At 37.7% G+C, this 72089-nt stretch overlaps 4 protein-coding genes across 4 annotated transcripts in view; 3 read left to right on the top strand and 1 right to left on the bottom strand.

Annotated features, from left to right (window-relative positions):
• LOC104113247 (lipoyl synthase, mitochondrial) overlaps window positions 1-6300 on the top strand; it is a 7559-nt gene extending 1259 nt beyond the window's left edge. Inside the window, exons 2-4 of the mRNA XM_009623358.4 lie at window positions 207-418; window positions 3840-4219; window positions 5907-6300. Coding sequence (XP_009621653.1) covers window positions 207-418; window positions 3840-4219; window positions 5907-6014 — 700 coding nt within the window. The 3' untranslated portion in view covers window positions 6015-6300. The remainder of the gene's footprint in view (window positions 1-206; window positions 419-3839; window positions 4220-5906) is intronic.
• A 2444-nt stretch (window positions 6301-8744) lies between these two features.
• On the top strand, window positions 8745-9986 carry LOC104113246 (peptidyl-prolyl cis-trans isomerase CYP63). Its single transcript, XM_009623357.4, has one exon. It carries the CDS (start codon window positions 8889-8891, stop codon window positions 9765-9767), a length of 879 nt encoding a protein of 292 aa, XP_009621652.1. The 5' UTR covers window positions 8745-8888; the 3' UTR covers window positions 9768-9986.
• A 6836-nt stretch (window positions 9987-16822) lies between these two features.
• LOC138895343 (uncharacterized) lies at window positions 16823-38216 on the top strand. Its single transcript, XM_070180022.1, has 2 exons — window positions 16823-17597; window positions 37444-38216. Exons 1-2 carry the CDS (start codon window positions 16823-16825, stop codon window positions 38214-38216), a joined length of 1548 nt encoding a protein of 515 aa, XP_070036123.1.
• Window positions 38217-56448: 18232 nt separating this feature from the next.
• On the bottom strand, window positions 56449-58470 carry LOC104086804 (uncharacterized). Its single transcript, XM_009591143.4, has 2 exons — window positions 57856-58470; window positions 56449-57230 (listed from the first exon to the last, which is right to left on the bottom strand). Exons 1-2 carry the CDS (start codon window positions 58424-58426, stop codon window positions 56695-56697), a joined length of 1107 nt encoding a protein of 368 aa, XP_009589438.3. The 5' UTR covers window positions 58427-58470; the 3' UTR covers window positions 56449-56694.
• Between the last annotated feature and the right edge of the window lie 13619 nt (window positions 58471-72089).

Genomic DNA, 72089 nt, shown 5'->3' with positions numbered 1-72089 from the left:
AAGGTTTCTTTTTTGTTTTTTCATGGCTTATCTCTCTCTTTTTCTCTCAGCGCACCTGTTTTAGTGTACTTGCACAGTTGGTTATTGGGAAGGTTAGAGGAGATGTCTTAAAGTAGCTGGGGTTTAAATTTGCTTTAGGGACGGATAACAAGGATTTTGATCCATGTGAACAATCATTGACTAATTTCTGCTCTTTGAAATTTCAGATTCTGCAATGTGAAGACATCACGCACTCCACCTCCTCCTGACCCAAATGAACCTGCCAATGTGGCTGAGGCCATTGCGTCGTGGGGTTTAGATTACGTTGTACTTACCAGTGTTGACCGTGATGATTTACCTGATCAAGGAAGCGGTCATTTCACTGAGACAGTGCAGAAGTTGAAGGCATTGAAGCCAAATATGCTCATAGAAGCACTTAGTAAGTGCTACTTTTTGTTTTTACATGCCTTCTGAACTTTCTACCCAGACCTAAACCCCAAAAAATTTTGAACTTCATTTATACGGTTTCAGACTTTGTTTGCTCGTGTACCTTTGTGCTTGATCTGATGTGTAAGACAGTCTTTACAAAATTTCAACAAAGTTACTGCCATTAGGTTGATAAACGACAACAATCTGCTTTACACAAATAAGCTGTGCTCCTTATTTTGTTGTTGCAGCGACTGAACAACCATTGCGCATCTAGCATTGTAATAAGAATGAAACTTCTTGTCATCCGCACATGTTCTTCAGTTCCTGTACTTCATCCTCTTTGGCTCTTCCTCCCTCTTCCGCTTTCCTTCCCTGTGCGTTCAATTAGATTTGCTTTGGTTTGGTTATCTTCAGCTGGTTGTTAGTGGACCTTGGCTGTATGAGTGGCTGATTTTTCAGCTGGTAGCCTGGCAATGTTTATCCTTTTCTTGTACCCATGACAAATTAATGCCCCCAACGGAGCTCAACAAGCTGAAATAATGACTCTTTCTGAAGTATGAAACTCACATATTTTGTTTGGTCTGATTCTTGTGAGAATCTAGATATTCTATTTGTGAGACATGATTGAAGGTATTACTTCCTTTTGATGTACAATTTTTGACTTATAAATCACTTACAAAAGCATCTATACCTTATTGTAGCTATCCCAAAATTCTAGAAGCGGTCAACAGTCTGTTTGAGTGTCGCAGAAGTTATTGAAAAATGTGTCTACTAGGAAAATGTGAAGCAACTAACTTTATCAAGCTGGAAAATGTGAAGCAACTAAATTTATTAAGAATAAAAAAGGGGTATTACATGTTCTGTTTGAGTGGAAAAACAATATTTTAAAAATGAGAAGAGCTAGTGGTCACAAAATGTTTTCGAAGTCCTATAGCTAATTAAGGATCTGGTTTATAGACAACATTTGTGCTTTTCCTGCTATTGTCTAACTAACTAAATATATACTCCCTCCATTCCAATTTATATGATGCACTTTGACTCGTCACGTAGTTTAAGAAAAAAAATCTTTTGAAACTTGTGGTCTTTAAAACATAAAGGTTAAAAGCTTTTTGAAGCCATAACATTTGTGTGGCTATAGAAGCTTTCATTAAGGGTAAAATAGGTAAAATAGAAAGTTTAAAAGTTAAATTGTTTCCAAATATAGAAATGTGTCATTCTTTTTGGAACAGACTAATAAGTAAAGTTGTCATATAAAATTATAAATTGAAACAGAGGGAGTGCAAATTATCGAAGTTTAACTTTTGTCCCTTTTATTTGTCAGTTAAGCAATACCTAGATGGGCAGTTTGGCAGCCTTAATTAAATTGGTAGTTTGGCAGCGTTAACTAAATTGGAATCTCCTTTGCCTGGACAATAACACAGATCTGACCCTCAATTTTTGGTATGACGGAAATATTTGGCCCCATATTGGAAATCCAGCCAAATACATGTCAGACACTTGTATTCACGAGACACATATTTGTCAAGTTGAAGTGTTCAAGTGATCACCGGTAAAGTTAGCACCCTAGGGTATGGCCTAGGGTCAAGAAAGTGAATTGAGAACCATTATCAGGCTCAAATCCCAATGGAGGCAAAAACTCTAGGTGATCTCTTCCCATCTATCCAAGCCTTGATGGCCATAGGTACTTGATCACGTCCAATTTACACCAAATTAAGGAATATGAAACGGTCGTTCCAATAATAAAACCCAACGCAAGTCGGGGTCGAATCCACAGGGAGTTTAAAGTGGGCGTTGAGGTAAACACTCGAGAAAGAAACTCGAAATAACTAAATTTAGCTTCCAAACAAAAGTAAGTAACTGTTGATGTTTTTATCAAATAGAGAAATGCCTAGGGTTGTAACCTTAACCTATGTGTAAACCTAGTGGGTAGAGTAAATCTATACTTGCTTGGTAGATCGGGGTTTGTTATGACTCTCAATGCTCAAATACCCACTCAATACCTCTCGGTTAAAGAGTGATTATGCCCAAATTGGCTTTCTCAAGACTAAATGAGTAGCAATCAAAACAATTGAATATGAGTCCAAGTTAGATTATCCCTATCTCTACTTCAAATCCTTTAATCAAACTAATCGATACTTCAACTAGTTCAATTTCTTGTTAGCCGAGTTTTTCTAGACTAAATTCCTCTTTCTCAAGTAAGAACAAAGTCAAATAGGCATGAATCAATGTTTGCAACCATTAATTCTAACTATAAAGCATAAACAAGGCTAAATAACATCAACCCAATCAATAACAAGCTCGAATATTAAACACCTATAAGTTTTACACATTAGGGTTGGATCACAACCCTAGATAAAATCTAGCTACTCATAGTAATTGACATAAAAAAATAAAAAGAATGAAGTAATTAAAGACATAAAACTAAAAGTAAAGTGGAAAATTAGTTGATCTTCTCTAATTGTAGCTCCGAGTTGCCCAAAATAGCTAAAACTAACTACCAGCTGTTGCTACAGTACAAAAGATGCCCTAAAAGTGCTTCACGTCTATTTATAATGCTCTGAAATTCCTGACAAAAGTACCCTCCGGAGGGTTCTGCACTTTGGTAGGTGACTGTTGCGAGTGCTTTCAGTTGGAGGAGTTCTGCGGTTGCACATTAGCTTCTGCGGCCGCACTAAATTGTTGCGGAGCGCACTTTGAGGAGGCTTCAGACTTGTTCGATTGCATCTTCTCTGATCTTTCAGTCTACAGTGCGAACCTCAAGTGCGACCACACTTTTTGGTTTGCGGACCGCACTGTTCTTTGCATTCTTCCTCCTGACTGATCTTAGCTGGAACATTTCATTTTTTAGTTAGATTTCTTCATTGAGCCCACATTCTTCAGCACATCTGCAATTCACACATTTTCATTAGATTCGGAGACAAAAATCACTACTTTCGGACTAAAATATAAAGCAAAAAGGTACTAATAAGTGGTTAAAATCCACACTTATCCGTACTCAGTACTTGTGTTGGTGGGAGGTAGCAGGTATCCTATAGAATTAGTTGAGGTGCACGCAAGTTGACCCAGACGCTACAATTATAAAAAGAAGAAGTGATCACTAGTAAAATAGAAGTGTCTAAGTGACAACCGGTACCAAGTGTGAGGGGCTGTTTATGTATTTGGCCTATCTAAAATAATAAATTGGATTCTAGGTGCTCAAACAGGGACTTTTGCAATAGGGTGATGGCTACCTTTGTCCAAGTGCCATTCTCAGTGTTAAGCATATTTACCTTCTTTCTGAAAGTTTTAATCAAGAAAAGAAATAGTGAATGACATATTGACATTTCAAATTGTACACGTCATACTTAATGTATCTATTTATTTATGTATCTATCTGTCTGATCACATAGTCAAATAAAAAGGTCGTGATATTATCTGATTTCATCCTGCAGCGCCAGATTTTCTAGGAGACCCTGGGTGTGTAGAGAAAGTTGCAAAATCTGGATTAGATGTTTTTGCTCACAACATTGAAACCGTTGAAGAGCTTCAGAGTGTAGTACGAGATCATCGTGCTAATTTCAAGCAGTCCATGGACGTTCTGAAGATGGCCAAGGACTATGCCCCTGCCGGTACATTGACAAAGACTTCAATAATGTTAGGCTGTGGGGAAACTCCTGAACAAGTTGTTAAAACAATGGAAAAGGTACGTGCGGCAGGTGTTGATGTAATGACATTTGGTCAGTACATGAGACCATCAAAGCGTCACATGCCTGTTTCTGAATACATAACTCCCGAAGCCTTTGAGAATTATCGAGTTCTTGGCACGCAAATGGTTAGTCTATGCTCCTCATTTTTGTTATCGAATGTCTTCCTGCATATCGTGTTACTGAGTGGTTAATATATTATATACTACTTGAGATGAATTTATTATATCAGAGATGAATAAATTATATCACGACTAAAGAAAATATATTTCTCAATGTTTAATCTGTTTTAAGGTATGGAGGTTGTAAGTTTGCTACTATTGAAAAGGTTCAACTTTGATTAGAAAGTGAGACAAATAAATTAGCTGAAGGCTGAAGGAGCATCATCATAATTAATTTCTTTGCCATTTGTTGTACAATATTGAGTAGTGGCAAATCCTCGAAGTCCTTTTTGTTTCTTCTTTACATATGTTATCTAGCTCATTACTCAGACTGTTCTGCTATTCTCGCACTCTTTCTATTTCATTTTCAATGTTCAGACAACTTATTTCTGAGTATGCAAAGGGAGCAATCTGAAGCTCTTGGGTTTTCATTTACGGAGAAAAGGAAGAAAAGTTTTGTGGTTAAGCGTATAAACTAAAGAAAAGAAGAGAATCGCGATAAGCAAAAATTAGGTTAATTTTGAGAACTTTTTTATTTTAGAGCCTCATACTGATCCAAGCAACAGTGACGTCTTCTTTCTAACAGCGTAGCAGGAGCTGTCTCTGTAGTTCTCCATTTAATTCTCTAATATCAATAAAAGGTAAGCATATTTTCTCTTTTTACCTTTACCTTTGGTGTTCAGCTCCAGGTTATGGAAGAGGGATATCCTGATTTTCTTGATTATTAAATTATTAGAAGGGACGGGATGTATTTGGATGTTATCTCTTTAAGTTAAAAGTTGTGATGGGTTAGTTGGTCTTCTACATGAGTGCATGTAAGGCAAAACCATATTTGACCTGCCACGAGACATCATAGCTTCTGCGCAGTTGGAATGCAAAGGAAGAAAGATTGGTTTATGCCTTCCAAGGCCAGACAGTTGGGATTGGAATGGACGGTCTGAAAGGGGCTGTGAACGTTTGCGGATTATGGTGTGAGTTTGCCTTCCTTTGAGGAGGCACATTATGGTTACTCAGTACTTTCACCGATGAGGGTTCAATGGCTTTAGTTGTGAATGGGATTCTCTCTATTCATTGAGTGAGGTATTATATTTGCGTCTTGGCTTTTGAAGATTTTTATGAGTGAAAAGGTCTGATCTTGCCAGATCATTGCCATTCGTTTAATGTGTGAAGTCCTAAGGGGTTGTTTGGTTGGTGAACAAGTTATACCGGGATTATAACCACGGGATTTATAATACAAGGAAGCAGATGTTTGGTTCATTGGACTAAAAAGAGGGATATATTGGGTCTAATACAAAACACGTGTTTTCGTTTTACACTAGATAACTTGAGATAAATTTGATTTCCAATTTAGTTTAAATCAACTCATTAGCTAATCGAGTCAATTCCGAGTATCAAACATTTAAACTTGTCTTACAGTTAACAGATAATCTGAGAATTACGTCTGTATCCTTGCTCAAAATATACAATGGATTGGTTATTTTTCTTACTTCTGAACGGCATCATCTAGCAAGGTGTAGTTGGAATTGCTTTATTTTTTTGTGACATGATTGAATTTGAAGCTTGAAATATGCTTCTTCACTATATCTTTTTACATCAAAGGCAGCACCAATATGTTTGAATACTGTTTAATATGTGCCTTCCTGTGTTTCTGCAGGGATTCCGATATGTGGCTTCTGGCCCCATGGTTAGGTCCTCGTACAAGGCTGGGGAATTCTATATTAAATCCATGATAGAATCTGATCGTGCAGCGTCCTCGTCCTAGCTTCTTATCTTCAGATGATATATGGCATCTCTTTGCACGGACGCAAATTTGATGGTCACACAACATTTTTTGAGACTGAAACGCTGAGGTAGCCATTTGACTCTTGTTTCCTTTAGCCATGTTTCCTCAAAGGGAGAGGAGCTAAAAAAAAGATGTAGGTATTCAGTCTGATGGGCTGTAACATTTGCCTCGTGTAAGCTGCTATTACATCAAATAATCTCATGCAGTTGTACATTAACCATGTGTATTATTCTTTCAATTGTAATACCCTTGAAATCTTCCTTGAGCCGAGCGTCTGTTGGAAACGACCTCTCTATTCTTAAGGTAGGGGTAAGATATGCGTACACACTACTCTTTCCAGACCCCACTTATGAGATTACACTGAGTTTGTTGTTTGCAATACCCTTGAAGTCTTGAGGCATTCAAAGTGGCAGCGAATGTTGATTTTACATTGTCAATCATAAGTATCAGAAAGCTTAACAGGGAAGTTAGCTAGCGTTTGGTCATAGATTTCCAAATTTATTCGAAAAAATCTGATTTGGGTGAAGTTTGATTTGAAGATGAAAATGTGTTTGGACATCTGTTTTGGGTGAAGTTTGGTTTGGAAAAACATGAAACATGACTTATACCCACAAGTTCTAAAAACTATCACAAATACCCAACAGTGCCATTATCAATAACATTCATTATATTATCGCAAATCATAGTCCTGAACATAAATAAATTTGATACAAAATTATCATTTTTATAATGAACTACATGATACACTATCAGAGACCGAGAAGACGAAACAACATCATTACAAAATAATAAATGGTGGGCTCTTTTATAAAATACAAAATTTTGGGGTAATTTTTAAAAAATATAATAGTAATATTTTGGCCCAAAATCAGCTATTGAGCTGGTTTTAAGATTTGAGATTTGGCCAAAATATAGGCAAAATCTATGGCTAAACATGTGTTTGCCAAATAAAACCAAAGTTTATCTTTTTATCTACAGAAACTTTCTGATTTGGCTACAGTTCTATTTGGTTGAACTTTGTCGGTGGTGCTCGCCTTTTCAAACAAAGAAGATTTCTCAACTTTTTTGGCCTTGAATCATGCATGTATCATTTAGTATCTTGTGTAGACAAATTTGTCTTGTCATTCTCGAAGAAACGTGATTTTTCATGCTAAGAACAAATTTAGCGATAAATTTACTGTTAGCACCTGAGTTCTTATGGACAAATAAATTGATGTGGAAATTTATAATTGCCAATAAAATACTACTATATGTTATCGTCTCTCGTCATAGTCTAATGTTTTTGCAATCCATTTCCAATCTTTCTTTTTCTTCATTTAGCCAATTCAATCTTTTTGGCGCTTCAATAATTCATTTGTTTGTTTTGTATGTTAATGTTCTTTTGTGGTTGTCAATGGTGCCCAATTGAATTGAGGAGTTGGCAAATGGAATGTTGGAATGGGCATTCAAAAAAAGCACAAATGCTTTAGGCGATGAACAGTGTGGGGGATTGTGGACCTTGTAGTATATCCCAAAGGAGGGACAGATAATCCTCGTGGTATAATGCTTTGGGAAAACTTTTTATTGCTTTTGAGGTCATTAAATTATACGTTACAGTATTTGTGAACCACCGCTATTATAGGCTCAAATTAATCACTCAAAAAATAAACCAATTGAGGGACCCCTCATAATCTAGCATTAAAATCAGTCCAAAAGTTTAATTATTCAATATTCCTAAAAGCAATGTTTATTTGCTATGATGGAGCTATGTTTCTAATATTTCCTACAATGATTACCTACTTTTCCACTTTTTAATTAAAAACTTTACGGACTTTAACCTTTGTTGCTTTAACCAGCACTCAATAAATGAATGCTGGAAAATATGTGGTAGGTAGCTAAAAAGTTCAGGAAAACTATATGAGATCTATTAATTTATACTAGGCTTATGAAGAGGCATCTTGATTGAATCCAGTAGTCAAGAATCCAATGGTGAAACAGTGAAATGAATTCCGGAGGCAAATTTAGGCTCAAATTATGGTATACAATGAATTTATGGAGAAGAGTGATCATTTCTGACAAAATATTTTTTTTTTTTCGTGCTACATTCGTATTCTAGAAATCATATATCCGCCTCCAATTCCATCGTCACAGTTACGCAACAAAATCTTTTGCTCCCTTTGGACAGAAACTCTCTCCATTCAAACCAAGCCCCACATACTTCAATCAAGCACAAAGCAATACTTTGACAACATCCGCCCCACACTCTTCCCTGGCCCCTGCCTCGACAATACATTGACTAAAAATAAAGAATTTTCTTTACATTATACTCTATATTATTTGGTTCAATAGTTTTAACCATAGCTATATTGTGAAAATAGTGAAATGTCATTATATAAGCGGTCTTAAGTGAATAAATATTTTCCATAGTTTCTAAATCCTGGAGTTTTGAAAAAAGAATATCATAGAATTATTTAGAGCCGTTGAACAGCTAATTAACTTTAAAGATATCATTAATCAGTAAGCAACCTTCTAATAATGAAGTCGCACAAGAATAATGTGACTTCATTGAAAGAGTCGCTTGGTCAACTTCTCTTTGTCCTAACCTATACATTTTCATTTTGAAACACTTAAACAATTTAACATTATTAATTAAAAATATTAGTAAATGCAACTTTTGTTAATTTCAAGAATCTATAAGAAAAACTCAAAAAGTAATATCTGAGCAGGAAATTGGAAAAGTGAAAGTAACAGGGACCATTTTTTGTCTCTATATTTGGCATGGTCCTCTCTAAAGCTGCTCAAAACTAGACAAAACCACACCACTATGCCTTTATTCAACTTCTATCACTGAAGTGTCCATTTTAGTGTACCAAAATGGGCTGCTGTTTTAGCTCTTCCAAGAAACACCACCGCAACCCGCTGCCGTGTTCCGCCAGTAACGACAGAGCTCCACCGCAACCTCCACCGTTGGAGGAAGAAACCGTGAAAGAAGTTCTTTCTGAAACACCCATTCCCAAACCCCACCACCCACCAAAGGTACCACTAGTCAACGACAAAGAAGCTGACTTTCCACAAGTCAAGATTGAATCAACGGCTGTCGTTAAACCCACCAGTGATGAAACGACGTTTGAAGCAACGGTTGTCGTTAAACCCTGTGATGATACGAAGTTTGAATCAACGGCTGTGATTAAACCTGAAGTTTCTGAAGAGCCTTCTGAGATGTGTAGTTTCACTGAGAGCTATTCTACAACGGCGACGGCGACGGAGAAGAGAGAGGATGACGGGGAAGTAACCCAGAGGTCACCCATTAGGGTTTATAGAAAGAGGCAAAACTCCGGCGAGATCCCCGGAGTTAGAGAGAGAAGCTTCCGGTCTCAGCCTGGAAGATCGGCGCCGTCTCCGGAGAAAAGGAGGTCTCCAGCTTCGTCAAGGGGAGTCCAGGGGAGGGGAATGACGGCACAACGGCGCAATGTGGGTCCCCCAAATGGTGGGACCCGACGAGGTACTATCGACAGTGGGGTTCGGCGGTCAAAGTCTCCGGCTACACGTGGACCGGTGGAACAACGTCGGAATGTGAGGTACAGAAGTCCGGCGGCGCGTGAAGAAGAGAAACTTGGTGGTCAATCGCCGGTGAGAAGCGCCGAGAATGGGGGAAGTAGTAGAGCAGAGAAACCCAAAGAAGAGGTTTCGCCGGAGTCCGGCGAGTCTCTTGAAAATCCTCTTGTTTCTATGGAATGCTTCATTTTCCTTTAAATTAGATAAACGTCGTCGTATAAGCTGTTACTACATGTTGAAGGAGTTACGTCATTTTGCTAAACTATGGGTGGAAAATCCGATTGTGTAAATAAGGTAGTAGTATAATAGTAGTACTAACTTTATCTCACTCTCAAGAGAGAAATATTTGGTTTTGTTCTACACTACTCATATTGTCATGATCTTTACTTGTTTTAAAAGTCTTCGGAGCCAGAGTAATCGTATCATGTTACTTAACTTAGTGTTAAAGACAAAATGAGGAGAAAATTTTGAATGTTAAATTTGGGATGTTATATGAAGGAGCTTTTAAGCAAGTCTATCGCAAACATTCATACTCGCCGTCCTCTTCAAATTTTACTTGTGAAATTACACTAATGCCAAGCAATACAATCCTATACAAAAGTGGGCATGTGGATGTGAAAAAAGAAAGTGAATTGGTGTGTGTGAAAGCTTATTGAGATTGTCATCCAAATGGAGATTTGCGAATATGGCAAAGTAGTGTTGGAATGTGAAGCTTCTGTTCCCTCCTTGGGATGAAGTTTCTACCCGAAGCTTTTGCTAGAGCTTACAAGTTACAAGAACATGCGTCTTGTTAAATTGAAGTTTCGGAATTATTGATTAATAATGTATTTGCATGCTCCTATATGAGTCGTGTGATATGTGACATGGAAAAAATAATTAGGCAGCAGTCTTTCTTGTATTGCAAAAAAGGACAATATATACATTTGGAGTCTTGCCGTAATGGTAAAATAAAATTGTTTATATGTGCGAGTTTGAATCGCGAAAACAGTTACTAATAATTGCATTATAGTAATCTGTTTATATTACACCCCTTAAGGTACCGTCTGTTCCCGAAAACTGTGTGAATACAAAACTGTGTGAATACAAAATGCCATGTGCGTCGAGCTAACTTATATACGCCGAAAAAGGACCTTGTTATTGTTTACTATCTTTGTCCTCATAAATGAACTGGTAGGCCAGTTTAATTAATGGGGCTTCTTTCTTATTCCCTCCTCTTAGATTCTTCTAGGATTCTTTAGTCATTAATAGCTCATAAGAAAGATGAAATTAGAAAGGAAAAAAAAAAGAGAACGAAAGGAAAAGGGGAAGATTTTTTTTTCGAATAGAAAAACATCATGTCTTGCTTTAAGAAACAAAAATCAGACCCTTTCATGATAGTTTCTTAAAAGTTACTGGCAACAACAACAACAACTCAGTATAATCTACTAGTGGAGTATGTGGAGGGTAATTTGTATGCAGATCTTACCTTTATCCTGGGATAGAGAGGCTGTTTCCGATAGATCCTCGGCTCCCTCCTTCCAAGAATTCCCCACCTTGCTCTTGGGGTGACTCGAACTCACAATCTTTTGATTGGAAATGAAGGGTGCTTACCACTAGAGCAACTTACTCTTGTGTTAAAAGTTACTAGCATTTACCATAATAGAAGTTAATTGTGCATCTCAAGTGATGCACTAGTTTTGAGTCACCTACTTAAAATAATCAAAATTTATCATTCGTGTATCACATTTCAAGTTCATTGTATGTAAAATGGATTTATTCGTTGGGTAAAAGCGTGTGTAACATATTATTCGTTCTCGCTCAACATTCTTTACATGTTTGTCTATTTGCGTGTGCATTGTGAATTTATGTTTTGTGACTTTGTCTTATATAATATTTTTAGGATTGGAAATCCGGATAGTGTGGAATATAGCCAAACAACAGTATAATGACAATAACAAAGACAATGGAAGTTGTTAACAATGACAATTAAAGTAGATAAATAAGACACAAATTTAACGTGGTTCGGTCAAAGTGACTTACATCCACAAGCGGAGAAGAACAATTTACTATAATAATAAGAGTACAAAATTAGAGTAAACACTCTAATTAATCCCAAATACCCTAAGAGAATAACCTCACAAGATCACTCTTAAGAAAGGGTTCACACAAATGCTTCCTAACACTAACTCTCATACAAAACACTCTTAATAAAGGAAGAAAGGAAGAAACAAGAATTGAAGACAAGTCTTGTTGGTGTGTCTAAAATGAACTAATTGCCTTTCCTTTTATAGGCAAAAAAGTCTTGGCCTCTTAGGTGTAAAAGAAGAGATATAACTTGTGCAAATGATGTCCACTACATAATGCAATATTTTGGTCTCAAAGAATATTGCCAACAAAGTCTAAACTTTGCAAAGATGCTTATGCTTATGTGAGATGGACTCCATTAGCCAAAATATTGGCCATAATTACAAATCTCCACCTTGGCCTAATTTTGGCTGATATAGTAAATTTGCTCCATCTTCTCCGCAAAAGCCCTAATGGGCATATGTCAAAATTTAATGCCATCAAACTCAGACAAGTTGTCTGATACTGAAACTATAGTAGGGCCTATAACAGTGGAGCCCAATAAAGTATACAACGAACTAAATCTGTGTACTTTCATGATCAAAAGAGCATCTTAAATTTTTTTTAAAACTCCACCTTCACTTGTGAATTTGCATCCAATGGATTCTAAAGTGCCCAAAGATATGAGATTTTTCTTCAACTCAGGAACATATCTAACATCGGTGAGAGTTTTCACCACATCATCGTGCATTCTGACTCGAATTGTACCTTTGCCAATAACGTTACAAGTAACATTGTTACCTAGTTGGACAACTCCACCTGCAACTGAATTATATGTAGAAAACAAGTCCCTGCTAGGACACATATGATATGAACAACCGGAATCTAAAATTCACTCATTGTCTAATTTGAAACTAGTTTCAGTTGCTAAAAATATAGTTCCCTCAATCTCATCAGTTGCTATACTAGCTTCGGCGATGTTAGTATTTTTGTGCTCATTTTTTCTTTCTTTATGCTTTTCTTTATTTTTCAGTTTATAGCATTCAGAGATATTATGACCTTTCTTATGACAATAACGACACTCTAAATTATTGTATCTGGAATTGGAGTCGAATTTGCCTCTAACAAACCAGCCAACTCCTGCTTGAGTTCCACTAGCTTCTCCAGTAATATCACTATCTATCTGTTCTTTTGATTTTAAGATAGATTTAATATCCTTATAAGAGATATTATCCTTTGCATAAAGAATAGTATCTCTTATATGCTTAAAAGATGGGGGTAGAGAACAAAGCAGTAACACAGCTTGATCCTCATCTTTAATATCATCATCTATATTACTCAAATCCATAAGAATGGAATCAAAGGTGTCAAGATGAGAGAGAATAGAGGTACCTTCACCCATACGAATTGTATAAAGTTTCTGCTTCAGGTAAAGTCTATTTTTCACCGTCCTCTTCATATATAAGGTTTTCAATTTTTCTCACATGCCTTTGGTTTGATTTCTACAGAAACTTCATGTAAGAATACCTATAAGATCTAATGTTAACTAGTTTAGACCCAGGTTGCAATGGGATCCTATGGTTGAAGATACCTCTTTGAGAGGGCAAGGCAGTTGGTTCAGAGAATACTTCCATGTAAATGTTAAGAAGATCATAAAGAGGCTATGGTACTGCCTCATCTTTGGAAAGGTGGAGTGCATTCAGCTTAATAGTTTGTGGTTGGTCAACCATGATATGTAGCATGAAGAGTTCCACCTCTTCCCCATTGGACTTGTTAACAGCCTTTGGGCTTGACAGTCTATAAGCATCAGAAACACCTTTCAAAATATGTTGTTTATCCAAATAGTTATAGGTCATGGTAAGAGCAGAATGGTCCATAATCACTGGTAAAATGATACCTGTTTTTGCCCTTTTATCTATGACGGCAAACTCCTCATCCGTCATTTTATCCGGCTTCTTCTCCTTTCCTTGCAATGCCAAGTCTAAGCCATCCTGAATTAGGATAGCTTCCATCTTTAATTGTCACATTCCGAAGTTTGCACTTCGGTCAAATTTCTCAACATAGGTCTTTGTTAGAGTCATTTTGGCTATTAAAACTAACCCGGTTAGATCCAGCTTTGATACCAATTTGTTAGGATCGGAAATCCGGGTAATGCGGAATATAGCCAAACAACGGTATATTGGCAATAACAAAGACAATGGAAGTTGATAACAATAATAATTAAAGTAGATAAATAAGACACAAATTTAACGTGGTTCGGTCAAAGTGACCTACATCTACAAGCGGAGAAAAGCAATTTACTATAACAATAAGAGTACAAAAGAGAGTACAAAATTAGAGTAAACACTCTAATTAATCCCAAATACCCTAAGAGAATAACCTCACAAGATCACTCCAAAGAAAGGATTCACACAAGTGCTTCGCAACACTAACTCTCATACAAAACACTCTTAATAAAGGAAGAAAGGAAGAAACAAGAATTGAATACAAGTCTTGTTGGTGTGTCTAAAATGAACTAATTGCCTTCCCTTTTATAGGCAAAAAAGTCTTGGCCTCTTAGGTGTAAAAGAAGAGATATAACTTGTGCAAATGATGTCCACCACATAATGCAATATTTTTGGGTCCCAAAGAATATTGCCAACAAAGTCTAAACTTTGCAAAGATGCTTATGCTTATGTGACATGGACTCCGTTAGCCAAAATATTGGCCATAATTACAAATATAACTATAAGACGTCATTTTCCTCCTTTCTTTTGAATGTAAAATTTGTTTAAGGTAATTATATGCACACCTTTCTTCAGAAACATAGCACTTCTTTTCATTGACCCCTCAACCAATTTGCTCTTTGTTACAGTACACATATTACAGTATAGTAGTAACTAAATACAATCGAATATGCTCCTCAAAGGAAAAAAGAACGTAATACTCCATATTAAAAATTAAGAAGAAAGAGCAGATAATTATGTCATCGTATGAAAAGTAACAAAAACTTCCCTCAAAAGCAAAGAGATGAAAGTTGAAACTAGCTGAAAGCATTTAAAGGAAACAGTTCCTTTTACTAGGAGTACACGCTTCCCAAAACCCAATAAAATAATACATGAAATTTGAACTGGACAAGAGGGAAGATAAAAAGTTATAGCATTGTTGAGGAAAGTCTGCAAATAACTTACTTAAATTGGGGTTTTGAAGCAAAATGAGTTTGATGATAAGAACATTTTGCCATTTAAGTTCAGAGGAAAGAGGAAAAAATGAAACTAAAGGATTTTAAATAAGAGCAAAGAACTTTTTCCAACAAGAACAGAAAGGTTAGCAGAGTTTTCTATTTCTAAAAAAGATGGGTCCATCAATTTATATCTTAGTGACGAAATATACAAGCAACTATGACACCCAGAATTCTTAGCAAAGGTTTAATTAATTCGTCATTGTTACTTGTTAGCGGTCATTTAAAATATCACAGGTCAAACTTGAAATGAGGAAATTAATAACCAGAAGTTTCCTTAGTTAAATTTCTAAATGGGAGTCCCTTCTTTTACAACTGGTTTACTAATGGGATGCCCTAATACGGTACAAAAGTTTGCTTTAGCTAATGATCCAATCAAAGGAATAATTAGAATAAGGGTATCGAACTTCTTAATTGCATAAATGATTAGAGATGTTCTAACATTTGATTACGTACCATTGAAGGATTTAGTCGCATACTTGAAAGATAGCCCATAAAATCACGGGAATGATTGGATAATTAGTTTATATGGATCCTTCCTGTGTGAAAACACAGAGAAAAATGATATTGCCAAAAATTAACAAGGTAAAATTTTCATTTATTCATCAAAAGAAACGTCCCTTTTGAAGCCAGAATTGATTTTCCTTGATACCTAACATAATGCATGAAAGGATCCTTGAATAACCATAGGGTAACCTGAAAATCCTTAGCAAAAACTTCTATAAGACGTTCTATTTTTTCATAGAAATATATTCGTTCAAGAAGGACTCCAAAAAATGTTGATCGTAAATGAGAAGATTGGTTCCGTAGAAAGACGAAAGTGGATTCACATTCATCTACATAAGAATTATATAAAAAGAAGAAGAATCTTTGATTTTTTGTAGTTTTAACACCTGTCAAAACCAAATTGAATTAGAATAAGAATGGACCTTGGCCTAACAACTAACTCAAATAGCGAGAAATGCTTGAGCCATATAACAAGTCCAAGAAATTCATTTATCTTCGATGTGGGATTTCAGAACCTCCCGCACGCCCAAACCTGCCAACTAAAGTGTGAACAATCTATCATAGAGTCCAATATGGGTGAGTCTGGCATTGATGTGGGACCAACCCCAAATTAAAAAGAAAGAAAAGATAAGCAAGTTGCCAACGAGGGCGGCTGGAAAAAGGTTGCAAATTGCAACCAAAATAATGTGTGGACAATGCAAATTGCAAAGAACCAATCAATTTAATTAGCTGAGAGGTTGACAACTTTACCTATAAATAGAGATGCTTTCCTCTTTATTAAATACACCAAAAACAAAGAGAAGCTAAGAAAAAAATAAATCAGTGAGAGTAATCTACAGATTGTTGTCTGTGAGATAAATAGTGAGTGACAATATTATTATAGTGAGGTATTTTAAAATAAAGAGTATTATTTCTTTCGAAGTTGTAGTAGTCTCTTGACACTACTAAGTTGTAATATTATAATGGTAATATTGCTCTACTCGGGTATTGTATTTTACCCCGTTAAAAGATTTGGTGTTATTGTTACTCTCTTGTGTTATTATTATTTTTCGTGAATATTATTTCTGGGCGGGATTATTATTTTTTCCAACAACGTGGTATCAGAGCCATGGCAAATAATGGTATGCTGTCTTTTCAGTATCCCCGTCTCACAAAAAATAATTATGAGAAATGGTATCTATGTATGAAAGCCATTCTTGGCTCTCAAGATATATGGGAAATTGTAGACAGAGGGTATGCAAAACCCGATAATAAGGAAACTCTACCTCAAAATGAAAAAGAGATCTTCGCAAAGACGAGGAAGAAGGATCAACAAGCCCTCACGCTAATCCACCAATGTTTGGATGATGCCATGTTTGAGAAGGTGGCAGATGCTACCACCTCAAAGGAAGCTTGAGAGATTTTATAAAATTTTCTTCAAGGAGTTGACAAGGTGAGGAAGGTAAAACTTTAAACTCTAAGGGCTGATTTTGAAGTTTTAAAAATGAAAGAATCCGAATGCATTTCGGATTATTGTTCAAAAGTGAAGGCTGTTGTAAATCAACTAAAAAGATATGGGGAGGACAAAGAAGATGTCCGTGTGGTAGAAAATATTCTTCGCACTTTAACACCTAAATTTGATTTTGTGGTGTGTGCTATTGAGGAGTCTAAAGATTTAGACTCTATGATCGTAGAGCACTTGGAGGGCTCTTTACAGGCACACGAAGAAAAGATCAAAATGAGACAAGAAGTGCCATTGGAGCAACTTCTTAAAACTCAGGTATCCTTGAAGGATTATGGAGGTGAAAAGAGCTATCGAGGGAATGGACGGGGACGAGGCCGTGGCAGTCATGGAAGAGGAAGAAGTAACGGTAACAACTTCAATAATGAAGTTAAAATCCACCAGATATTCAGAGGTTGTGGTCGTGGACATAGAGGAGGAAGAAGACGTGGCTACTACCAAGAAAATAATAGACAAAGGTATGACAAAACAAAAATTAAGTATTATAATTGTCATAAATTTGGCTATTACTCTTGGGAATGTCGTAGCAATATTGAGAAAAAAGCTAACCTTGTTGACAATAAGAAAGAAGAATATGAGTCAACGTTGTTGATGGCACTCAAGAAAGAAGACAAGGATGATTGCAACTCGTGGTATTTGGACAATGGAGCAAGCAATCATATGTGTGAAAGCAAAGAGAAATTTGTGGAGATCAATAACACGGTGAGAGATAATGTGTCCTTTGGAGATGCCTCAAAGATTCAAATCGAAGGGATAGGTACGATTCTGATCTCATGTAAAGATGATAGTCACAAGATAATTCAAGATGTTTATTATGTGCCAAAATTTAAAAGTAATATTTTGAGTTTGGCCAACTTCTTGAAAAGGAATATGACATCCACATGAAAAATATGCATCTTTGGCTTAGAGATTCAGGTGGAATTCTAATTGCTAAAGTGCATATGGAAAAAATAGATTATTTTCTCTAAATCTAAAAACAATTGATTCAAAGTATTTGAAGGCCAATGTGCAAGATGAATCATGGTATTGGCACATGCGATTTGGGAACTTGTATTTTAAAGCGCTCAAATCAATGGGAGAAAAGAATATGGTGCGTGGGATACTATCAATCAACCATCCCAATCAATTGTGTGAAGCTTGTCTTCTTGGAAAACATGCAAGGAGGAGTTTTCCAAAGGAGTCCATGTTAAGATCAACCAAACCGCTCTAACTTGTTCACATTGATGTGTATGGGCAAATCAATCCACCTTCCTTTGGTAAAAGTAAATACTTTCTACTCTTCATTGATGTCTTTATGTCACGACCCAGACCGATGGGCCGCGAAGGGCACCCGGTACCTTACTCAACTGAGTACCAACATAATGTATCTCTTCATATCATACTATTATAGATAACTAAGCCGGAGATGTTGCTGTGAGATAAGTTGAATACAACATGAAATACTAACTTATACATAAGACATACGAGCCTATAAGACCAATGTGATCCATTATATACTTAAAACATAGGCCGATAAGGCCGTACAAGTATCCGTATATATGACATCTGTCTACAAGCCTCTAAGAATACATAATTATCATAAAGGTCGGGACAGAGCCCCGCCATACCAAACAATACACGTCTAAATCATACTGACCAAACAAGCAACTCCGAAGCAAATGGAGCGCACCAACATCTTCCGCTAAGCTGATAACCTACTTGGAGGACTCTCGACCTGTCTATCGGGACCTGCGAGCATGAAACGCAGCGTCCCCAGACAAAGGGACATCAGTGCAAATAATGTATCGAGTATGTAAGGGATGAAAATCAGTAAACAATAGACATGAGAAAAACATGGAGTAAAAGACTCGACGTATATGTCTGAATAGCTCTGTGAAACATTTAATACTTGTAATTTCATGCATATGCGTATAAATGTCATACCATGCATGGGTATATGCGTTCATAACATCATCAAACCTCTGAGGGCATCCCATCATATCATCTCGGCCACTGAGGGCAAATATCAACGTATACCAACTGATCAGGTGGTGGTGCGTATATAACGCCATAACCTTTTTCCATATCCCATATACATATAATATATGCGTATATAACGCCATCTGGTCATGGGTCAATGTATATGTATAAATTCATGAAATGCATAAAAATTACATTAATAAGATTTCTCGAAATGTCATAAAAATCAATATGCTTTTCGGATAAACTTTATCAATTACGTATTTTTCTGAGACCCATGAATAGAAGATATAATAATAATTCACATGGGGAATCAAGAATATAGACACCCCTAGTATTTCTATGAATAGAGTCATTTATAAAAGTTGCGTATTTTGCTAGTTTCATTTATATTATTTGGAGCATGCTAAAAAGAAAGAAGGGATAGTCTTAACATACCTGAGCCGATTCTCTTGATAATCCCTTTAACACACGTCTTGTGCGAAAACACATGACGACGGATTGAAGTATTGAAAAATCTGTATGATATTCTTGAGAAAGATTGTACCGTGCTCTCTTATAATTGCAAATCCCGTTGCTATTACGCAGTCTAACTTCATACTAATTCCTTTGTTGAAGATCCGATTCTTGGAGATTTTGATGCAAGCATCTCCATTCTGTGTGAATTAGATCACTATCTTTTATGGATATTCTTGCTGAAACTCATCCATCACTTAAAAGATATAAGTGTTTACATTTTGTGACTTAGAGAAGTCTGCATGTCTTGGTGGTGTGGGCCCTACTTTGATAAGTATGACTAGGCCAAACAATGTCCAACTTAAGACACTTTTTAACCTAATTTAAGAGTCATATTTTAGGTCTTTTATCCAACTCATGGGCTGCCACGTTGGTGGCCCTTAATCTTATCCAAATAATTCACCCCCTTTTCCTTAATTAAATTATTAATCCCTCACTAATCTAATAATTAATTAATTACCTGCATAATTAAGAATTATCTCAAATTACTTATAATACTACTCACTTTTAACACACCTTATACACCTTACTATCATGGCCATATGGTACCTTGTATGGTATTAGTCCATAAATACCGGGTATTTTAGCTCGGGCCGTATTTTATCCCAAAATGTCAAACTTAGACGAAACTCATTTCCTTCGATTTGCTTACCCTCTCACCTTCACGAATTTACTTATCACTTGTTTGAAATAGCATAATGCTTATAATCTCAAAATAATCCCATTCACGAACTTACGTCAATTAACTTACGACCAAACTTTAACGTACGAAAATGCGGGATGTAATATCTCATTTCCGAGCTTTCATCAATTTACTTATGGCGTACTTTTACGTACGAAAACATGGGGTGTAACATCATTCCTCCTTTTGGAACATTCGTCCTCAAATGTTGACTGATGCACTTATCATTTTCATAACTTATGTCTTCTGAATACTTTAGTACTCTTCTTGCCATCTAGGAAATAGTTCTGTGAATAATCCCAAAGTCTAGGGCATCCCCCCCTTTAGACCTCTTTCTCATACTACGACTTGTGGTCGGAATCCTTCCAATCTCGTAACTGTTGTTACCTTCTATCATGCAGCTTGTATGACTCTGACCTTGTAAGTGCGCCTATGCGATTCTTCTCTTCTTTTCCCTCCGGCTTTTATCCAATCTCTAGGCCTCACTTTTTAAACATATACATAGCTTGATAAGATGTCCCTCTGGGCATCTATAAGTACACTGAAGTTCTCTTCTCGGTACTTTGTTGAATTTTCGAATATTGCTATATCTTATTTCATAGACCCGGTTATCCATTCGTATGACTTTACTGCATCTAGGTAGGTCATACTATACCATAACTCTTACTTCGATTTATCATTACTGAGGTCTGCTACCAAACTCCAGGTTACTTTCGTTGCTTATCCCATATGTATAAATCTAAGTTCTTTAATGCTTCCTCATTACTATTCATCTTAAGAATGGCGGCCTAATCTCATCTCATACTTTGTGACTTTTGTCCATCCATTATTGATTCAACTCAATATTTTTCTACAATATACCACGAATAACTTGAAACTTCTTACGTAATACCTTGTCACTAGGGATTACGTTGCATCGAGGAATATTTGAAGTGATTTTCCTGATCCACTTAGCGGCGATAATGTTCTTAAATAACCGTATTTTGTAGCATCCCAATGTGATTCACTTACGTGGGTATTTTAATCCCGTACAATTCATGAAATCCTCTTCAAATCATTACTCAATCGAAGGCCCAATCGTCATCCTTTATCTATCATAATTACACCCTCATTGCACTATCAGGGCGGCATTCCATCTCTTCTAAATGCCATTAGTCTTAGACTTCTTTGAGTTCATTCAGGCTATACTGAGCTTTCTATAACTTATAGAAACCATCAGCTCTCTTGTTTTTACGGGCTTAATCCAGAGGACTTATCCATTCTCGTCACCTTCTCACTCGCCCTTTCTTATCCTTGCTCCTGTTTTCCTAAAACCTTGTCGCTTTACCATACTTGCCTTAAAATCTCGCATCATATTTTTTATTTCTTTCACGACCTTCCTTCCACATAGGTATAATTTACATCCACAACTTGAAGCTCTATTATAATACTTGCACCTCTAGTGCATACACAATCCAGTTGGAGCTTCCTACTGACTTCTTATGAGCATGGTACTCTTCTAACTCGCTTTCTCGTAAAGACATTATAGAATATGGTTGTTGTACTATCTCTCTTGTACCTCTGATATTAAGAGTGACTCTGCTATGTTCTCAATCATGGTTTCTATAAGTTTCTGAGTCCAATAATCAGACTCCTGATTTACTTTGTTGATGTAACTCTTTAGTTTCCTCTTCTTTCTGATCAGCCTTTATGTAGGCTTAAGTTATCTTCTGATCTGTGGCTCATGGTGTTAGTTATTACTTTAGCCTTTCATAGATGCTATGGAATATTCGTGATACCATCATCTAATAATTCAATGACATGGACTCAATTCTTTCTTCTAACTTATACCAGAGTCTTCTACAACTGTATGATTGTCAACATACATGCTGCATGGATAATACTCCGAAATATTGGGTGTGTTCATAACGTAACTAACTCTGGATCATTGATCGAATAATCCCTTTCGTTCCATCTCAGCTTTCTTTAAACGTAAGCAATTACTTTTCCTGGTCTTTCTTCCCCCTTGTTGCGTGCATACTTAGCTTATCGTAGTTACTATGCATGTCGGGATTTTGTGCAATTCATATGGTCTCGAATATTACTTTTGGTTTCATTTCCCGCTCATTAGCCACGCTAGGTGCCACTTCCTTTAGTCACTATGCTTAGGTTAAAGCCTTCTTCTTTATTTCCTCAGCTAGTCTTTCGTTGTAGTATTTAGGGAAACCTTTTGGATCTTGTAAAGTTACAAGCTTATCACATCGCATACTTGACGGAATTTTTTGATGTTCTTCCCCGTCTATAATTATCCGTAGTTACTTATTTCCACGCCCTTGTGCTTGTAGGGTTGCTTCTGAACTAATATTTTGATTGTCTTCCCAGTGGCATTCTCTTTCATTTACCTTTAACTACCCCAACTCCTATCTGAATATATCTCAAGGATCACGATGTCATATCTGCGAGACTGAATTTCCCATGTTAGGGTTCACTATATTTGTCTTGCACAATCTGTTGATTTGTCTGTGTCCTCTTGTTTAGCCATAACTAGGCTCTTCCTGAATCAACTACTAACTACTCGTTGGCCCATTCTCATATCAATATTCCGCGTAATCTTTCTTGGGTTATTTCCTTTGTCTTAACTTACGTTCACACTGGTTCCTTATCTATCAATAATATCTCGGGTAGGAACCCTTACTTCCTCTCCTTGACGTCGTGCTTGCATAATGTTCTGGAATCATACCATATTTGTAGGATTTGAATGAGTGCAATCTCATCCCTTTCTCAATTTTATCGCATTCTTCCTTTACCATTCCATAGTTACTAGAGCCGCTTAATTCTGGCTTAATGGCATATCATGCCATATTCCCCCTTTAGGGGAGTACTAAAATTTAGTGCTACAATGATATACCTATAAATGTTTTACCTCTTCATCTTTGGCATCTTTTCACATCATCGATGACCCTTACTCGCCTTGCGGCAATCCTTTTGTACCAAGGATAACAAAATTCCTTACTTGTGAGGGTGTCACTTAGTATAACTGGCACATACAGTCCCTTAAGCTTAACTTTGCTCACACTGCTTGCTTTAGGGAAGCGTCTTCCTGAATGACCATTCTCTGAATTTCTCATGAATCTTCTTCTGTCCACTCTATTATCGCCAGAACGAAATCTGAAATTCTCATGATGCCGACTATTATCCAATCACTCAATCCCTAATTCATGTTTAGTTTATCTTGTTCACCAGCCCATACTAATTTCTGTTGTTCTGGGGTCTAACTTTTCCTTCCGGTAGTCGCGATGGTGTCACGAACTTATTTCTCGAAATGAGGATATGACTTTATGGCCTTTACTCTTTTGTTGCCTTAGGGCATGTCACCTCTCGTCTTTTCCTTCACTTGACTATAGACTCTGTAATACTGTCATCTTTTTGATTTACCGTTGTCATCCATGTATCATATCTTACTCATAATGCTTCATTAACTCTCTTTTTATTTCCCTGCCAACATCTCTGTCCATCACTTTATTCTGAAAACTCGAACAAGGCATTCTTTTGCTTTTTAGTTCCCCTTACTCCATCTACTGGCTCTTTGGGTTGCCTAATATTTTTTCACTACTAGGGATAGGAGCCAAACTAAGGTAATATTTATCCTTTCAAGGCTTCCAGTGCCTATCTTTGTAGTACTCATATTAAGCTGCACTATTTTGGAGTGCACTATCTGGGTGTCTCACAAGGAGATCTATTAGCACATTTGCACTACCCTTTGGAAATGTTAACCAATGCAAACAATCCATCCACCATTCTGGGTTACTCTAACCCCAGCCGGATCCTGATATCCCGTCCTTCTCTTAAATCATATATGTTAGCTCCCTTTTCATCTTGGGTTGAAATCGGAACACTTGGTTCCTTAAGTTGGCTTTAAAAGGTCAACTTTGACTTTGGTCAATATTTTCAGCAAACGGACTCGGATCAGTATTTTGACAGCTTCGGTAGGTCCGTATCGTGATTTGGGATTTGGGAGTATGCCCAGAATCAAATTCTGAGATCCCTAGCCCGAGATATGGAATTTTGATGAAACAATTAAAAAATTTAAGTTCAAATAGTGACCGGATGTCGACTTATGTGCAAACGACCCCAGAATAGAATTTTTATGATTCTAACAGATCCGTATGATGATTGTGGATTTAATAGCGTGATCAAAATTTTATTTAGAAGTCTGTAGTGAAATTAGGCTTGAAATAGCTAAAATAAGAATTTAAGTTTGGAAGTTTGACTGGGGAGTTGACTTTTTGATACCGGAGTCAGAATACAGTTCCAAAAATTTTTGTAGCTCCGTTATGTTATTTATGACTTGTGTGCAAAATTTGAGGTCAATCCGAGTTGATTTGATAGGAATCGGACTAGCAGAAGTCTTTTTAGAAGTTTTTGAATTCATAAGTCAATTCATGCGTTTTGGCATTCGATTCTTGATTTTTGATGTTATTTCCGGATTTTGAATGCTCGAGCGAGTTTGTATGAGGTTATTTGAATCGTGTGGATAGTTGGTGTAGAGCCCCGAGGGCTCGGGTGAGTTTCGGACGTTAGCAAGGAATGAAAATACATCAGTTTTCTGGTGTTTCTTGGCAGCAGTTGCAGGTCTCGCAAATGCGAGAAATTCGGTTTGCATTTGCGAGAAGGGCTTCGCAATTGCGAAGAAGCCCGACCTAGGCAGTGTTCGCATTTGCGACATATTTGATGCATTTGCGATCCAAACAGAGCTCGCATTTGTGACCCCTGCAGCTGAAGGCCAAGCTTCGCATTTGCGAGAGTTATGTCGCATTTGCGACCCTCGCATTTGCGAACCTGGTGTCGCAAATACTATATCAGAGGCCTGTGCCCAGCTCATTTAAAGTGTGACTTAGGCCATTTATCTCACTTTTCTTTTATCTCTTGGGCGATTCTTGGAGCTTTTGGAAGAGAGTTTTCACCTAGCACTTTGAGGTAAGTAATTCCTACATAACATGACTTAACTACATATATTATAAGTAGATTATAACTAGTAAATCCTAGAAATCAAAAATTTAGATGAAAAACCTAGATTTTTATAAAAATGAGACTTTAATCACGTAAATAGTTATGAAATTGGGTAGAAATTATATATTTAAATTCTTGAGATTATGGGTAACGTTTTCATCCGAAGATTTCAAGAATTCGAGCACGTGGGCCCGGGGTGAATTTTAAGAATTTTACCATTTTGAATAAGGTAATTTATTTAATAGATAAATTTTGAATCATTGAACATGTATTAATTATTTTGTATAATATTTGGATAGCTTTGGATTTTTCGGCACCAAATTATGCATTTAACGCAACGTGGTAATCGGAAAGTGAACTTTGAGACGAGGTAAGTCTCTTGTCTAATCTTGTGAGGGAAAAATTACCCCATATGGATTAAATTGAATAATTGTTGTTAATTGCGGGGGCTACGTACGCACGAGATGTCGAGAGTCCGTGCGTAGCTACTATTAATGCTAAAGTCCGGGTAGTTTAGGACTCAAAGCATGAATTACTTGTGTAAATTATATTTTTTGTTTAATTAATATTAATTGATATACATGAATATATTGTGAATTGTTAGATAAAGATATTAAAGGATGAAAATCTCATATGCTTGATTTTCTGTTTAAATTAATTAATATTAAAAAGAAATTGTTCTTCCTCTCGAATTTATCTTATAATAATTACACTCTCATTCCCGGAGGTACATAAGAAAAATGTCCTCCTTTCTTGTGGATCGGGCCGGACTCCTCGGCAGGATAGATGCATCTATGGATCGTGTCGTACGTCGCTCGGTAGTGTACATAACACTCTGGATCGGGCCGTACGTCCTCGGCAGAAATCATGATTAATAATAATAATCACACGGTACCTTAATAGTTTATTGCAGCTTGTGAAGCTAATTGATAAATTGAAAATCTTTGGAATTTGATGAATTATTATTCCTGCTTGTTAAGGAATTATTGTTATTCCTATAAATGAGACTAATTGATAAATTAAAAATTTATTGAAATTGAATTGCAGCTTGTAAAGGTATTTGATAAATTGGAAGTTTTATTGAAATTGAATGATTTAATTAATAGATTGGAAATTGTTGCATTTGAAGGATTTTTATTATTTCTGCTAATTGAATAAAATTATTGTTAACTCTGTGAATCATGCTGATTTGAATAATTATAATTATTTCAATTATTATTATTGACTCATAGTGAGCGTGAAAGTTGGCTATCTCGTCTCTACCACTTCGAGATTAGGCTTGATACTTATTGGGTACAGGTTGTTTTCGTACTCATACTGCATTTGCTGCATATTTTATTGTACAGGTACATATATGTATAGCGGCCTTGTGGGCATAGAGGTGTGGTTAATAATTGTGGGGACATAGGTGAGCTGTATTGTATATGACGATCCGCAGCTAACAGAGTCTCCTTCAGAGTTATTATATTTTCCTGTCTAATTTGTATTCTGGACAGATGCTGTATTTTATTTTATTTTATTTTCTCTAGTAAATACTCATGCACTTATGACACCGGATTTTGGGAATGGTTGTGAATTGTTTAGAAATTTAGTTGCTAAAAATATTTATCATTTGCTCTATGAGTTTTATCTTTACAATTTAATTGAAGAAATCTTTTTTTCTAAAATACTAAAATGGGTAATTAAGTTAATTGATTATGGTTGGCTTTCCTGACAGTGGTGTCCGGTGCCATCACGACCTTTTTTGGATTTTGGGTCGTGACAACATGGTATCAGAGCACTAGGTTCACTTAGGTCTCACGAATCATGAGCAAGTCTAGTAGAGTCTTGCGGATCGGTACGAAGACGTCTGTGCTTATCTTCGAGAGGCTACATGGCTGTTAGGAATACTTCCCTTTTTGATTCCTCATCGTGCGATTCGATTCCTTTGATGCTTATGCCTACTTCTCCTTCCTATTCAATCTTATGCGACGTGAAGCTCTTGTTATAAATTGGGAATCGAGGAAATTTTTAATGGTACTACAGATGTAGTGCGAGATGCTTCTCCCTGTGTAATTAATTGGGATATTGTCGTCGCCTTGCAGAAGGCCGCTCTATCGTTTCAGTTCAGTATCAATACTACCTAAGGTTTTGAGATTTGACATTGATTGTTATGACGATTCATGCGTTGTTATCGCATAGTGTTTATGTAATGGTAAAATGCCTGTCTATGTGTTAGGGCAGTAAATTATTTGAAAGAAGGTTTCTCTCAGTACATGATTCATAGGTTCCATGTTTTAATTCCAGCGGAGAAAAGGCAATCGGACTATGAATGTTCAGGTTTGGGGTTGATGGAGTAACGAAGCTTGAAATTTTTGAGTATGGTAGAATTCTCAATTTTGATGTAGTGTCATCGCCTTGTAAAATGCGTTAAGGTTCGCCGGTGTTATGATTTTCTTCAACCCGCCTTCAAAATGGAGTGTTAGGAATTGGTATAGGGGAAGCAGTCATTAGAGATCGTGGTATGCAGTGATTCAGGATCGAAGCAACGTTTCTAGTATTGATGTATCGAGAAGGATGATAGTCAGAAAGGTTTAAAGCAAGTAACGAGCTATTGGTTCAAGTGCTACAGAGACAGATATTTAGTAAGGCAACAACTGGGCAGCGAAGGATGAGAAAGGATATGTGGAAGGTGCCTTGCGGTGGTTAGGTTCCGAAAAGGCTATGTGTAAGAAACAGAAGCAGAGTAGTTGCTTAAAGGAGATGGTTGACCAAAGTGGGAGAGTGGCAAAGTAGCATATGGGTTACGTGGTAGGATGACTACACGGCTTGAGGAAAGTTTGGAGTGATTTGGGATTCATGGTAGACAGTGACTAGGTCTACGGGCTTAATATGGAATATTGGCTGCTATATTGTAGAAGATTTGGTATGAAAGGAGAGAGTTTCTTGATATGAAGAAGGATACAACATGACTTTGGATTGGAATGTATTGTCGCACCTTTAGCTGATGTCCATGAGGAGTGAACGGACTGATGCAGCTGGTGAATGAGCTTGGACTCAGGATGATCTACTGATTTCGTAGTAATTGCACCAGTGCAGCGACGTTGGAATATGTCAGCATGTAATTTCCACATGTGGGTTATCTCCTGTAAGCAGATTAGCGGTCGCGTGGTGTTTACGAAGCTTTTGCGAAGAATTCTACTTGCTACCCGGTAAGAGATTTAATGTGTAAATGAGGCTAGTGGTTCGGAGTATTTATTAAAGGCTAATAGAAGTATTTTGAGAAAATTTTGGCGAGTTGCGTGTGCAGAATCATGTCAACAATGAAGAAAGAATCTCGGTGGATTCCAAATTATAATTGTAGCTTCAAGCTAAGTGGGACAGCCCCACCGTCTATGATTGGATTGCGTAGTGTCAACTTGTGCGGTTTCTGATTATCGGTGTATTGGTGGGTCATTACAACTAAGGAAAGAAAAAATCAGTGGTAATTTGAGCAAAGTATTTGGGGAATGTGTGTCATATTTGGCCTTATCAATTCATATTAAGTTTTTAGAAGGCTCAGAGTTTATGTTTCGTGCAGATGTAATGCACATGAAAGTAAAACAGTCGTATGTTTCCTTGATAAAGTGTCCATATGCTAGCAGGGCCTTGGAATTGATCATGTTTGGGAACAAGTCAGAGCAAGTGACTCCCAATAACGGTCCTAGTGGATTCAAAAATTTAAAGCGTAGTGTCTAAGGATCTCGAGTCTATAGTATAGTTGAGTATCGAGCTTTTGCAGCAGATTATGAAACGGGGCTTGGAGTACTCTGCGTATCTTCAGGTTGTGGTGTATCATTAGAGAAATGGAAGAAAATAACTTCGGATTCATAAAAGAAGTATCAGAGTGGGTGTACCTGTTGAAGATGTAAAAAGTGCGCACAAGAAGGGATATGAGATAATTAGTGGGTTTTGAAATAGCGTGGTCTCGTGAAATAAGGTCACTCGGGATGAGTATGGATTTGAGTTCATGATATAATGAATGGAGCTATTATTATTTCCAAGGCATGTTGAGAATAAATTGAGAAAAGGCGGATCGACTAACAATGGTTGAATCAGCGTGATGGTGGCAATGATCAGTTCCTTCAACGCATTGAATTATGCATGTGATATGTGGGTACGTGTGAGGCTTGACGGCAGTTGTAATTGATTTTATTTGGAGGAATTCAAGTATTATAGCATGTTATGTGTAGAGGGATCCCAGAAGAGTTATGGTGGTGTAGACCACTACTTGAGGCCGGTATTTTCTGTGGATATAGAAATTCAGTCAGGTGTTGCAATGGTTCTCTTGAAATAAGTTAAGTAGAAGGTTTCTATATGATAAAGTGTTTATTCTATTAGTGGTTCGGGAGTTATGATGGAATTCTTGTACTCCTGCGCGTTGGCGTGGTTAAGTGCACTAAGTAGCATGGGATTCGAAAGTTGAGGATTCAAGATTTCAGTTCGGTGTTGACAAGGATGTCATGAGCTCGGATGAGCAGGGAAAGGATTTAGATGTTTAAAGTAAGGTGGTATTATTTTCGGCATCATCTAAGGTCGATGTCAGGTGTAAGAGACCTTGTGTATTGATTTGTGGATTCTTGATATGCTTTACGACAAGAGTGGGTTGCTCTAGTGGCAAGCACCTTCCACTTCCAACCAAAAGGTTGTGAGTTCGAGTCACCCCAAGAGCAAGGTGGGGAGTTCTTGGAGGGATGAAGCCGAGGGTCTATCGGAAATAGCCTCTCTACCCCAGGGTAGGGGTAAGGTCTGCGCATACACTACCCTCCCCAGACCCCACTAGTGGGATTATACTGGGTTATTGTTGTTGTTGATATGCTTTACAACATTAGTGTAACCGGTAGTATGGATGTGCAGACTTGTTACCTGGTGTGGAAGGTCGTGGGAGCGTGTCTCATGGAAAGATTATGTAAGAGTGACATGTAGTCACTTGATTGGGTGAAGATTGAAACCAAGTATAAAGATTGTGGTAGTATCGCTGATTCGAGACTTTATGCCTGGAGGGCGCTCGATTTATTTGGTTGTGGACTGTGGAAGTATTGTTCCGGTTATGATGGCTATTCTTGTATGTTATGGGAAAAAGGGTTATTATGGATCCTTGAAAGGTTATTAGCCTAGTACGATGCGATCAGAATCAACTTGAGGTCTGTGGATGGATTTGAATATGAATATGGGCTCTATATCAGGCCGGATGTGTTCATTTCAGCATAAGCGCTCCCTATGGAGGAGTATTCGGACGTTGGATGTCGTTTCGTCGTCGGTTATTTTATGTAATACTATATTGTGCTGTGTGAGTTGCGAAACGGCTTGATAAATTTCTTATATGTTGAGGTTCCGCGTAGAGATGGTGCCATGTGAGCCGGATGGCTCTCGAGATTAAGATCATATATCACACGTTAGTCGTGCTTGAATTTTGTAGCGTATGGCGCTGTCGGTCCTTCCAGGGATGATATTATGCACTGAGTGTGCTTGTGTCCGATATTCAGATATTTTGTAGTAATGAGCATTCTAGCTCGGTGAGTATTTTCTTATAGATTCTTTTTGTGCAGATCGGGTGGCACGCCGCCACGGATATGTTGTTTGGATCGGGTTGCACGCCGCAACAATATCATGTATGGATCGGATTGTACGCTGCAACAGTGTGATGTTGAGTACAGTTCCCTATATTTTATTTTGTGTGTTTTGTGTTCCATTTTTTGGGGAAGGTTCATGACACCTTTTTATTTGTTTAATTAGTCACGTGAGTTGAGTAATCCTTTGCATAGTCTGTTTTCCTTATGTATTGCAATCGAGTCCGTAGCTTATTAGCTCATTGTGGCGTCATATGAGACTTTTTGTCATGCCTGAGGTGGCTTATTGCCTGAGCAGCTTATACTAAGTGAGACGAGATTATTGGATCCGGGATAAGTACGATCAGATTATATGAAGTATAATAAAGAGCAAATACCATTATTTGGTCCATAATGAGGCAATGGTTCTTGTGAAAAGGAGAAACTCAATAATTTGTTGACTCAGCAATTGGTTATGAATTTCTACACATTTCTTCCATCGTGGAAGCAATTCAAGAGTTGGAACAGGAATTATATGTATCATGAGGTGTGTTGTGAACATCAGATTCGTGGAATTTCGGCTATTGTTATCGGGGGATGATATTATGATCATGTGAATGGTGCAGTGCATGGTCTAAATTCAACCAAGGTATGCAACTCTATATTGGTGCATCGTGTAGTGATTGATACAGTGTTCGTAGGTTGGAAACATGCATGGTGGAGAATTCTGGATGTTAGAATTGGGCTCTAAGGCTTAATCGCCTAAATAAAGGGGAGAGTCTTCAAATTGGCTCGAGCTAATGTGCTTAATTGGATGTGGTAGCACGAGTAGGTGCTCGGAGTGTTAAACAATGATTTTGGATAACTCCGAAACACTCCTTAGCACGTTTGAGTACGAATGCATATTTAAGTGGGAGAGAATATAACGACCCAACCCGTCGTTTTGACTTTTAGAACCCCGTTCCCCTAAATAAAACTTCCCGTATATTCTTTAAATGATTTATGACTTGTGGGGATGGTTGGTTCGGGATTTGGAAGTGTTTGGGTTGAAATCGGAACACTTGGTTCCTTAAGCTGGCATTAAAAGGCCAAGTTTGATTTTGGTCAACAGTTTGAGCAAACGGAATCAGATCAGTATTTTGACAATTTAGGTAGGTCCGTATCATGATTTTGGACTCGGGCGTATGCCCGGAATCAAATTCCGAGGTCCCTAGCCCGAGATATGGAATTTTGATGAAGCAATTAAATAATTTAAGTTTAAATAGTGACCGGATGTCGAATTATGTGCAAAAAACTCCGGAATAGAATTTTTATGATTCCAACAGCTCCGTATGGTGATTTTGGACTTAGGAGTGTGATCATAATTTTATTTGGAAGTCTGTAGTAAAATTAGGCTTGAAATGGCTAAAACAAGAAATTAAGTTTGGAAGTTTGACCGGGGAGTTAACTTTTTGATACCGGAGTCGGAATACAGTTCCAAAAATTTTTATTTCTCCGTTATGTCATTTATGAATTATGTGCAAAATTTGTGGTCAATCTGAGTTGATTTGATAGGAATCGGACGAGCAGAAGTCTTTTTACAAGTTTTTGAATTCATAAGTCAATTCATGCGTTTTGGCGTCCGATTCTTGGTTTTTGATGTTATTTCCGGATTTTGATCGCTCGATCTAGTTTGTATGAGGTTATTAGAATTGTGTGGATAGTTGGTGTGGAGCCCCAAGGGCTCGGGTGAGTTTCGAACGTTCGGAAGGAATGGAAATACATCAGTTTTCTGGTGTTTCTTGGCAGTTGTTGTAGGTCTCGCAAATGCGAGAAATTGTTCGCAAATGCGAATCTCGCATTTGCGAGAAGGGCTTCACAATTGCGAAGAAGCCCGACCTAGGCAGTGTTCGCATTTGTGACACATTTGATGCATTTGCGATCCCAGCAGAGTTCGCATTTGCGACTCCTTGGTCGCATTTGCGACCCCAACAACTGAAAGCCAAGCTTCGCATTTGCGAGAGTTGTGTCGCATTTGCGACCCTCGCATTTGTGAACCTGGTGTCGCAAATGCGACATCAGAGACCTGTGCCCAGCTTATTTAATGCGCGACTTAGGCCATTTATCTCACTTTTCTTTCATCTCTTGGGCGATTCTTGGAGCTTTTGGAAGAGGGTTTTCACCTAGCACTTTGAGGTAAGTAATTTCTACGTAACATGAGTTAAATACATAGATTATAAGTTGATTATAACTAGTAAATCCTAGAAATCAAAGATTTAGATGAAAAACCTAGATTTTTATAAAAATGAGATTTTAACCACGTAAATAGTTATGGAATTGGATAGAAATTATATATTTAAGTTCTTGAGATTATGGGTAACGTTTTTATCCAAAAATTTCAAGAATCCGAGCACGTAGGCCCGGGGTGAATTTTAGGAATTTTACCATTTTGGATAAGGTAATTTATTTAATAGATAAATTTCGAATCATTGAATATGTATTAATTATTTTGTGTAATATTTGGATAGCTTCGGATTTTTCGGCACCAAATTATGTATTTAACGCGACGTGGTAATCGGAAAATGGACTTTGAGACGAGGTAAATCTCTTGTTTAATCTTGTGAGGGAAAAATTACCCCATATGGATTAAATTGAATAATTATTGCTAATTGCGGGGGCTACGTACGCACGAGGTGATGAGAGTCTATGCGTAGCTACTATTAATGCTAAAGTCCGTGTAGTTTAGGACTCAAAGCATGAATTACTTGTGTAAATTATATTCTTTGTTTAATTAATATTAATTGATATATATATGAATATATTGTGAATTGTTAGATAAAGATATTAAATGATGAAAATATCATATGCTTAATTTTCTGTTTAAATTAATTAATTGTTAAAAGAAATTGTTCTTCCTCTCGAATTTATCTTATAATAAACACACTCTCATTCCCGGAGGTATATAAGAAAAATGTCCTCCTTTCTTGTGGAGCGGGCCGGATTCCTCGGCAGGATAGATGCATCTATGGATCGTGTCGCACGTCCCTCGGTAGTGTACACGATACTCTAGATCGGGCTGTACGTTCTCAGTAGAAATTATGCTTAATAATAATAATCACACGATACCTTAATAATTTATTGCAGCTTGTGAAGCTAATTAATAAATTGAAAATCTTTGGAATTTGATGAATTATTATTCCTGCTTGTTAAGGAATTATTGTTATTCATGTAAATGAGACTAATTGATAAATTGAAAATTTATTAAAATTGAATTGCAGCTTGTAAAGCTATTTCATAAATTGAAAGTTTTATTGAAATTGAATGATTTAATTAATAGATTGGAAATTGTTGCATTTGAAGGGTTTTTATTATTTCTTCTAATTGAATAAAATTATTGTTAACTCTGTGAATCATGTTGATTTGAATAATTATAATTATTCCAATTATTATTATTGACCCATAGTGAGCGTCAAAGTCGGCTATCTCATTTCTACCACTTCGAGATTAGGCTTGATACTTAGTGGGTACACGTTATTTTCGTACTCATACTGCACTTGCTGCATATTTTATTGTGCAGGTACATATATGTATAGCGGCCTTGTGGGCGCAGAGGTATGGTTAATAATTGTGGGGACATAGGTGAGCTGCATTCTATATGACGATCCGCAGCTAACAGAGTCTCCTTCAGAGTTATTATATTTTCCTGTCTAATTTGTATTCTGGACAGGTGCTGTATTTTATTTTTAATTCCCTAGTAAATGCTCATGCACTTGTGACACCGGGTTTTGGGAATGGTTGTGAATTGTTTAGAAATTTAGTTGCTAAAAATATTTATCATTTACTCTATGAATTTTATCTTTACAATTTCATTGAAGAAATTTTTATTTCTAAAATATTAAAATAGGTAATTAAGTTAATTGATTATGGTTGGCTTGCCTGACAATGGTGTCCGGCGCCATCACGACCTTTTTGGATTTTGGGTCGTGACACTTATATCTGCTTTCTGAATCTCTCGTTGCTTTTTTTTTTTTTACCAAATAAGTGGATAGATATTCATGCCTTAGGGCTCCTTTCCAGAAGCTTACACATCTTAGTACACACATGATCTGCTGAATATCTCATATTTATTCATCATAAGCATGGTGCAAAAATCGAGCTCCTCTGACTCAATTCTTCCACAGCTATATCTCTTACTAACCGTCTTTCTGGATGTAGGCATCGTCGTATTATGGATAAGTTAGAGCTTAGAAAATTGAGTTCTTATAACTGAGCTCTACCATACGATCTAAGAGTAAGAAGAAAGAGTGATTGTCCTAAATGCCCTGTAGCCTCATGCTTATAAGTGTAGTGCACAACACACCCATAAACAAGACTCTACTAGACATGGCTGGTAGACTCCCTAGGACAGAACTACTCTGATACTACTTTTGTCACGACCCAAACAGATGGGCCGCGACGAACACCTGGTACCTTACTCAACCGGGTACCAACATAATATATTTCTTTATATCATACTATCATAGATAACTGAGCCGGAGAGGCTGCCGTGAGATAAGTTGAATACAACATGAAATACCAACTTATACATAAGACATACGAACCTATAAGACCAATGTGATCCATTATATACTTAAAACATAGGCCGACAAGGCCGTACAAGTATCCGTATACATGACATCTGTCTACAAGCTTCTAAGAATACATAATTGTCATAAAGTTCGGGACAGAGCCCCGCCATACCAAACAATACACGTCTAAATTATACTGACCAAACAAGCAACTCCGAAGCAAATGGAGCGCACCAACATCTTCCGCTAAGCTGATAGCCTACTTGGAGGACTCTTGACCTGTCTATCGGGACCTGCGGGCATGAAACGCAGCGTCCCCAGACAAAGGGACGTCAGTACAAATAATGTACCGAGTATGTAAGGGATGAAAATCAGTAAACAATAGACATGAGAACAACATGGAGTAAAAGACTCGACATGTATGTCTGAATAGCTCTGTGAAATATTTAATACTTGTAATGTCATGCATATAGGTATAAATGTCATACCATGCATGGGTATATGCGTTCATAACATCATTAAGCCTCTGAGGACATCCCATCATATCATCTCGGCCATTGTGGGCAAATATCAACGTATACCAGCTGATCAGGTGGTGGTGCGTATATAACGCCATAACCTTTTTCCATATCCCATATACATATAATATACGCGTATATAACGCCATCTGGTCATGGGTCAATGTACTTGTATAAATGCATGAAATGCATAAGAATTACGTTAATAAGATTTCTCGGGATGTCATAAAAATCAATATGCCTTTCGGATAAACTTTATCAATTACGTATTTTTCTAAGACCCATGAATAGAAGATATAATAATAATTCACATGGGAAATCAAGAATATAGACACCCCTAGTATTTCTATGAATAAAGACATTTATGAAAGTTGCATACTTTGCTCGTTTTATTTATATTATTTGGAGCATGCCAAAAAGAAAAAGGGATAGCCTTAACATACCTGAACTGATTCTCTTGACAATCCCTTTTACACACGTCTTGTGCGAAAACACGTGACGGCGAATTGAAGTAGGAAAAAATCTGTATGATATTTTTGAGAAAAATTGTACCGTGCTCTGTTAGAATTGCAAATCCCATTGTTATTACGCAGTCTAACTTCATACTAATTCCTTTGTTGAAAATTCGATTCTTGGAGATTTTGATGCAAGCATCTCCACTTTGTGTGAATTAGATCACTATCTTTTATGGATTTTCTTGCTGAAACTCATCCATCACTTAAAAGATATAAGTATCTACATTTTGTGACTTAGAGAAGTCTTTATGTCTTGGTGGTGTGGCCCCACTTTGATAAGTATGACTAGGCCAAACAATGTCCAACTTATGCCACCTTTCAACCTAATTTATGAGTCATATTTTAGGTCTTTTATCCAACTCATGGGCTGCCACGTTGGTGGCCCTTAATCTTATCCAAATAATTCACCCCCTTTTCCTTAATTAAATTATTAATATTCCACTAATCTAATAATTAACTAATTATCCACATAATTAAGAATTATCTCAAATTATTTATAATACTACTCACTTTTAATACACCTTACTATCATGGCCATATGTTACCTTGTATGGTACTAGTCCATAAATACCGGGTATTTTAGCTTGGGCCGTATTTTATCCCAAAATGTCAAACTTCGACGAAACTCATTTCCTTCGATCCGCTTACCCTCTCACCTTCATGAATTTACTTATTACTTGTTTGAAATAGTATAATGCTTATAATCTCAAAATAATCTATTCACGAACTTACGTCGATTAACTTACGACGAAACTTTAACGTACGAAAATGCGGGATGTAATATCTCATTTCCGAGCTTTTATCAATTTACTTATGACGTACTTTTACGTAAAAACATGGGGTGTAACACTTTAGTAGAAAGACTTGGGTTTATTTCTTGAACCAAAAATCTGAAGTATTTGTTGCCTTTAAAAATTTCAAAGTACTTGTAGAAAAAGAAAGTGACTATGAAATAAAAGCTTTAAGGTCTGATAGAGGAGGAGAATTTACTTCAAAATAATTTAATAACTTTTGTCAATCTCATGAAATTCGTCGCCTTCTTACGGTACCTTATTCACCCCAGGAAAATAGAGTTGCAAAGAGAAAGAACTAAACGATTCTTAATATGGCTAAATGTATGTTAAAAGCTAAAAATATGCCCAAGGAATTTTGGGCAGAAGCTGTATCTTGTGCAGTTTATTTAAACAACAGATCTCCAACAAATAATGTTAGAGATCAAACCCCTCAAGAAGCATGGAGTGGAAGAAAGCTAAGTGTCAAGCACTTGAGAATCTTTGGGAGCATAGCCTATGCTCATGTGCCACATCAAGGGAGAGCGAAGCTTGACGATCGAAGTGTCAAGCATGTGTTTGTTGGCTATGATATGAGTTCAAAAGGCTACCAGCTATACAACCCAAGTAGCGGCAAAATAGTGGTGAGTCGTGATGTTGAATTTGATGAAGAATTAGCATGGAATTGGGAAGCTCAGGAAGAAACTTCATATGATTTTCTACCATACTTTGGCGATGAAGAAGAACCAGAGACCATGGAGCTTGTGCAAGATACAACTCTACCTCCTTCGCCAACCACTGTTGCATTTCCTTCTTCTCAACAAAGTTCAAATGAGCAACCGCAACGGACAAGGAGCATTCAAGAGCTCTATGATGGCACAAAAGAAGTTACTAAGTTTGATTTTTTATATTATATCTTTGCTGATAGTGAACCAATGAACTTTGATAAAGCTGTTACAGACAAAAGGTGGAGACAAGCCATGGAGGAGGATATCGAGTCAATAGAGAAGAACAATACTTGGGAGTTAACAACTCTTCCCAAGGGTCATCGTGCAATTCGAATAAAGCGGGTATACAAGGTAAAGAAGAATATTGATGGAGATATGGAGAGATACAAGGCACGACTTGTGGCTAAAGGCTACAAAAAAAGGCAAGGCATTGACTATGAAGAAGTTTATGCACCTGTTGCCTGTATGGAGACGATTCGTTTGCTGATCTCTTTGGCGGCGCAAATGAATTGGAAGATCCATCAACTAGATGTCAAGTCAACCTTTTTGAATGGTTATCTTGAAGAAGAAGTCTATGTTGAATAACCATTGGGTTTCATGTTTAAAAACCATGAAGATAAAGTGTTGCAGTTGAAGAAAGCTTTATATGGATTGAAGCAAGCCCCACGAGCATGGAATAGTTGCATCGTCAATTATTTTCAAGATAATGGGTTTACTCGTTGTCTCCATGAATATGTTCTTTACCTTAAAGTTCATACTAATAGAGATATCTTGCTTGTTTGTCTTTATGTTGATGATCTTATTTTCACAAGTAATAACCCAATTTTGTTTGAAACTTTTAAGAAAGATATGTCCCGTGAGTTCGAGATAACAGACGTAAGGCTCATGTCATACTACCTGGGCCTAGAAGTGAAGCAGATGGAGGATAAAATTTTCATCTCTCAAGAAAGCTATAAGAAGGAGATCTTGAAGAAGTTCAACATGCTCGATTGCAATTCCGTGAACACACTGATGGAGAGTGGGACAAAATTGTCCAAGTTTGATGAAGGAGAAAATGTGGATCCCACATTTTTTAAAAGTCTTGTGGGAAGTTTGAGGTACTTGACTTGTACCAGGCCAGATATACTCTTTGCAGTTAGAGTAGTAAGTCACTTTATGGAAGCTCCTACCCCCACCCATTTGAAAGTCACTAGAAGAATTCTTCGTTACCTAAAAGGTACGATCGACTTTGGGCTATTTTATTCTTGTTCTAGTGATTTCAACCTTATGGGATTTTGTGATAGTGATTATGCGGTAGATATTGATGATAGAAAAAGCACAACTGGTTTTGTATTTTTCTTGGGTGATTCTATTATTTCTTGGAGTTCAAAGAAAAAATCCATTGTTACTCTCTCGACTTGTGAAGCTAAATATATAGCAGCAACATCTTGTACATGTCATGCTATTTGGCTGAGAAGATTGTTGAAGGAGCTTAATTTATCACAAATTAAAGTTACAGAGATTTGTATTGACAATAAATCCGCACATGCACTCACGAAGAATCCGGTGTATCATGATCGAAGCAAGCATATACACACAAGGTATCACTTCATCAGAGAATGCATTGCCAAGAAGGAAGTCGAGCTCAAATATGTGAAATCTCATGATCAAGTTGCGGATATCTTTACAAAGCCCTTGAAGTTTGAAGATTTTCACAAATTGAGATCAAGAATTGGAATGAAGAAAAAAAATCAAAATTAAAGGAGAGATTTGTGGGACCAGCTCCAAATTAAAAAGAAAGAAAAGATAAGCAAGTTGCCAATAAGGGCGGCTGGAAAAAGGTTACAAATTGTAACCAAAATAATGCGTGGACGATGCAAATTGCAAAGAACCAATCAATTTAATTGGCTGCGAGGTTGATAACTTTGCCTATAAATAGAGATGTTTTCCTCTCTGTTAAATACACCAAAAACAAAGAGAAGCTAAGAAGAAAGCAGAGCAGTGAGAGTAATCCACAGATTGTTGTCTGTGTGATAAATAGTGAGTGACAGTATTATTATAGTGATATATTTTAAAATAAAGAGTGTTATTTATTTCGAAATTGTAGTAGTCTCTTGACACTACTAAGTTGTAATATTATAGTGGTAATATTGCTCCACTCGGGTATTTTATTTTATCCCGTTAAAAGATTTGTTGTTATTGTTACTCTCTTGTATTATTATTATTTTCCGTGGATATTATTTGTGGACGAGATTATTATTTTTTCCAATAGTTAATAGTCTGATACCATGATAAGAATGAACCCTGAACCTAACTCAACGGGTAAAGATTGCCGAAGCCATCCATATGAGATGTGAAATTCCATCAAATTACTGTATAGTTCTAAGAACCCGGTTCCAGTCGGCTTGTCTGTAGGCTAAAATCTAAAGAAAAAGAACACGAGCAAGTTACAAAAGGGGACCCTTTTAACCCAACACAACCATGAAATTAGACTGAAGAATTCACTAATGTCTTCTCTGTTGTTTGGCCATGAGACAAATTATCTACAGCAAGAAGAAAGAGTTGAATAGCCTCCAGCAAACAATTAGTTGATTCAGCATCATCTTGGGCATACACGTGGTCGTAGGGGTGTACAAAGAAAATCGAACAAATCGTACCAAATCAATAATCCGAGTCAAATCGAAAAAAACCCGATGTGATTTGGTTTGGTATTGAAAAATAAAACCCGACCATAATTGGTTTGGTTTGGTTTTAACTGAAAAAAGTCAAATCGAAACCAACTCAACCCAATAGTACATTTATATAATTTTTAAAAATATTTTATACATATAAATATTTATTGTAATGTAATTTATAAATATTTCTTTAACTTTTTCACAGTTTTATATTTTAACGTATTATTTCAAATTTACACTTAGCATTCTTAAATGGTTAATAAATTTTAAAGCCCATAAATATTATAGTAACTCAAACAAAGTTCAAATCAATACTAATGCTAACAAAAGAAATTCAATTCAATACTAAGAATGACAATAGTGTCGGATAATTATTTTAATTTTACATTGGTTTATAATGAAAATGCATAACTTAGTTTATCTTTTTCTCTAGTGCTTAGTTATGTAATTAATATTAGTACTTGTTAGCTATACTTATTTTAGCATGACCTATCTAGTATTTTTAGATTATGTTAATATTTTTATGGCTTATTAATTAGCAATATTTGTTTTATATAATTTTATTATTTTATCTTTATTATTGAATATTTTAGTATAATGCTATGACTTATCTCATATTATTGTGTTAGTTTCTTGAAAAATACATTATATAGTTGTATTTTACTAGGACTTAAGAAATATTTGGAGCATTAGTTATATATTTTATGCTATGAAGAATTTACCGGAACAAAACCTGAAAAATCCGAGATTAAAATACCCGACTTTATTGGTTTGGTTTATAAATTTAAAAACCCAACACCATTAATTTGATTTGATCATTGAATAATTCGAACCAACCCGATCTGCGTACACCCCCACATAGAAATTTAATTGGATCGTCTTCTTCGTAAATTGTCATTACCCTGTCGTATTATTATGCAGAACAATTGGGGCAATTTTAGCATTACCCTGTGGTATTATTATGCAGAACAATTGGGGCAATTTTAGCAACTTTGTTATCTAATGTTTTGTGTACGGTCAGAACCCTTTGAATCAGTCGTACGAACTGATCGAGACGACAATACTTCGATTGAAATGTATCTACGTAAGGTCAGGTCGAGGTCCGAAGAAAGGGGTTTCAGGATTCGAGCTCCAAGTCCGATCAAGGATCAGTTCGGTATCATTATCGGACCCATGACCAAATCGAATCTCGAGGCAAAAGGTTTTCGGAGATGCACAGACCGACCAATACCCACCCCGAATATCAAGACTCCGAGTCAGGATCGAGCTCGAGTCAAGGCCAATTGCTCGACCCAATATCGAGTTCGAGTCAGTATCGAAGCTCACAGACAAGGCCGTTACAACCGCACTAAGGGAGAGAATCCTGGCTGGAAGTAGGAAAAATACAATACATCATGAGCTCTCCACTACGTATTTTTTATTATTGTATATAAAGTAGGATCCCTCTACTATAAAGGGGGGATGGATTGTAAGCAGAGGCAGATTGAAACAAAAGATTTCTTCTCATATTGAAAGATATCCCTTGTGCTTATTTTCCATTATCTTATTCATTCTTCTTCTCACTATTCTCATAATGATTTGTATCAAATTATATCACATATCCTTAGAACCATACACAAATTTAACTCTATCCAATTTTTCGGGTAAACATATTTATATTTGGCTTTAGACAAAGAATCCAATGAAGATATATATGTTTAAGATGTTCCAATGCTTTACCACCATCAGATTTCACGGTTTAATATAATCAGAAGTGTCCAATCTTTACGCAGGACATGATATGATAATAACGAGGTCCTTAAATGGCACTTTAGTTAAAAATACAATATTACCTAAAGTGATATCAAAGCAAATTAACTGTCAAAAATAAAGCTAGTCTTCCTACTAATTGTATTTCCTTTAAGAAAATAGAAAATTAGAAAAGGTGGAGATTTCTATCATCTCAATTCTCAGGGAATAATACTTGCACAAAGCAAATTGGAAGCTAATGAAATCTAAATCTTTTAAGTTATTCGGTTCTAAGTTAATAATTTATCGTATTTAATGATGTAGGAAATATTGGGTTCACCCATAAGGAGTGCTCTAAGGCTCAATATGGTTATTAGTTAACCCTAATATTCCCTATATAAGTATACTTAGTGTGTACACAAAAAGGTGACTCTAACCAGTATTCTTCCACGCGCTCTTTGTCTCTCTCAATCCAAATAAGGGTTTAGACTGTGGAATTGAGGGTTGCTCCAACACACCGTGACAACCATCGCCGATTAGTAATTCCAGCCGCGGTTCAATCCGTTTTCGCTTCCGCTTTACGAAGAACAAGTAAGTTCTCGTTTTACGATTTACAAACTAATTTAATGTATTTAGATTAACATGTTCCTTCATTGGTATCAGAGCCATAGGCTGGTTTTCTAGTCCGAAAAATATGTTAGAATAAATCTATTACTCTGAGTGAATCTAAGAACTATGTGTCTATATTTTTGTGTGTACTATTGAGGGTTGCTCCAACACACCGTGGCAACCACCGCCAACTAATAATTTCAGCTGCGATTCAATTCGTTTTCGCTTCCGCTTTATGAAGAACAAGTAAGTTTTTGTTTTTCGATTTACAAACTAATCTAATGTATTTAGATTAACGCGTTCCTACATTGGTATTAGAGCCATAGGCTGGTTTTCTAGTTCGAAAAATATGTTAGAATAGCTCTATTACTCTGAGTGAATCTAAGAACTACGTGTCTATATTTTTGTGTGTACTATGTGCAATTAGGCTGCCTAAAATTTTCTAATACGCTGATTTAGAATAAAAATTTGTGCTAGTGTATAAATATTTTACCGTTGTTTTTGAGTAAATCAGTTAATGATTATTTTGGATGAAATCAATTTTTTTACTTATTTGAAAGAAGTTTTATATCAGTCTTTGACAATTTTTTTTATCTGGAATTCTTTTGGTCAGTTTTTCTTAAGAAACTAATCCAGCGAAAAAAAAAGGAATTTTTTTTAAATGTTCCATTAAAATGTCCATCGCCGACCACCATCAAACGGATGGTGGCTGCTCTTGATGACATTTAAGAGTCGGTTTGAAACCGATCCAAGGGTTTTGCCGACCAAACAAACACACACATATATATGTAGGAGCTTTGTTGTCACGACCCTAAATCTGACCCTGGTCGTGATGGCGCCTATCGTGTTACAAGGCAAGCCTACTTACCAAAATATTACTACTAAACCGATTATAAGAATTTAATAAAATATTTCAACACTTAAATTTCTCATAACTAAATCAACTCTAAATATATTTTTAGAAATACGGAAACGATCCCCAAAACATCGAGGTGTCACTAAGTCACGAGTGTCTAAATCTATGAACTAAGAAATGAAACTGTCTAACTGTCAATACAATCCAAAAGAAGAAATGATAAAAGGCGTAACAAGGTCCTGCGGATGCTAGCAGCTACCTTGCAATCTCTACAGAATTCAACAATCGTCGCGCTCTAACTCACCTGGATTTGCACATAAAGTGCAGGGTGTAGTATGAGTACAACCAACTCAGTAGTAACAGAAATAACTAAGGAACTGAGCAGTAGTGACGAGCTAAGTAAAACAGTCCAATTATTTATTTTCATAATTTAAAAATAAACGGAAATAAACAGGTAATTCCATAACTCTGTAAATGCCACAAAGAAGTTTAACAGATAAATACAACAACAATATAAATAAATACAACCTCACAGTTGTGTCACACTATCACTCACCATTCGCACTCAACACTCAATACTCAAAACACTCAACACTCTGTGCTCACTGGGGGTGTGTACAGACTCTGGAGGGGCTCCCAAAGCCCAAGCGCTAAGCACGGATAACTCACGTGCCATCATATCAATACCTGAATCTGCACGGTCAACTCACGTACTACGCGGACAACTCATGCGCTATGGTATCAATACCTGGACCCGCACGGTAAACTCATGTGCTATGCGGACAACTCACGCGCTATGGTATTAATATCCTCACAACCAGGCCCTCGGCCTCACTCACTCAATATCAATACCTCGATCCGCATGGTCAACTCACGTGCTACGCGGACAACACACGCGCTATGGTATCACTACCTGGACCCGCACGGTCAACTCACGTGCTACGCGGATAACTCACGCGCTATGGTATTAATATCCTCACAACCAGGCCCTCGGCCTCACTCAATCAATATCAATACCTGGATCCGCACGATCAACTCACGTGCTACGCGGACAACTCACGCGCTATGGTATCAATACCTGGATCCGCACGGTCAACTCACGTGCTACACGGATAACTCATGCGCTATGGTATTAATATTCTCACAACCAGGCCCTCGGCCTCACTCAATCATGTACCTCACTAGCCTCATCATCACCAACAAATAAGGGAACACAACCCACATCAAGTACCACCATATTTTAGCAAAATAATAGAGACTGAGGTAACATGTACAATATTTTCTCTGACTTAGTACCAATAATGTGAGCATGAATAAAGCCTAAGTATGATCTCTAACATGAAGGCAAACAAGTTCAACAATAAATAAACACATAACCACAGATAATATCCATTAGGCCTCACAACCTCACGGGATGGAACAAGTCTCAATCCCTCGCGGTGCACACCCACACGCTCGTCACCTAGCATGGGTAGCACTTCCAAACAATCACGTGATGTCAAATCTCCGGGTTTATACTCTCAAAGCCAGAGTTAAAACGGTTACTTACCTAAACAGCGTAAAATCCTACTCCGGGATGCCCTCGTCTCTGGACTCAGTCTCCAAAAGCTCCAAATCTATTCACAATTAATTCAATATACTCAACACGATCGTAGGAATTAATTCCATATAAGAATACAAATTTCTTTCCAACAAAATCCGAAATTTAACTCAAAAATTGCCTGTGGGACCCATGTCTCGGAATCCGACGAAACTCACAAAATCCGATAACCCATTCAATTACAATTCCACCCATACCAATTTTATCAAATTCCGATATCGGATTGACCTTTAAATCTTCATTTTACCTTTTTGGAAGATTTTACAAAAATCTGATTTTGCTTCCATAAATTCACGGATTCATAATATAAATGAGTATGGAATCATGAAATATAATCAATATAGGATAAGGAACACTTACCCCAATGTTTACCCGTGAATATCGCCCAAACCGAGCTCCCCAACTCTATTTTTGTCAAAAGTGGTAGAAAAACCCGTTTATAGAGCCTCTGGTGTTTTTGAGTGTCACAGGTAGCGTGGGGCGCTGCCTGTGGCACAGTTTTCAGTACCCAAAAATTCTCATCGCCTGGGCTAGCGCCCCACGCTACCCTGGGTGCTCGCGGCGACGGGAAATCTCCTCCGATACAGAAATGGGCATAACTCTCTCATACGATGTCCGAATTCGACGATTCTTTTTGCTATGGCTCCAAAATTTCAATACGGATCTAATAATTCAATCAAAAATGAATTTGGAGCTCATTTTATTAATGGGATACCACGTATTCTTGAAGAAACGATGTCCAAACATAGCAAATCAATCCGAAATGAACTCAAATTTTGTGTACAAGTCATAATACCTCGTAGGAAGTTATTCAAGAGTTCAAATAGTTGAAAGGAGAGTAATTACTCAAAATGATAAGTCGGGTCATTACATTCTCCCCAACTTAAATATACGTTCGTCCTCAAACGTGCCCAGAGTTGTTCAAAAAGCCATCAAATCGTTGCGTAACTTTCCCATGCACATACCGGGGGTGATCCCATGCTACCCTTATCCAATGTAGGTCTTATAACACAACATAAGTGAAATTTCTCAATTTGTTTTTTTTTTCCTTATAAGATCTGAATCCTGCAACCTACACACTGTATAAGTCTGAACAAGTTGTCTCCAGTCATAGCCATAACTTAAGATGAAATCACATGCTCATCATGCCAGTAGAAAATACACATCTCTAACCATGGTAGAAACTATCAAAAACTCTCTCCGAACCCCAATACCTCAAAACCAATCCTTCAGGACGGAATCCTTCTAACTCAACCAAGCTACGCATGCCACCAAAAACCCAAGGACATTGCCACAAAACACCTATAGAACTCATTACCTCATACACACCGAAAGAACTAATCATACACATTACTATGCCGATCCAACCTACTACCAAGATGTCCTATCTACCCGAGTCCCTATGGAATTACCTTCGAATTGATACTTTGCCCCACCATAATGCCACAATATTCTACCCAGACTCACCACACGAGACCCAAGCATAAAACCACACTGCCCTAAGGCTCATAAGCCGTTGAATACTCTCTTAAATATCCCCAAAAGTACCACAAGCATGCGCTCACATAGTCAATACCTCAGTGCTCAAGCTATAGTCAAACCTCGGCCTCGAGTCCTCCAGAATGGCCCAACATCAACACACATAAATCATATCTCGCACCTCATCCAGGGAATCACAAGCCATCGAGGCACAACTGATACTGAGCGCTCATGTGCACATATGAATACGTGGAAGGAATTTAAAGAGTTGCACTTCAAGTTGAATCAATACCGCACGATAAGAATCCAAGAATGTGAAATTTCCTAAGGGTTCTGCAGCCTCTCGAAGATAAGTACAGACGTCTCCATACCGATCCGCAAGACTCTACTAAACCTGCTCATGACTCGTGAGACCTATGTAACCTAGGGCTATGATACCAACTTGTCACGACCCTAAATCTGACCCTGGTCGTGATGGCGCCTATCGTGTTACAAGGCAAGCCTACTTCCCAAAATATTACTACTAAACCGATTATAAGAATTTAATAAAACATTTCAACACTTGAATTTCTCATAACTAAATCAACTCTAAATATATTTTTAGAAATACGAAAATGATCTCCAAAACATCAGGGTGTTACTAAGTCATGAGCGTCTAAATCTATGAACTAAGAAATGAAACTGTCTAACTGTCAATACAATCCAAAAGAAGAAATGATAAAAGGCATAACAAGGTCCTGCGGATGCTAGAAACTACCTTATAATCTCCACAGAATTCAACAATCATCGCGCTCTAACTCACCTGGATCTGCACATAAAGTGCAGGGTGTAGTATGAGTACAACCGACTCAGTAGTAACAGAAATAACTAAGGAACTGAGCAGTACTGACGAGCTAAGTAAAACAGTCCAATTATTTATTTTCACAATTTAAAAATAAACGGAAATAAACAGGTAATTCCATAACTCTGTAAATGCCACAAAGAAGTTTAACAGATAAATGCAGCAACAGTATAATTAAATACAACCTCACAGCAGTGTCACACTATCACTCACCACTCGCACTCAACACTCAATACTCAAAACACTCAACACTCTGCGCTCACTGGGGGTGTATACAGACTCCGAAGGGGCTTCCAAAGCCCAAGCACTAAGTACAGACAACTCACGTGCCATCATATCAATACCTGGATCCGCATGGTCAACTCACGTGCTACGCGAACAACTCACACGCTATGATATTAATATCCTCACAACCAGGCCCTTGGCCTCACTCACTCAATATCAATACCTGGATTCGCACGGTCAACTCACGTGCTACGCGGACAACTCACGCACTATGGTATCACTACCTAGACCCGCACGGTCAACTCACGTGCTACGCGGACAACTCACGCGCTATGGTATTAATATCCTCACAACCAGGCCCTCGACCTCACTCAATCAATATCAATACCTGGATCCGCACGGTCAACTCACGTGCTACGCGGACAACTCACGCGCTATGGTATCAATACCTGGATCTGCACGGTCAACTCACGTGCTACGCGGACAACTCACACGCTATGGTATTAATATTCTCACAACCAGGCCCTCGGCCTCACTCAATCATGTACCTCACTAGCCTCATCATACCAACAAATAAGGGAACACATCCAAGATCAAGTACCACCATATTTTAGCAAAATAATAGAGACTGAGGTAACATGTACAATATTTTCTCTAACTTAGTACCAATAATGTGAGCATGAATAAAGCCTAAGCATGATCTCTAACATAAAGGCAAACAAGTTGAACAACAAATAAATACATAACCACAGATAATAGCCATTAGGCCTCACAACCTCACGGGATGGAACAAGTCTCAATCCCTCGCGTTGCACACCCACACGCTCGTCACCTAGCGTGGGTATCACTTCCAAACAATCACGTGATGTCAAATCTCCGGGTTTATACTCTCAAAGCCAGAGTTAAAACTGTTACTTACCTAAACATCGTAAAATCCTACTTCGGGATGCCCTCGTCTCTGGACTCGGTGTCCAAAAGCTCCAAATCTATTCACAATTAATTCAATATACTCAACACGATCGTAGGAATTAATTCCATATAAGAATACAATTTTTTTCCAACAAAATCCGAAATTTAACTCAAAAATAGCCCGTGGGACCCATATCTCAGAATCTGATAAAACTCATAAAATTCGATAACTTATTCAATTACAAGTCCACCCATACCAATTTTATCAAATTCCGATATCGGATTGACCTTCAAATTTTCATTTTATATTTTTTGAAGATTTTACAAAAATCTGATTTTGCTTCCATAAATTCACGGATTCATGATATAAATAAGTATGGAATCATGAAATATAATCAATATAGGATAAGGAATATTACCCCAATGTTTACCCGTGAAAATCGCCCAAATATCGCCCAAATCGAGCTCCCCAACTCTATTTTTTATCAAAAATGGTCAAAAAACCCGTTTATAGAGCCTATGGTATTTTTGAGTGTCACAGGTAGCGTGGGGCGCTACCTGTGGCGCAGTTTCCAGTACCCAAAAATTTCCAGCGCCAGGGCTAGCACCCCATGCTACCCTGGGCGCTCGCGGCGACGGGAAATCTCCTCCGATACAGAAATGGGCATAACTCTCTCATACGATGTCAGAATTCGACGATTCTTTTTGCTATGGCTCCAAAATTTCAATACGGATCTAATGGTTCAATCAAAACTGAATTTGGAGCTCAGTTTCTTAATGGAATACCACCTATTCATGAAGAAACGATGTCCAAACATAGCAAATCAATCCGAAATGAACTCAAATTTTGCGTACAAGTCATAATACCTCGTAGGAAGTTATTCAAGAGTTCAAATAGTTGAAAGGAGAGTAATTACTCAAAATGATAAGTCGGGTTGTTACATTTGTGCTCCAATGACTATGGCAAAACATTAGAGATGGTAAAGAAGAAGAAACAAATGTTTTTCTTCTTTTATAAAGAGCAGCGGCGCCAACAATAAAAGAGGTAGGAGATGAAGCAATGGCTTCCCTTATGTAAATGTCAAAACAGAGATGGAAAGGAAGAAGGAAGAAAAAGTCTTCTCTCTTGCAATGTCTGTGAAAGTGGTGGCTGTGAATTAAGAGAAAGGGGAGAAGAAATTTAGGGTTTCTCTCTCCTTTAAAATCTGCTTTAATAATAAATAAATAAATAAAAAAACGTGGGTAACCTCTATGCTGAAGTTAAGGAAGCATGGACTTCTTCTTTTTTTGAAGTTTGGGTTTCAAATGTTGCATGGTTCCTTTTCTTTCAAAGTTGACAGATTTAGTAATTGGGTTAAAGGCCCACCCGAAATTGCCCTGTTTGTTTGTGGCAGATTTAAGACATTGGGTTAATGACCCACTTTTATATGTCTTGTTTAATTTTATTTTGGGCTAATGGCTCAACTAAAAATTTTTAAATTAAGTTCCGTTTTTTAGAAATTTCAAATTTTGGAAATTAGTCATATAGACTTAATTTTCAGAATATAAATTTAGTATTTATATTTTTTTTTGAAAACTATGATTATTTTATCATCCCAATTGCTAGAAATGTTAATGTATTTAACATTAAATTCATTTTTTAATTTGTTTAACATGCTAAAAATGTTAATTGTTTTAACATTACTTTGGCTAATTAGTTTAACACATGCTTTATGTTAATTTAGTTAGCATGAAATCAATATTAATTAGTTTAATATTAACAATAATTGTTAATTTGTTTGACATGTATAATATGTTAATTAGTTTAACATTAAAGTAAATTTTATGTGAATTGATATAACATGTAATAAATGTTAATTAATTTGACATTAATTTTATTCGCATGCTAATATAAGTTATTTGTTAACTTATGATCCACGTGGGATTATAAAATCATGGAAGATGATTATGTTGTCTTAAACATGATTAAGATACTTAGCTAGATAATTGAATAGGTTAATTTTCATAATATTTTAATTCTTGGACGATAATTGGGAACGTAGAGAACTTTCGACTCCATAATTAATATATGTGTTTATTAACTTAACCAATTGATGCTTAGTGTCATAATATGTATGTATACAGAACATCGTGCCTTGCGTTATTTTTTTTTACATGATCCTCATATTAGTTTTTATTTTGTTAAAGAATGACTACTGCTTCAAAAAACATTGTTGCTGAGCTCAACAAAGGGTTGAAACTCAATGGTGACAACTATGAAACCTGGAGCTTGAAAGTCCAGTATGTGCTAGAGGAGCAAGAGGCTCTGGAGGCCATCAACAATGTCATGAATGAGCCTGAGGAAGGCAACACTGCTCAGCATAGGCGTGAGCGTGAAGCCTATGATAGTTGGAAGAAAAAGAACTCCATCGCTCGCATTACGTTGTTGAGAACCTTAGATGATGATATTCTAAGGGAGTTTAAGAATCAACAAAGAGCTATGGATCTTTGGAATGCTTTGAGATAAAGGTTTGGTACCTGTTCCACTGCAAGACTGCGATCTTTAACGATCAAATTTTATTTATATAAGAAACGCCGAGAACATTCAATGAAAACACATCTGAGGCAAATGGCAAATATGATCGGGGAGTTGAAAGATGCTGGTCATGTGTTGACTGATGAACAACAAATCCAAGTTGTCATACGCTCTTTACCTAGTTCTTGGGATCATATAAAAATGCATTTGACCCATAATGAAAGAATCACAACTCTGGAAGATATCCGGAGACACCTTGAGTTAGAGGAGGAACGACTTGAGGCTGCAAAGCCAATAGCTAAGTTGCACATGGCAATAACCTCCAAAACCAAGAGTGATCCAAAGAAAAGGAACTGGGGAAAGAAGAGAGGGCCACCTCAAGTTCAGCCTGCTAAAAGAGCAAAGAATGAAAAAGGCAAGAACAGACATCCCAAACGCGTCAAAGTTGCTAAAGTGAAATGCTATAATTGTGACAAGATGGGTCACTATGCCAGAGATTGCTCTGAGACTCCTAGAAAGGTATTTCACGATACTCGAATTAGTGAACTTTGTATTTCTAGTTCTATTTTTCTAACTGAATCTAATCCTTTGTGGATTGTAGACTCAAGAGCAATGGACCACATAGCCTGGGAACGCAGTGCTTTTGTCGAATTTCCGCGAGTTTCACATGGAGCAAAGTGGATATATATAGGCAACAACAATAAAGTTGCTGTTGAAGGGATCAGTACATGCAAGTTAGTCCTGCGTTGTGGTCGAGACCTAATACTACATGATGTTCTCTTTGCATCAATAATTCACCGGAATGTTATTTCAGTTTCAGTTTTGCTAAGTTAGGATTTGACTTGTTTTGTCATGGCAATTTTGCCAAGTTGACTTTTGGTTCAACTTTATATGGTTTTGGTCATGTGACCGGAGGTTTAATTATTATGGATTTGGATTATGATTCATTTAATAATAATGCTAGTTTTTCTATGTTTGTTTCTTCACATAAATATGATAGTGATGTAAACATATGTCATGCTAGACTTGGTCATATTGGCCAATAAAGAATGCAAAGTTTAGCAAAACAAGGTTTGCTTTCCAGCATTGAACATGTGGAATGGAAACTTGTGAAAATTATCTAGCTGGAAAATATGCAAGAAAACTTTTTGGTCAGGTAACTAGAGCTGAATATCCTTTGCAATTAGTCCATTCAGACATCTGTGGGCCTATGAATGTTAGGACTAGGCATGGAGTAAGTTATTTCATCACATTTATTGATGACTTTACCCGTTTCAGTTATGTCTATTTAATTTCCTACAAATCAGAAGCAATAAGTTGCTTCAAAAGCTATATGAGCTTAGTGGAAAATCAATTAGACAAAAACATAAAATCTCTTCGAACTGATCGTGGTCGTGAATATTTATCAACTCAGTTTAATAATTTATGTGATGAAAATGGAATAGTTCATCAGTTGACTATCCTAAATACTCCACAACAAAATGGTGTTGCGGAGAGAAGAAACAGAACGCTCCTAGAAATGGTTAGGTCAATGATAGCACAAGCTAACCTCCCAATAAGTTACTGGGGTGATGCGTTGCTTACTGCTACCTTTGTGCTTAACCGAGAGCCTACAAAATCAGTTACTACTACTCCATATGAGTTATGGACTGGAAGACAACCTGACCTGAGTATATTAAGACCTTGGGTTTGTGCTGCCTATACACATGATTCCTCTCACAAATATGGCAAATTGGGCCTGAGGGGAAAGAAAAATATCTTTATAAGATACTCTAAAACTTCAAAGGGTTATGTGTTTATAGGTCAGCAAGACAGTGGGAGTGTAACTGAGTTTGAATCACGAGATGTCACATTCTTAGAGGATGAGTTCCCTAAGAAGGGAGAGGTAGGTCAAGACCTAACCTTATTTGAGATAATGGATCAAGAAGTAAAAGGATCACTTCATTTGAGTGGGAGAACTTTAGCAGATGATGAATTAGTTTCTCATCAAAGACCTCCTTCATCATTAGATGTGAATGAAAGTGATCCTTCTATATTTAGTGGAAGTGACCAAATGGATCTTGTTCCAAGTGGGAGCGAGATGGTCACAAATCTTGTTCCAAGTGGGAGAACGATGAATGATCTTGATCCGAGTGGGAGCAACATTGATCCAAATAGGAACAATGATGAATCACAAATAAGACGTGGTTCTCGTAAAAAGATTCCCCGCGGACTATTTGATGTTGAAGGCGGCGAACTATTTATGATGATCCTACAAGAAGAAAACGAGCCTAAAAATGTAAAATAGGCTCTCTCATGCCCTTCTAAGGATAAATGGACAAAAGCAATGGAAGATGAATTGGAGTCTATGAGAGCCAACAAAATTTGGGAACTAGTTGATCTCCCTGAAGGACGCAAAGCAATTGGGAGCAAATGGGTTCTCAAAATTAAGCTCAAGGCTAATAGCACAGTTGAGAGATATAAGGCTAGACTGGTGGCGAAAGGGTATACACAGTAGAAAGGAATAGACTACGAAGAGACTTTCTCGCCTGCTGTACGATTTACCTCAGTTCGCCTGGTTCTAGCTATTGTTGCAAACTTGGATCTTGAATTACATCAGATGGATGTAAAGACTGCCTTTCTCAATGGAGAACTTGATGAAGAAATCTATATGGAATAACCTAAGTGTTTCATTGAAAAGGGCCACGAACAAAAGGTTTATAGACTTTTGAAGTCTATTTATGGCCTCAAACAATATTCAAGGCAGTGGTATGTACGCTTTCAGAATGTTCTTGTATCCAATGGTTTTACCATGATGGATGAAGACCATTGCGTTTATACCAAGAGATCAAGAAACAAGCTTGTAATTTTAACATTATATGTAGATGACATACTTATAGCTGGAAATGATAAGGAGTTTATAACCGAGATAAAGTCATGGTTATCATCTCAAATTGAGATGAAAGATATGGGTGAAGATGCATATATTCTTGGAGTTAAGATTTCAAGAGATCATCCAAAGAAACTATTGTATCTCTCACAAGAAAATTACATTGGAAAAGTTCTTGAACGATTCAATATGCAAAATAGTAGCCCAGTTGAAACTCATATGAGTAAAGGACATACCTTGGGAAGTCAGATGTGTCCTAAGACTCCTGAAGAGACAGAAAGAATGAGTCGAGTTCCTTATAGGAGCGCAGTCGGAAGTCTAATGTATGCTATGGTGTGCACTAGACCTGATATCTGTTAAGAAGTTGGCTTGGTAAGTAGATATTAAACCGACCCAGGTTTAGCATATTGGCAAGAAGTAAAGAGGATTATGAGATATCTGAAGGGAACTGCTAATTATGCCCTTTGTTATCAAGGCGGCAAGGATCTGCGATTAGTTGGATACAAGGATGTTGATCATGGAGGAGATCTAGACGATAGGAAGTCTACCTCAGGATATGTTTTCTTACTCAGTGATGGCGCCATATCATGGAGCAGTAAGAAACAATCATGTGTATCACTATCTACGATGGAAGCCGAATACGTGGCTCTCGCATCAGCAACACAAGAAGCTGTTTGGTTGAAAAAGTTCTTGGAGCACTTGTTGGATATCACTGAAAATACTGAACCAATATTAGTCTACTATGACAGTGAGGCTGTAATATCCTCCACCAAGGTCCCAAAGTTTCATTGTAAAACCAAACATATAGATATCAAGTATAACTATGTGAGAGACATGGTTAGACGCAAGGTAGTGAATGTGAAGTATGTGTCTACAAAAGATATGTTAGCAGATCCATTGACCAAGCCTTTGTTTAGAGATGCATTTGTGAGACACACTAGGTCTCAAGGCTTACGTAGACTCTGAGATACTTTATTTTGTTATTCATTTTCCCATGTTCACAAACCGATGTTCTTTGATTATCAATAAAGTTGATTTACATACATACATATTTTTTTTGTTGAATGTTATGTGCATTCTTTATTTTTTTTAATAAGTATGTCTGGTAGACAAGAGGTTGGCCTTCTCACACAGGTAACCGCCTCCTTATCTTAGTGATGTGAGGAGATAAGACATGGTTTTAAGCAAAATTATCATAAGGATAATTTGAGAGCTATTCGCTTAAAATTAGAATGTCGCTTAAACAATGACATAAGGTCATTAGGGTAAAAAAACGTTCACCTAGTCTACTTTGTGAGCCAGATGTGAGTTAAAAATGATATTGTAGATCAAAGAACTCAAATTTAGATACTTATGAAGTCTAAATATCATCTGTACAACATTCTTTATGAGATAAAGACATACGTTCCTTGAAAAAAAAGGAGAAAATATTGTAGCACATGTTTCATACCATGTGTGCTAATATCGACCAATTGGGATAACTTAAGTCCATTCTCAACTTATTGTTGTGTGAGACCCAGAGCTTTTATGATAGCTCAAGATTTTGTACCCTTAGAGATTTCGATCAGATACTTGAGACTTAGTGTGATGTTAGCTATCTTAGTGTGTTTCCAAAAGACCATGAATATAAATTCGGTCTAGCGGAGCATATCTAGAAAGCAGTCATACTAATGTTAAGGGAATCGTGAAAAGAGGAAGATCATTGATGGAATCTCATTTATTTGTATTTACTGGTGCACCAATTATAACTTATGAGTTATGATTGTGAATACAAGAAATAATGATATATGATATTTTGAGACTATATCAAATGTGATATATATGATCTAGGGTAATACATACTTTATGATCCATTTGCAGGTTTGCGCTCGACGAGAGGCTATATACTCCTAACAGATGTATAACACTTAGCTCTCACAGTATGCTGGTCGCACGGTCTACTTCCCTGTATGAATGATTTAGGAGATGAGTTGAGAATATATTTCTCAGACTAGATGAGCACTCCCATTATGTGTGAGTGGGAGATGTAGGAAATATTGGGTCCACCCATAAGGGGTGCTCCCAATAGGGTTATTAGTTAACCCTAATATTCCCTATATAAGTACACTTAGTGTGTACACAAAAAAGGTGACTCTAAGCAGTATTCTTCCACGCGCTCTTTTTCTCTCTCAATCCAAACAAGGGTTTAGACTGTGGAATTGGGGGTTGCTCCAACACACCGTAACAATCACCGCTGATCAGTAATTCCAGCCGCGGTTCAATCCATTTTCACTTCCGCTTTACGGAGAACAAATAAGTTCTCGTTTTACGATTTACAAACTAATCTAATGTGTTTAGATTAACGCGTTCCTTCAAATGAATTTTTAAAAATAAATACATAGCTTGGACCAAAATTATTGATTCAGCTGAACCCGTAGCTTCTACTCTCTCTTCGTCCGTGTGCTGGTATCTCTTATTTCTTAGGCAATCAAGCATGCATGTAAACGTATAGAAACTTTACCTAGGGGAATAATTTATTCAATCAGCTCTATATATCAAAAAATATATATATTCATGCAAATGCAATCCTGTCATTTCGTTCGCTAACAAAATTTGATTGACCCACTATATATTATAATTATAATTAATTTCGTAAACGTGGACAATATGATCAGGATATCGGTTGTTCTTTATACTACTTCACTTGGATCGTTCTTATTCTATTACTAGTAGCTATTTTCTTCAGATTCTTCTCCAAAAGTAACCTCCCCGATTTAACAATAAATCATGAATTTATGGCTAATCCAGTTTAAGAACACAACAATGACTACAAAGCTCCTTCTCTCCTTCTTCTTCAATTGGTTCGAAGCTTCTCCAGCCATTAGCAGTTGCTGATGTGTCAAACACGTGGACTTCAGTCTTGGTTCTTGATATCACCCCTTGCATCTTATAGCCAGCCAAGAAGTAGAGTTTAGTCCCTATAGGCGCCATTGTGCAAAAAATTCTTTGCATAGGTGGACACGTAATTGCCTCCGTGGCATCTGACGTGGATATTGGTGAATGTGACCCATCTACAATGTTCCACATATTTAGGTTTTCATCATAGGCTTCTATATGTCCTTTCCATGCATTTAAGCAATCACCTGAGCTGAATAATTTCCCATTAACATTCACTATTTGATTAGGTGGTATATCCAGGTCCCACATTCTTGCCACGTAATCCCACTTTTCTTTTTGTGGATCGTACAGCTCAGCAGAGCTTCTTTCCATAATATATGGTCCTTGGCTGTCACTGTTTCCCCTTTTAGCGAATCCTCCCACCACATAAATTTTACCTGTTAGAAAAAATAGAAATACGGAACAATTAAGGGAAATATTTGTGGCGTGAAAGATTACTTTTGGAATTTGAACTTACCTTAATTGGTTATAACCTGAAAGGATAGTGACCTGATCCAAGTGGTGAATAAACAAAATGCCTAATATTAAATTATTACGTGTGTGGATACGCAAGGTCAAATAACAATTGGTCTGTGATGGTAGACACTCCTTATAAATCGAGGTCAATCCTCCTTTCCCTAGCTATCAGAAAGAAACCCTAACATATTTTGTTCTTGAGTGTGTGGTTAGCGGTTGATGTTCCATTAGTTGAATTCTGGTAGCTAGCGGATCGTGAACTCGGCTTAACCACCGACGATTGCAGCCTTCGAATTCAAGGAGTTGAATGGTACACTTGATTGAATCTAAGTGTCTTAATCTCTGCTATGGTAGTACATACATTTTCTTATAATTACTACATTTAAAAAATATCGTTTTTAGAGTATAAGTCCTATGCATTATTGCAATATTAAAAAGATTTATACGAATAGGTTATTTAAAGGAAAATGCAAGTAATTCTCCATACAAACATTAATATTGGTAACCTTAATACTCCTATTGCAAAATACTACTACTAAACATTACCTTGCCATGCCACACCAGCAGATTTGTACCTCAATGTGCTCATATTTGGTAATGGTTTCCATTCATCTATAGCAGGGTCATATACTTCAGCAAAACAAGTACCCTCGGCACTGTCTAACGTTGTTTGTCCACCCGCAACATAAATTTTACCATCTTTACAAGTGCATGCAAAGTTATATCTCTGTGTAACTAAAGGTGCACAAGTAGACCAAGTATCCGTCCGAGTGTTGTATTTAAGAACTGAAGATCGCACATTTATGTCCCTTTCATGAACAGAATCGTCAAGTTCATCACCAACAACCTTGTAACAATGTCTTCCTCCTATAACGTAAATCGTTTCGCCAATTGAAACAATTGAAAAGCCCTTTAGAACTTGGTTCTCAAGAAGGTCTGGAATTGATGTCAGTCGATGCCATGAATTTGTCGAAGGATGGTAACATGATATCCAATTCGACATGTTAACGTTAGGATTATAATCTTTTTCACAAAAAGAGGCATATATACGATAATAGTTATCTTCATTTTCTTGGAATCGAATAGGATTTCGTGAAGGAGATGAAATGGAACCCATGTTTTTGCTTTTTTTTCTTCCTTGGACTGGGAGAGAGAGAGCCTCTTTCAGTGTGGCATGAGCTAAAAAATATAGGGGAGGGCCAACAGAAAATACCAAGGGTCTTGGAGTTTATTCCTAAGTATGTCTTGTTGTTCTGAATGGTAATTAACGTATATATATGGAAAGTAGCTAGCTTCTTTATATACATCGACCATCGTGTGTAAGAAAGTCACCTTTAACTTATCTTATTTTCACAATTAAAAATCTCACATTTTGAGGAAGTTTACTGCTAGTAGTAAATATCTGATAATATAAAAAATTCTTTACATTGATAGTGTATACATGGCCGGCTCTAACGTTGTTCCAAGTAAGGTTTTGCCTTACGCCCCCAAAATTTTTGGGGCCCCATTTTTTTGGAAATAATAGATTTATAGGTATTTTAAAAAGATAATACTTAGTGCTTTTCATACAAAAGTAGAGTTTTTCTACAACAGTTGCCTCAAAGAAAAAAAGTTTTCAAGATCTTATAATTGATAAAATCTTACCTGAGATTAACAATGTCTTAAGATAGATTAAATGGGTTGACTATATTATTAATTGAAAAGGAATTATTAGAGAAAATCGATTATAAAAAAAATTATTAATAATTTTCTTTTAAAAATTTAGGCCTCACATCAAACTTTGACTTTTAGTCGTGTATATGTTTGAGCCGCGCCTGAATGTATATAACTTAAACTAGTTTAATTATTTATCCTTTTCATTGTTCGAGGTCCAAGGAGGATATTTATGGTGAATCACGAGGAAAGTTTTTGACAAAACTTGGAGCTACTTAGCAGCGGAGACACTGTTTTTGATCTTCATGGGAAAGTTAATTAAGATTTTAATTGTTTCTATGTTAATTTCTAGTTAGAGCAAAGCGTACCTTGATAGTTTCACTCATACAAGGGGCTTTTATTAATTTAAGCTTGTATATACTCGGTCGTCGGATTTCCCTAATGCTGCTTAACTTAGTGATTTTGGTTTATATATAATCATTCCCCTTGTTTTATTACTCTTTGTTGTAAACTCCAGCTTGGTTTATGGAATTCTCATTTGCTTCGTACGTGTAAAACATCAAGCACATTGCTCAGTCCAAATCTAAGGGGGGAAAAGACAGAAAAAAGGAGACCAAAAACTACTCTCCCACGGGGTGTCAATGAATATTTAAAAATCGACTAAACTAACTAAACCGTAACGTACCGAATTAAATTTTAGGTTTCTTTTAATAAAACCCCAAGTTTTTATATAAATCTATAACCGTACCGATAATTAGGGTAGAACCGAAAAATTACGGAACCGTATCGAATAAATTTACATGTGAAAAATATATTTATATATTAATTTTAAAAATAATAACGCATTAAAATTTTTCTTGGGGCTTGGAATTATGAAAACAGTTACAAGCGAACAACTAATTAAACTCAAAATCCTAATTTCCAAACCTATTATGCTACTCCTATTGAAACTAAATTATTTCCATCATATTCACTAGCAAGCTAAGACACAAGGTATTTTAGCGATTATGAGTAGCAAACTACAATGTATTGAATATGTTTCCTTTCGTATGATTTAGATTTATCTTTTTGAATATTCAATCTTCTATAGACTTTATTCTTGCGTCCGAGTCCCAGCTTGGTTAATATCTTTCCACTCGTGTGATTTATATTTTCTTTGTATTAATTTGCTTAGTTTCTTTTACGTTGCTGTAGAATAGTTGATGGATCTATACTCTAGCTATCTTTCATATTTTCTTAATTCATCACCCTTTCAATGTAAAAATATGTAGAGAGTTTCGCTAAGTCCTATAAAAGTACGTATGTTATTGCATTCTACTCCTACTAGTGACTTTTACATGATATTTTAAAAAAAAAATACGAAAATTAACCGAACCGTACCGGTACCGAAGAGAAATCGATATGATTGGGACGGTTTCGAAAGTCTAATTTTGGTTATACATAATAGAATAACCGAAAAATTGATGTGCCGAACCGAATCATTGACACCCCTATCCCCAACGGAATGACTCATATTGGGTGTTTCGAAATAACAAACGGGAAAATACTGTATAACTGCTCTTAAAATAATAGCAAAAAAAAATTTATTTTTTTTGTATATTTATACATTCTGTATGTTATATACAAAAATTATACAAATTTTATATATTTTTTTGGCTACCAAATATAAATAGTTTCTGGCGTGGGCTAAAAGTGAAAAAAGCCCATAACAAACTACTAGATTAGCCTTTCTTTTATGGAAATTTTCCCTTCCTATACAATTTTTGAAACTTATTTACCAAAATTGTCCTAATTTTGTATATTACCAGCCCTAAACAAGGATTACTTATAAATAATATATAATCCCTTATTATTGTCTTAAATTAGGGGATTTAGTTACATCCTTTTGCTTTTTTCTCTCCTCTCCTCTCCTCTTTCCTCACTGCCGCCGCCTCTCTCATCAATTTTTCTTTCTTTCCTCATCACTCTCTCTCACCGTCTCTCTCACCGTCTCTCTCTCTCTCTCTCTCTCTCTCTCTCTCTCTCTCTCTCTCTCTCTCTCTCTCAATAAGGTAAGACTTAAAGTTGTCTTTTGCCAATCAACTTATTGAAGTAACCTCCAATTTGTTACTGGTTTTTCCTTTTCTTTTTTACATTGCTACCCACTAAGTATGGAACTCTAACAGTGCAAGAATGTTATTGAATTCAAACTTGTGACACTTCGGTTTGTATTGTTCTCTATTCAAAATCGGATTATGCTGCAGTTTGATAGTCTTTTTCAAGAGATGAATTCAACACCTAGTAAGAAGGTCGTAGGAATTTAAGATTCGAAGAAATAGTTCATTGGTTTGTCAAAAGATTTTACGAGGTTAATAACTATCGTGCGGGGCTAGTAAATATTCTGCTTCACTTGATTGGTTAACTTACCGAGTACACTAATCTATCACAAATTAAAGAAACCTATTTAATTCAACACTAAAATGGATACATCGTACTTAAAATTAATATTATACAATTTGATGGTACAACAACATACAAATTTAAAAATAAATTTCGTACAAAATTAATGCAAATTAATATATCTACAACAACATACTTTCACACCCCTTTTTACCCTAAAAGAAGATATGTGTGTTATGGATGTGGATTAAAAGGGTTTTTCCAATTAAAGTGATAAACTTGAGTAAGGATTATTTTATTTACAGAGTCACCACTTGAAATTGATTTTGGGTGTTCCAAGTCACCTTTTATTTGAATCCCAAGTCAAAGAAAGGTTTGACTCTATTACTATTGGTCTGCGAAAACAAAGTCCAGGTAAGGAGTTCTGTTGACCGGATAGAAGGTGTAAGGCATTCTCCGAGTCCCGTGGTTCTAGCACGGTCGCTTTATTGACTTGAACTTGGCTTGAATAAATTTTAGATAAATTGTGCTTTATTTGGTTTTCATGTTTTGCCAATGTCCGCTTTCATTGTTGATGGCTTTATTAATTTCAAATTAGGACGAGTATCCCCGACACTGACTTACACTAACTAAGACGAGTATCCCCGACCTTAGTTCGTGCGTCGCACCTAAAATTGGAGCCTACTCGAAAGTAATAAATATCAACTTTTAATTAATTGAAAGAATTGGAACAAGACGTGTCCTCACGACCTTGCCATTTTATTTATGTCTTTATACCGAAGCGAGTCTTCCCGACATTGGTTAAGACGAAATTAATTAATGGAAAAGATTAGTTCATCCTTATTGTGAAAAAGATAAACTTCTTTGTAGCTTGAAGATAATGAGTCCACATATGGATAGTTAAATGATGTTGGACTAATTTATAACCTTATTCTTATTATTGCGTTATTAATTAAAATGATGAAACTAATACAAACTAAATATTTTAAAAGAATTATGTTTATACCTAAAATTTGCCTAGTGCTTGATTATTCTTTTTTTTTTTTAGAAAACTTTTTATTTGTGAAAAGAGAAAGGGAAAATACTATTTATGATTAATCTAAGGACGATAAGTTCGTACCTTTATGGAGAATTAAATTGTTTGTAGAGGGGAACTCATTTTATTGTTATTTGAAGCTGTTGGGTTTAGTTAATTGGTCCGTATTGGTTTAGACCCATAATGTCTTTCAACATATCTTTTAACCATTTAATTGGTAAAAATTATATGGGGTGTCCTATTTGGTCTCCCCTTTTTAAATTATACCCATTTTATTTTTTCTTTTGCATCCGTACTTTAACGACCCGATCGGTCATTTTGAGTATTACAATCCCATTTTCCCATTTACTGCTCAATTTATGCCTTACATTTGTTATGTGACTTGCCAAGGGTAATTGGTTCGGGTCCGGTGAGGTTTTGGAATGATTTGGAATACTTAGTTCCAAAGTTTAAAATTTAAATTGAAAATATTGACCGGATGTTGACTTATATGTAACGACCCCGGAGAATTTTTGCTAAGAAAATTAAGGTTTTGTAGTGCCGGAGTAGATCAATTAGTAAAAAGAAATGCATTTATGCGGTCCATTATGCGACCGTAGAATCATTCTACGGACCGCATAATGGCCGCAGAGTGAAGCAGGTAAGGGGCCATTTTGGATGCCATTCTGCGGTCGACTATGCGACCACAGAACTGTTCTGCGGTTCATTATGCGACAGCAGAACTGTTCTACGTTTCATTATGCGACCGTAGAACAGGTCTGCGGGCTGCATAATGATCGCAAACCCAGGCAGGTTTTTCCCAGTTCCGGAGGCCAATTTTGCGGCCGATATGCGGACCGCATATGTATTCTGCGATCGCATATACGACCGCATATCCTGTTCCGGATCTTCAATTTTGAATTTTTATAACCCGATCCAACTTCGATTTATAGTCCTTGAAGCTCATTTTGGAGCAAAAATCTGATATTTTAGAGAGAAGTGAGAGTGTTTTAGAGAGAGAGAAAACCCTAGGCTAATTATTCATCAAGTCTTGCTCAAATCTTGAAAGATTGACAAGGAAAACCCACAAGATCTTCATCTAGGAGGTAAGAATTTCTTTCCTTAATTCTTTAATTTTGAGTTTGGAGTAAAAGATGGGGATTAAGAGTATGATTCTTGGGTGTTAGAGTATTATTTATACATACACATACCAATAAGGTTTATGGAAATATTGTTGAGTTCAAATGGGTAAAGATTGCGTTGAAAATGGTAGAAATCTTCAAAGAATTTAATTAAAGATTTGAGGGTCGAGTTAATGTAGAAATTTTGTGAAATTTGTATGATTGGACTCGTTGTTGGATGGACGTTCATATTTTATAAATTTTGTGGGCTTCCGAGACGTGGGGTCCACGAGGCAAGTTTTGAGTTAAATTTTGAATTTTATTGGAAAAATTAGTATTTTCTTATAGAATTAATTACAATAATTGGTATTAACTGAATTGAATTAATTGTGGCTAGATATGAGACTTTCGGAGATTAATTCTCGTGGCAAAGGTATAGCGGAATAAAGAATTACGCGATTTGAGGTAAGTAACAATTCTAAAATTGGTCTTGAGGGTATGAAACCCCAGATTATGTGTTATGTGATTGGTTTTGAGGTGACACACATGCTAGGTGACGGGTGTGTGGGCGTGTACCATAGGAATTGCGACTTGGTCAAATTCCATGGAAATGTGTAGTTGAATAATCTGTTGATACTAGTACATTCTCTATGTGCTAAAGAAAATTGAGCTTAGACTCGTATTAAAAATCATGCTTAGACATATGCTGTTATTATTGGCACTCACTGGGGTCATTTCTGTGGTTGAATTATACGTTCAAATTGTAATTTCACACTCAGTCATGGTTATTTATTTCATATCATATCTTAGTCTCTGTTGTTATTTATTAATACATCATATTATTAATTTTGGGCTGATTATCATGATTTCTGAGAGCCTGAGAGACTGGAGAGGTTGATGACTGAGTGAGGCAGAGGGCCTAATTATGAGGATATTTATGGATCGGGCTGCACGTCGCAACATGTTTCATTGATTTATGCCATGATTGGCTTGATGTAGCGCTTGGACTGAAGGAGCCCCACCGGAGTCTGTGCACACTCCCAGTGAGCACAGGTACCTACTGAGTGCGAGTGTCAAGTGCCGAGTGCTGAATGACTGTGAGGAAAGAGTGACTGTGAGGAATGAGTGACTGTGAGAAAAGAGTAACTGTGAGGTTGGAGTGAATGGGAGGACTGAGTGACTGTTACTCTAAGAGGATGCTTTGATTTCATTAATTGCTGCATTTTCAGGTGTCATATATCACTATTTTGGAAATTTCGGAAAAACATTATTTTCTGTTTCAGTCAAATTTGATATGAAATTACTGTGAAATTTTAAATGTTGAACTTGAGAGCATGCCTACCCTTTTCTGTTGGAAAGTACTGTATTTCGACTTAGCTGAGAAGCTCGTCACTACTTTCAGTTCTTTATTTATTATTGTTACTTACTGAGTTGGTTGTACTTATACTACATCCTGCACTTCGCGTGCAGATCCAGGTGATCCCGGACATAGTGGGTGTTGATTCTTTTACACAGTTGATTTTCTGGAGATTCAGAGGTAGCTGCCATATTTCGCAGACCTTGTCTCTCATCCCCTATCTCCTTGTTTACTGTATTTGGTCTTAGACTATTATAGACCATGTTTTTCAGTTGTATATAGATGCTCATGTACTTAGTGACAACGGGTTTTGGGAATATGTTTTACCTATTAATTGTGGGATTTTCTCTTAAACTTAATTATGATGTTCTCCATATTTAAAAGATATTGTGGGTTATTGATGATGTCGACTTGCCTAGTATTGAGATAGGCGCCATCACGACGGGTGAGATTTTGGGTCGTGACAAGTTGGTATTAGAGCCTAGGTTACATAGCTGTCACGAATCATGAGCAGGTTTAGTAGAGTCTTGCGGATCGGTATGGAGACGTCTGTACTTATTTTTGAGAGGCTGCCGAACCCTTAGGAAAATTTCACTTTCTTGTATTCTATCATGAGAACTTATTGATTTCGGAAAAACTAAAATTCTTTTATTCTATTCTCTTACAAATGGTGAGAACACGTACTACCGGATCGAACGGTCATCCACCAGTGCCACCAGTTTGGGCCGTGAGAGGCCGGGCCAGGGTAGAGCCCGAGGCCGAGTTAGAGGTCGAGGTGTCGCTCGTACAGCGGTTGGATCAGCACTTGTAGCACCACCAGTTGCTCCAGCTCAAGAGCAGATTCCAAATGTAGTTGAGCCGGCAGGACCCGCTCAGGCACGAGCTATGCCCATTGAGATTCCAGGACTACATGAGGCTATGGCTCAGATATTAACAGTTTGCACTGGCCTTGCTCAGGTGGTTTCGGCTCAGGCCGCACCAGCCACTTCTCAGGCCGGGGGAGGTACTCATACCCCTATTGCCCATGCTCCAGAGCAAGTAGTGGAGGGACTTCAGATACCGGGGGCACTATCAGTCTAGCCGGCTGCAGCTGTTCAGGACTCGATAGTCCTCGTTATGTCAGATGATGAGCAGAGGAGACTTGAAAGATTTGGGAGGCTTCAACCTCCATCATTTAGTGGTGCTGAGTCAGAGGATGCTCAGGGTTTTCCGGATAAGTGCCAGCAGATGCTTCAGACAACAGGTATTCTGGAGACCAGTGGAGCCTCGTTCTTTACTTTTCAGTTTTCTGGGGCTGCTTTTAGATGGTGGGAGGCCTATGAGAGGCACATGCCGATTGGTGCAGTACCACTTACATGGCAGGAATTCTCCGATCTCTTTTTGGAGAAGTTTGTGCCGCAGTCTCGCAGAGAGGAGCTGCGTAGACGGTTTGAACAATTACGTTAGGAGGGCATGTCTGTGACGCAGTATTGTCACGACCCAAATTATCCCTCCGTAAGGTGTCGTGATGGCACCTAGTCTTTACGACTAGGTAAGCCTAATATTATGAAAAATATAAAGAAAACACAACATTTTAACGATAAATAGCATATTGTGAATAGCCAAGAGTAGTACAACTCGACATATACAAAATAATTTCCCAAGACCCGGAATATCACTAAGTTACAAGCTGCTATAATCTATGTAGCTCTATACAAAAGTCTGAAGATAATAAAGAAAATCTCTAGGCAAGGGAGTAGAAGGGGACTCCGAAGATCTGCGGACGCAAGCAGTAGTACCTTGAAATCTCTTAAAATCAGCAGCACGCACTAACCCCGAGGCTGATGGCTCGCACCTGGATCAAGTAGTGACGAGGTCAGGTCAAGGCCCTACCGGAGTAAATATAATAAATTAAAACAGTAAAAGATATAAGTAAAATTTACGGTAACACAGTTAAAGAAAATCCTTAAAACTTTAACAGTTAAGGGAGCCCTCGGCTCAGAACAAGGTAAACGCAGTGGGAAATCTCCTGGGATACCGTCCCGTAGTTCCAAATAAATATGCAGTACATGGGGATCTCCCGGAATATGTCCGTAGTCGCAAAGTAAATATGCAGTACTGGGGGATCTCCCGGAATACGTTCGTAGTCCCAAAGTAAATATGCAGTGCTGGGGGATCTCCCGAAATATATCCGTAGTCCCAAAGTAAATATGCAAGACAGGGGGATCTCCCGAAATCCGTCCATAGTCCCAATTTAAATATGCAACGCAAGATGAAATGACAGGTATGGCATCGAGTTATACGGTTTATACTGAACACAGATAAGGAAAATAGGGACTTAACTAAGCATGACGCACGGAATGTCAAATAGGCAGTTAAATCATGTAGGCATGCTCCTCTAATCTAAGCTAAACAATTAAACGTATTAGTGCAATTTAATAATGGAAAACAGTTTATGAATTAGAAAGGAAAAACGGGATTTTTGTAATAATAGTCCATGTACGTACTCGTCACCTCACGTACACGGCGCCCACACATTAATTAATATCAAACATCTTAAGAGAAAAGTCCCCAACACAAGGTTAGGCAAGCCACTTACCTCGAACCGCTCAAATCACCTTGATAACACGTTCTTGCCACGAGTATCTGACTCCAAATGGCCCGAATCTATTCAAATTAATTGCATAATATAAATATAACTACAAGTAACTAATTTAGCTAATTAATTCGAAGCTAAAGCGTGAAATTAGGAAAAACGCCCGAAAAAGTCTCCCCCAATTGGGGAACCGTTTCTCCCATTTTCAAACTTCTACCCTCAATCTCCTTAATTAGATGAGGAAAATAACAATAGATTAATGTATTATGATCATAATAGAGTTAGAATTAGTTACCCAATAGTTCTCCTTCAAAATCCCTCGAGAAATCGTCTTCCACCGAGCTCTAAATCGAATTTTGTGTTATAAAATTTCAAACCCTCGAAATCCTCTTTTCTACCCAGCGATTTTCGCACCTGCAGACCTAGGACCGCACCTGCGGCCACGCACCTGCGAACAATCCATCGCAGGTGTAAAGTCCACGTACTTGGGTTGGGTCCGCACCTGAGCGCATGAGTCCGCACCTGCGGATGCGCTTCTGTGCTCAATCGCCCGCTTCTGCGGAACCTTGGGTCTTTCTCAACTCCGCATCTGCGACTGCCCTTCCGCAGATACAGCTCCGCTCCTGCGGCTCACTCGTCGCATCTGCGACCATTGACTCCCTGGCCTAAAAGTGCACCTGCGATCCCAGCTTCGCTTCTGCGAGGCCGCACCTGCGGACTCCCCACCGCAGGTGCGAAAACACCAAAACCAGCAACTCCAAAAATTCCTCTAAGTCCAAGTTCATTCCGTTAAGCATCTGAAACACACCCGAGGCCTCCGGGACCTCAACCAAACATACCAACCAATCCTAAAACACCATACGAACTTAGTCGAGCCTTCAAGCCACATCAAACAACACCAAAATCATGAATTCAGCACGGATTCAAGCCTAAGAATTTAAAATTTTCCAAATTCTACAAACGACGTCGAACCACATCAAATCTAGTCCGAATGACCTTAAATTTTACACACAGGTCACAAATGACACTATGAACCTACAGCCACTTTCGGGATTCCATTCCGAGCTCGATATCAAAATTTCCACTATCGGCCGAAATCGCCGAAAAACTAACTTTCGCCAATTCAAGCCTAAATCTACTACAGACCTCCAAAACACATTCCGGACGCACTCCTAACCCCAAAATCACTCAATGGAGCTAACAGAGTTGACGAAATTCCATTCCGAATCCTTCTTCACACAGTTCCGACTACGGTCCAAACTCCAAGGCTTAAACTCACAACTAGGGAGTAAGTGTCCCAAAACTCTCTGAATTCCATAACCAATCACTCCGGCAAATCCCAAAAGCAGAAACAAATATGGGGAAAGCAGATATTAGGGGATCAGGGCTCTAATTCTCAAAATGATCGGCCGGGTCATTACATCCTCCCCCTCTTAAAACAATCGTTCGTCCTCGAATGAGTATAAAGACACATCTGAAACTATGAAAAGATGAGGGTATTGGCTGCGCATATCCTGCTCGGTCTCCCAGGTCGCTTCCTCGATCGACTGACCCCTCCACTGGACCTTTACTGAAGCAATATTCTTTGACCTAAGCTTTCTGACCTGCATGTCCAAAATGGCTACTGGCTCCTCAACATAAGATAGATCTTTGTCCAACTGGACTGAGCTAAAATCCAATACATGAGTCGGATCACCGTGATACTTCCGGAGCATAGACACGTGGAATACCGGGTGAACTCCTTCTAGGATTGGAGGCAAGGCAAGCTCATAAGCAATCTCCCCAACTCACTGCAATATCTCAAAAGGACCAATGAACCTCGGGCTCAGCTTGCCCTTCTTCCCGAACCTCATGATGCCCTTCATAGGCGATACCCGTAGCAAGACCCGCTCACCAACCATAAATGCCAAATCACGAACCTTACGGTCCGCATAACTCTTCTGCCTGGACTGGGCTGTGTGAAGTCTCTCCTGAATCACCTTCACCTTATCCAAGGCATCCTGGACCAAATCTGTATCCAACAATCGGGCCTCGCCCGGCTCAAACCATCCTACTGGGGACCGGCACCGCCTACTATACAAAGCTTTATACAATGCCATCTAAATGCTGGACTGGTAACTGTGGTTGTAAGCGAACTATGCAAGTGGCAAGTATTGGTCCCATGACCCTCCGAACTCCATCACACAGGCATAGAGCATATCCTCAAGAATCTGAATCGTGTGCTAGGACTGCCCGTTCGTCTGAGGGTGAAAGGTTGTGATCAGCTCCACCCTAGTACCCAACTCCTGCTGTACGGCTCTCCAAAATCGTGATGTGAACTGTACCTCTGTCTGAAATGATGGATACTGGAATACCATGAAGGCAAACAATCTCTCTGATATAAATCTCAGCCAACCTCTCAGAAGAATAAATGGTCAACATTGGAATAAAATGAGCTGACTTGGTCAGCCGATCCACGATCACCCAAATCGCATCGAACCTCCTCAAAGTCCATGGAAGTCCAACTACAAAGTCCATGGTGATCCGCTCCCACTTCCACTCTGGGATCTCTAACCTCTGAAGTAATCCACCCGGCCTTTGGTGCTCATATTTGACCTGCTGACAGTTGAGACACTTGGCCACAAACCCAACTATATCCTTCTTCATCCTCCTCCACCATTAGTGCTGTCTCAAATCCTGGTACATCTTCGCGGCACCGGGATAAATGGAGTACCGCGAGCTGTGGGCCTCCTTGAGAATCAACTCCCGAAGCCCATCTATATTGGGCACACAGATTCGGCCCTGCATCCTCATCACACCGTCATCACCAATAGTCACATCTCTGGCATCACCTCGTCGAACCCTATTTTGAAGAACTAGAAGATGGGGATCATCATACTGGCGCTCCCTGATACGGTCATACAGAGAAGACCGAGCAACCACACAAGCTAAAACTCGGCTAGGCTCTGAAATATCCAACCTCACGAACTAACTGGCTAAGGCCTGAACATCCAAGGCTAAGGGCCTCTCAGCTGCCGGAAGATATGCCAAACTCCCCAAACTCTCTGCCCGGCAACTCAAGGCGTCGGCCACTACATTAGCCTTCCCCGGGTGGTACAATATAGTGATATCATAGTCTTTAAGTAGCTCCAACCACCTCCGCTGATGCAAATTAAGGTCCTTCTACCTGAGCAAGTGCTGCAAACTCCGGTGATCAGTGTAAATCTCACAAGGAACACCATACAAATAATGACGCCAGATCTTCAGGGCGTGAACAATAGTTGCTAACTCGAGATCATGGACCGAATAATTCTTCTCATGCACCTTCAACTGTCTAAATGCGTAGGCAATCACCCTACCGTCCTGCATCAATACCGCTCCAAGGCCAATCCTCGAGGCATCACAATAGACAGTGTAGGACCCCGAACCTGTAGGCAATACCAATACTCGGGCTATAGTCAAAGCTGTCTTGAGCTTCTGAAAGCTCTCCTCACACTCCTCGGTCCACCTGAACGGAGCACCCTTCTGGGTTATCCTGGTCATATGTGCTGCAATGGATGAAAACCCCCCCCACAAAGCGATGGTAATACCCCGCCAAACCAAGAAAACTGCAGATCTCCTTAGCTGATGACGGTCTAGGCCAACTCTGCACTGCCTCCACCTTCTTCGGATCTACCTTGATCCCATCACAAGACACTATGTGGCCCAAGAATGCCACTGAATCAATCCAGAATTCACACTTAGAAAATTTTGCATACAATTTCTTCTCCCTCAAAGTTTGAAGCACGGTCCTCAGGTGCTCATGATCTTCCCGAGACTGGGAATATACCAGGATGTCGTCAATAAACACAATGACGAAGCAATCAAGATAAGGCCGAACACACTGTGCATCAAATGCATAAAGGCTGCTGGGGCATTGGTCAGCCCAAATGACATGACAAGAAACTCATAGTGACCATATCTGGTCCTGAAAGTAGTCTTCGGGATATCCGACTCCCGAATCTTCAACTGATGATAACTTGAACGTAAGTCAATCTTGGAAAACACTCTAGCACCCTTTAACTGATCAAATAAGTCATCGATGCGAGGCAAAGGATACCTGTTCTTCACTGTAACCTTGTTTAACTGCCGATAATCAATACACATACGCATAGACCCATCCTTCTTCTTCACAAATAAGACAGGAGCACCCCAAGGCGATACACTGGGCCTGATGAATCCCTTATCAAGCAACTCCTGCAACTGCTCCTTTAACTCAAGATGAGCTATATGGTAAAGAGGAATAGATATGGGCTGAGTGCCCGACAACAAATCAATGCCGAAATCAATATCTCTTTCGGGCGGCATGCCCAGAAGATCAGCTGGAAACACATCTGGAAAATCCCTCACTACTGGAACTGACTCAACTGTAGGGGTATCAATACTGACATCTCTCACATAGGCCAAATACGCATCACACCTCTTCTCAACCATCCGCTGAGCCTTAAGAAATGAAATGACCCTGCAGGGAGTATACTCTAAGGTACCTCTCCACTCTAATCTCGGCAAACCTGGCATAGCTAGCGTCACGGTCTTAGCGTGACAATCAAGAATAGCATAATAGGGCGACAACCAGTCCATGCCCAAGATAACATCCAAATCTACCATACTGAGTAATAACAAATCGGCTCTGGTCTCAAAACCACTAAGAGCAATCAAACA

Source organism: Nicotiana tomentosiformis, chromosome 7 (genome assembly GCF_000390325.3).
Source record: "Nicotiana tomentosiformis chromosome 7, ASM39032v3, whole genome shotgun sequence".
Taxonomy (NCBI): Eukaryota; Viridiplantae; Streptophyta; class Magnoliopsida; order Solanales; family Solanaceae; genus Nicotiana; species Nicotiana tomentosiformis.
This window is presented reverse-complemented; position numbering and strand designations above follow the sequence as displayed.

What these genes read in the sequence shown, in the direction of transcription:
- LOC138895343 (XM_070180022.1), top strand. Translation starts at nt 16,823, where the DNA reads ATGAAAGAATCCGAATGCATTTCGGATTATTGTTCAAAAGTGAAGGCT. An exon ending in GATTCAAATCGAAGGGATAG is followed by an intron (nt 17,598 to 37,443) that starts GTACGATTCTGA and finishes TGCCACATCAAG; the next exon opens with GGAGAGCGAAGCTTGACGAT.
- LOC104113246 (XM_009623357.4), top strand. Translation starts at nt 8,889, where the DNA reads ATGGGCTGCTGTTTTAGCTCTTCCAAGAAACACCACCGCAACCCGCTG.
- LOC104086804 (XM_009591143.4), bottom strand. Translation starts at nt 58,426, where the DNA reads ATGGGTTCCATTTCATCTCCTTCACGAAATCCTATTCGATTCCAAGAA. An exon ending in TGCTGGTGTGGCATGGCAAG is followed by an intron (nt 57,231 to 57,855) that starts GTAATGTTTAGT and finishes TTTTTCTAACAG; the next exon opens with GTAAAATTTATGTGGTGGGA.